Below are 72,089 nucleotides of genomic sequence, written 5' to 3'. Positions count from 1 at the left end.
ACAGACCATAACCTCTGATTTGACCCCTGATGTTTTTCCTATATAGGGCACTTATTTTGACCAGGACCCTTGGACTCTGGTCATACGTAGTGTAGTTTACAGGGAAGAGGGGGCCATGCCCCTATGTGCTCTTGTCAAAAGTAGTGTACTTTAATAGGGACTAGGGTGCCATTTGGGACGCAGATATTTTCTTCTCACTGATGATGATGTTGTACCTTATGCATTACATTCAAATCCATCAAGTGTTTTTTTCTCCAGACTGTGAAGTTGTCTGACTCTGGCCATGACCTTTCTCCATTTCTCTATAAATGCATGTGTTTGATTTATGGCAAAAGTGTTGCAAATTTAATGACTGGCTTTTTATGGCCCACTTGTGCCCTCTGAAGGAGAAATACGTGTTCTTGAAGACTGGGGAGAAGAAGGGGAAGAATGGAGGACAGTGCCATATTCTTCACTCCAGATGTTCTTAACACAGAAACGTCAGAGAGATGGAGAGAGAAAGAAATGTCAGTTCACACAGAAACATCAGTTCAACATGTTGACATCCACCCCAAATGAAAAGGGTCAGGGCAGTGACAACAAAAAAGGAGGAACTTCATATGCACTGTTAGGTGTAACTAGAATCCAATGATAGGGCTTATGCAGGAAAACTCCCATAAGGACCAACTGATGGTTAACAGGTGTTGGAACACAAAAAAACCCAGCAGATAAATATCTTCTCACGCTCAATGTCTTGCTCATCATGGTATAAATCCTGAGCTTTGTTATAAACATCTCTCTCTCTGTTTTGAGTGTTCCAACAACACAAAAGTAGACTATTTTGAAGTGTGTCCTGGGTACACTCTATCATTGGATTCCAGTCCCTATCGTTGAGCGCCCTGTTCCCCATTAGCTGTTCCCTTGTACATATTTACCACATATTTCTACCCAGCCTCAGTTGTTAATAAGAGAGCAGCAGATCATGGTCTGCGTCCCAAATGGCACCCTATTCCTTTACGTAGTGCAATACTTTCGACAGGGGCCTGGTTTCACCTCCACTCTGCTGCTCTGTTCTGATCCTTTACACTGTGTCAGTTTCCTGGAGGAAGAAGAGAAAACAACAGAACAGACTATTAATCATCTCTCACAGAGAGATAGCTTTACAAGACTGCTGCTGCTGCTCAGTTCTCACACACACACACGCACACACACACACACACACACACACACACACACACACACGCACACTCACATTGACATCTGCTAACCATGTGTATGTGACACATAAAATTTGATTTGACATGCACACACACACATACTGTACTCACACGCATACAGGTAACTGCCAAAATAAAGGAAACACCAACATAGTGTCTTAATAGCGTGTTGGGCCACCACAAGTCAGAACAGCTTCAATTTCTCCTTGGCATAGATCTACTTGTTCTAAGAGTCTGGAACTCTATTGGAGGGATGCAACACCATTATTCCATGAGAAATTCCATTGTTGATGGTGGTGGAAAACACTATAAGGATTCAATTGGGTTGAGATCTGGTGACTGAGACACACACACACAAGCTCACACATACATACACACACACACCCTATGCTCCTTTGAGACCCCCTCTTTCCAAATCCCTGAGATCTCTTCTTCTAGCCATGGTAGCCGTTGTTCTGTCAGGAATTAATGGATTCATATGTGTAATGAACATATGGAAAAGCAGTACGGTATAGACGAACTAGTCTTCAAATGGCTTGGATCATGTCTTCCTCTCGAGACCTAAAGACAGGTAAAGTAGTTAGAAATACAGGACTGAACACATAAATAGCCAAGCCTCTTGTTCCCTGGCTGATAGAATGCCTAACATAATTATGACCATACATTTTTTTACCTTTATTCAACTTGGAGTTCTTGGGAACTGGGACAATGTTGGTCATCTTAAGACATGTTGGAATTACATATTGGGACAAGGATAGATTGAAAATTAACGAGGCAAGTCAGTAAAAGACAAATTCTTGTTTACAACGAACCCTCCACTAACCCGGATGACGCTGGACCAATCGTGCGCAGCCCTATGGGACATCCTATGGGATGTTGTGATACAGCCCGTGATCGAACTAAGGATCTGTAGTGACACCTCTAGCACTGCGAGGCAGTGCTTTAGACGGCTACGCCATTCAAGAGCCCTTGATACATACAGTAGTGTTTTGACAGTCTTTGCTTATAGGCCTACTTGCAACTGTCATGCTTGAGCAAGTGGCCTCCGCAGCCTGTTTTGGTTCTATATACAGTGCATTGGGAAAATATTCAGACACATTGACTTTTTCCACATTTTGTTATGTTAGAGCCTTATTCTAAAATAGATTCAATAGTTTTTTCCCCTCATCAATCTACTCAAGCAATACCCCATAATGACAAAGCAAAAACAGGTTTTTAGAAATTGTTGCTAATTTATATATTTTTTAAATCCAGAAATATCACCTTTACATAAGTATTCAGACCCTATACTCAGTACTTTGTTGAAGCACCTTTGGCAGCGACTACAGCCTGGAGACTTATTGGGTATGACGCTACAAGCTTGCCACACCTGTACACTCTGTTGGAAGGTGAACCTTCGCCCTAGTCTGAGGTCCTGAGCACTCTGGAGCAGGTTTTCATCAAGGATCTCTCTATCCTTTGCTCCATTCATCTTTGCCTCGATCCTGACTAGTCTCCCAGTCCCTGCCGCTGAAAAACATCCCCACAGGATGATGCTGCCACCACCATGCTTCACCGTAGCAATGCTGCCAGGTTTCCTCCAGAAGTGACGCTTGGCATTCAGGCCAAAGATTTCAATCTTGGTTTCATCAGACCAGAGAATCTTGTTTCTCATGGTCTGAGTGTCTTTAGGTGCCTTTTGGCAAACTCAAAGCAGGCTGTCATGTGCCTTTTAATAAGGAGTGGATTCCGTCTGGCCACTCTACCATAAAGGCCTGATTGGTGGAGTGCTGCAGAGATGGTTGCAATTATGGGGTAATGTGTGTAGGCTGCTGAGGATTTTAAATAAAATTTTAAATATATATATTTTAGAATAAGGCTGTAACGTAACACAATTTTTAAAAAGTCAAGGGGTCTGAATACATTCCTAAGGCACTGTAAGTGTTAGAAGTGTGTTATTAGAAACTGATTAACAACACATAACGTCAAGTATCTGCTTAGGTCTACTTTGTGAACTCGCAACATGCTGTAAGTGTTAGAAGTAGATTATTATCTGTTAGTGAGTGCTATGTCATGGTTGAATGTACCATGTAATGTCAGGACCACCTACTGCCCTTTGTTTAAGAAATCAGGTGATAATTGAGGTGAAAATGAGAATGGAATGCTACTTTAATGCTTTGAAAACATCACATGAAAAAAGGGTCAAGTAAGGTCAAGTAGAATGACAGAGGTCAGAGGTCTATATACTACTTATACTACTACTACTACTAAGATAAGAGCTGAACCATCTCTGACATCTTTTGAACAGAGCAATTTCTCATAAAGTGTGATTGATGCTCAAGCCCATTACAGCCCAATGATATTGGTTTACAGTATCTTGCAGCCAGCATATTGAAACTGGGCTGCACATAGCTTCAATACTGCCATAACATCTGGGGGATGTTACAGGCAGCCAACCCTGCCACAGTTTAAAAGGTCATCCCCAATAAAGTTTATTTCGATGACTGTCATACTTAGACGTAAGTTGAAAAGCCATACGATCTGGACAATATTTGTATCACTTTGTACTGTAGCCTAAATGTGTGCATTTCAGATATATACTGAATAATATAAATGGAACATGTAAAGTGTTGGTCGCATGTTTCAAGAGCTGAAATAAAATATTCCAGAAATGTTCAATTACGCACGAAAAGCTTATTTCACTAACATTTTGTATACAAATGTGTTTACATCCCTGTTGGTGAGCATTTCTCCTTTGCCAATATAATCCATCCTCCTGACAGGTGTGGCATATCAAGCAGCTGATTTAACAGCATGATCATTACACAGGTGCACCTTGTGCGTGGGACAATGAAAGGCCACTCTAAAATGAGCAGTTTTGTCATGCAACACAATGCCACAGATGTCTCAAGTTTTGATGGCACGTGCAATTGGCATGCTGACTGCCGGAATGTCCACCAGAGCTGTTGCCAGAGAATTGAATATTAATTTCTCTACCATAACCCTCCTCCAATGTCGTTTTAGAGAATTTGGCAGTACGTCCAACCGGCCTCACAACTGCAGACCACTTGTAACTCAGCCAGCCCAGAACCTCCACATCTGGCTTCATCACCTATGGGATCGTCTGAGACCAGCCACCCAGACAGCTGATGAAACAGTGGGATTGCACAACCGAAGGATTTCTGCACAAACTGTCAGAAACCGTCTCAGCGAAGCTCATCTGTGTGCTCGTCGTCCTCACCAGGTCTTGAGCTGACTGCAGGTTTGGTGTCGTAACTGACTTCAGTGGGAAAATGCTCACCTTTGATGGCCACTGGCAAGCTGGAGAGTGTACTTTTCACTGATGAATCCTGGTTTCAACTGTACCGGGCAGATGGCAAATGGCAGACAGCATGTATGACACGTCGCGTGGGTGAGCGGTCTGCTGATGTCAACGTTGTGAACAGAGTGCCCCATGGTGATGGTGGGGTTATGGTATGGGCAGACATATGCTATGGACACAATTGCATTTTATCGATGGCAATTTCAATGCACAGAGATACCGTGACGAGATCCTGAGGCCCATTGTTGTATCATTCATCCGCCGCCATCACCTCATGTTTCAGCATGATAATGCATGGCCCCATTTCACAAGGATCTGTACACAATTCCTAGAACCTGAAAATGTCCCAGTTCTTCCTCTGCCTGCATACTCACCAGAAATGTCATCCATTGAGCATGTTTGGAGTGCTCTGGATCGACGTGTACGACACGGTGTTCCAGTTCCCACCAATATCCAGAAACTTCGCACAACAATTGAAGAGGAGTGGGACAACATCCCATAGGCCACAATCAACAGCTTGATCAACTCTCAACTCTAACACCCTGCATGAGGCAAATGGTGGTCACACCAGATACAGACTGGTTTTCTGCTTTTCCACGCCCCTACAGGTATCTGTGACCAACAGATGTATATCTGTATTCCCACTTATGTGAAATCCATAGATTAGGGCCTAAGGACTAATTTCCTTATATGAACTGTAACTCAGTAAAACCTTTGAAACTGTTGCATGTTGCAATTCTATTTTTGTATAGTGTAAGTGTTTGAGAGTGTCTTCTTCAATAAAACAAACCCTTCAGTCATACACTACATGCAAGATCAAGTTGAAAAGGTATAATCTTTTCACCAAGAGGCAACAGCAATTCCACAGAGGTGTGAGCCCTAGGTACCTAAGAACATTGGCAGCTTCTGAAACGTTTGTTTTCTCTACATAGGGAAAAGGCAGGGGGTCTCATTGAAGCCATGGAACAACTGCATCCTCTTATTGAAGCCACGGAACGACTGCCCCATCTCATTGAAGACACGGAAGTTCAAGTCCAACCGCCGAACCGTAGGCATTTTTTGGCAGCTTCTGAAGTGAATGGAAAAATAATCTAAGACAATCATGGTACCAAAAATTGCTTCTAGTACACCAATTGTACAGTACCAGTCGAAAATTTGGACACACCTACTCATTCAAAGGTTTGTCTTTATTTTGTCAATTTTCTACATTGTAGAATACTAATGAAGACATCAAAACTATGAAATAACACACATTGAATCATGAAATAACCAAAAAAGTGTTAAACAAGTTGATGACAGCTTTGTATTCTCTCAACCAGCTTCATGAGGTAGTCACCTGGAATATTTTTCCAACAGTCTTCAAATCAAATCAAAGTTTATTTGTCACATGCGCTGAATACAACATGTGTAGTAGACCTTACAGTGAAATGCTTACTTACAGGCTCTAACCAATAGTGCAAAAAAGGTATTAGGTGAACAATAGGTAGGTAAATAAATAAAACAACAGTAAAAAGACAGGCTATATACAGTAGTGAGGCTACTGGCCCCGCAGCCTTGTGTATGTTGACCTTTTTAAAGGTCTTACTCACGTCGGCTATGGAGAGCGTGATCCCACAGTCGTCCGGAACAGCTGATGCTCTCATGCATGCCTCAGTGTTGCTTGCCTCGAAGCGAGCATAGAAGTAATTTAGCTCGTCTGGTAGGCTTGTGTCACTGGGCATCTCGCGACTGTGCTTCCCTTTGTAGTCTGTAATAGTTTGCAAGCCCTGCCACATAAGACGAGCGTCGGAGCCGGTGTAGAATGATTCAATCTTAGCCCTGTATTGATGCTTTGCCTGTTTGATGGTTCGTTGCAGGGCATAGCAGGATTTCTGCACCTTGAAAGCGGCAGCTCTACCCTTTAGCTCAGTGCGAATCCATGGCTTCTGGTTGTGGTACGTATGTACAGTCACTGTGGGGACGACGTCCTCGATGTACTTATTGATAAAGCCAGTGACTGATGTGGTGTATCCCTCAATGCCATCGGAAGAATCCTGGAACATGTTCCAGTCTGTGATAACAAAACAGTCCTGTAGTTTAGCATCTGCGAGTCACTGGTGCTTCCTGCTTTAATTTTTGCTTGTAAGCAGGAATCAGGAGGATATAGTTGTGGTCGGATTTACCAAATGGAGAGCGAGGGAGAGCTTTGTACGCATCTCTGTGTGTGGAGTACAGGTGATCTAGAATTTTTTCCCCCTCTGGTTGCACATTTTACATGTTGATGTAAATTTTGTAGAACTGATTTAAGTTTCCCTGCATTAAAGTCTCCGGCCACTAGGATTGTCAGCTCTGGGTGAGTGGTTTCCTGTTTGCTTATTTCCTTATACAGCTGACTGAGTGTCTTAGTGCTAGCATCTGCATGTGGTGGTAAATAAACAGCCACGAAAAGTATACATGAAAACTCTCTAAGCAAGTGTGGCCTGCAATTTATCACAATATACTCTATTTCAGGCGAGCAAAATCTAGAGACTTCCTTAGATTTCGTGCACCAGCTGTTGTTTACAAATATGCACAGACCTCCCCCTCGTCTTACCGGAGTGTGCTGTTCTATCTTGCCGGTGCAGCGTGTATCCCGCTAGCTAAATATCCATGTTGTCATTCAGCCACGATTCCATAAAACATAGGATATTACAGTTTTCGATGTCCCGTTGGTAGGGAATTTGTGATCGTACCTCATCTAGTTTATTGTCCACTGATTGCACGTTGGCGAGTAGTATTGACGGTAGCGGCAGCTTTCCCACTCACGTTTTCTGGGTCCTGACCAGGCATCCATCTTTTTGTCCTCTGTACCTGCTTCGCTTCCTCTTGCAAATAACGGGGATGTCGGCCCTGCCGGGTGTTTGGAGAATGTCTTGTGAGTCTTGTTTGTTGAAGAAAATATCTTTGTCTAATCCGAGGTGAGTGATCGCTCTCCTGATATCCAGAAGGTCTTTTTTGCCGTAAGATATGGTTGCAGAAACATTGTGTACAAAATAAGTTACAAATAATGCGAAAAACCCCCACATAATAGCACAATTGGTTGGGCGCCCATAAAACTGCTGCCATTTCTTCCGAAGCCATTTTGGAGGAGTTGTGCTGAGACTTGTTGGCTGCTTTTCCTTCACTCTGCGGTCCAACTCATCCCAAACCATCTCAATTGGGTTGAGGTCGGATGATACTGGAGGCCAGCTCATCTGATGCAGCACTTCATCACTCTCCTTCTTGTTCAAATAGCCCTTACACAGCCTGAAGGTGTGTTGGGTCATTGTCCTGTTGAAAAAGTAGTCCCACTAAGCGCAAACCAGATGGGATGACATATCACTGCAGAATGCTGTGGTAGCCATGCTGGTTAAGTGTGCCTTGAATTCTAAATAAATCACTGGCAGTGTCACTAGCAAAGCACTCCCACACCATCACACCTCCTCCTCCATGCTTCACGGAGGGAACCACACATGTGAAGATCATCCATTCACCTACTCTGCATCTCACAAAGACACGTCGGTTGGAACCAAAAACCTCAAATTTGGACTTATCAGACCAAAGGACATCTTTTCCCGGGTCTAATGTCCATTGCTCGTGTTTCTTCTTATTGGTGTCCTTTAGTAGTGGTTTCTTTGCAGTAGTTCGACCATGAAGGCCTGATTCAGGCAGTCTCCTATGAACAGTTGATGTTGAGATGTGTCTGTTACTTGAACTCTGTAAAGCATTTATTTGGCCTGCAATTTATGAGGTTGGTAACTCTAATGAACTTATCCTCTGCGGCAGTGGTAACTCTGGGTCTTTCCTGTGGCGGTCCTCATGAAAGACAGTTTCATCATAACGCTATATGGTTTTTGTGACTGAAATTTTCCGGATTGACTGACCCTCATGTCTTAAAGTAATGATGGACTGTCGTTTCTCTTTGCTTATTTGAGCTGTTCTTGCCATAATATGGACTTGGTCTTTTACCAAATAGGGCTATCTTCTGTATACCACCCCTACCTTGTCACAACACAACTGATTGGCTCAAACACATTAAGAAGACAAGAAATTCCACAAATGAACTTTTAACAAGGCACACTTGTTAATTGAAATTAATTAAACTCACTTGCATCCCCCTCACTACTTCAACCTTAGGACACCACAGAGACATATGACCTCAGGCATCACCTGGGAATGTACTGTATATCAGAGGAGGGGGGGAGAAGGGGAGGATTTTTCTGGGCTACAGTTATTACCCTTTTGCTACAAGTCTACAGCACAGATTCAAGCACAATATCATAAAGAAATTAACATTCAAGAAAATATCCATGTCCCCTGATGGTTGCACCTATGGGTCAACTTTATTGTTATTATGGTATTGGTGAAGAGAATTTATGACATAAGAGTAAATGGACTGTGGTGCTAGGTGGATCATTGCTCCAGTATTTAGTTGAGCTAAGAGTTTATAGAAAGTTATTTCCTGCTCTTCAATCTTCTCCATTTGTCACACTGATCTGTTTCACCTGTCCTTGTGATTGTCTCCAACCCCCTCCAGGTGTCACCATCTTCCCTATTACCCTCAGTGTATTTATACCTGTGTTCTCTGTCTGTTGCCAGTTCGCCCTGTCAAGCTTACCAGCGTGTTTTCTGAGTTCATGGTTTTCCTAGTCTGTTTTTTTCTAGTCCTCCCGGTTTTGACCTCTTGCTTGTCCTGACACTGAGCCCGCCTGCCTGACCATTCTGCCTGTCCCTAACCTCGAGCCTGCCTGCCGCCCTGTACCGTTTGGACTCTGACATGGTGATGAACTCTTGCCTGTACTCAACCTGCCTCTTGCCTGCCCCTTGTTGCTCAATAAATATCAGAGACTGCCTCCTGTGTCTGCATCTGGGTCTCGCCCTGTGTCGTTATAGTACGAACTGGCCATGACTGACCCAGCAGATGCAGACCGGCTCCGCCACGTTGTCCGCCTGCAGGGAGCCACCATTAAAAAAACATGAGGAGCCACTTCAGAACCTTATGGAAGGCTTCCAATCTCTGGCGAAACGCCATGACCAGGGGTTAAAGGCGTTAATGGAGCAGTTCCTTGAATTGTCTCACAGACAGCATGCCACATCTGAGACCTCCCAGTCACTCAGTAACCCCCCTACCAGTGGTGGGTTTGTTCAGCCTACCCCAGCTCCCCGAGAACCCCGCTTACCACCTCTGGAGCGATATGCTAGGGATCCTGGAACCTGCCGGTGTTTCTTTCCCAGTGCTCCCTTATTTTCGAGCTACAGCCATCTTTGTTCCTTTCGGATCGGTCGACGATAGCATATCTTTTTACGCTAATGTCTGGAAGGGTGCTCTCCTGGGCTATGGCTCTTTGGGAGCAACAATCTGCCGTTTGTAGTGTGGCAGAATACGTGGTAGATTTTCGCCGCAGAGAGTGTTTGGAATCCAGAGGCCCTGTTCGATACCTTCCTTCAGACTTTCAGAGGAGATAAAAGACGAGCTAGCAGCTCGGGAGTTACCTTTGGACTTTGTTTGCCTCATCACACTTACCATTAGGATTGATGGGCATCTACGGGAACGCAGGAGTGAGGAGGTCGGGTACTACATAGCCACCTGCCCAGTAAAGAGACCTGACTCATTAGTAGGTATGAGTGCATTGGTGAGCCAGACCTGGAATTCTCTAATTCCCATTACCCATACTCCTTTTTTTGTGATTCTGCTGTGGGGAGGCCAGTCTAAGTATCTCCGGGTGCTCATTGACTCTGGGGCAGATGAGAGTTTTATGGACGCTACCCTGTTATCGGAACTAATCACATCTACACCTAATCACATCTACAGTGGGTATCATAGTATTCACCCCCTTGGCTCTTTTCACATGGTGTTGAGGCAAAATCCGAGAGGAAAACCTAAAATCAACTCAAATGTTCTGTCACATGCGTCGAATACAACAGGTGTAGGCCTTACAGTGAAATGCTTACTTTACAACCCTGCATTAGTCTGCTAGACACTGGGAGAATAATTAACTGTTCAGCAGGACAATAACCTACAACACAAGGCCAAATCTACACTGAAGTTGCTTACCATGAAGACAGAATGTTCTTAAATATTCTTATTCTGCTTAAAAATCTATGAAATTACTTAAATTGCGGTCTACACGGCTAACAATTCTAGGGAGGGAGAACGTTTTTCTAATGTTCCACTAATATTTGTGTCCAGTTTTTCATTCGGTAGGGGAACATTCTATGTATATTAGCAAAAACCATCTGAGAACCTTTTTGGCATTAGAATCAAACAGAATATACCCAGAATGTGGTTACCATATTCTCAGAATATACAGTATTTTTGTTCAAGATACAATTCATGGAATGTTGCATGAACATTAATGTATCCAGTTTTCTGATGTTCAGGAGAATATTCCTTCACCATCCCACCAAACATATACAGAACATGGCTGCCATGTTCTCAGAATATACCATTTTAATGTTCTAGACACGTTTCATGGGAACATTGCAAAAATATTGTGACCAGTTTTCTGAGGGTCAGGAGCATATTCGATCAAACACACACAGAACATGTTGCTAAGGCAACCAAGGCCCTGATTGGTGAAGCACTGATCCATTCACAGTGCATAGTCTGTTGGAAAGGGATACACACAGAGCACTTTTAACATACAGCGTTGTCAATTTACATATTTAACACACTATGAAATAGATTGTGCATGTTCACAATTATTATTATTCCTTACCTGGAATTTGAACTCAAAATCTCTTGATTCACGGTACACCAATCTTCATCCAACACCACCATGTCTGTGTCAAGTACTGGTTATTTGACTATTCTCATCATTGATTTGATTGACTTATTTCTGCAATTTAGGCTTTCAGTATAGTTGTCTAATGTTGGTGGGGCATGTTAACCTGTTTTAAATGATACTCCTGAATGACTATGATCACCCTATTTCTTACAGTCGTACACCTATAAAGTTGTTTCAGATCTACACAAGTGCCTAGGGAGGAGGGGGGGGGGGGGGGGTTTATGGAAGGGACAGGCCTAACTATACTGTCCTAGAGATATCCCTTACTGGGGCAGTGTTTAGGGTGTTTGTTATTGGTGCTGATGACCTGGATTCAAGACCCGCTGGGGGAATCACCCTAGTCTCAATGCCATTATTTGGCAACAGTTACAACACACCTATCAGATCTAATTAAAACACGTTTTTAATTTAACCTGAACTACGAACACATTTCCACTACCTCATAAATGATCAGTATTCATTAATTCTACATACACTGTAGCTGAGCATCTCAAAGAGAACTCTATCATATTTTTTAATATACACCATATATACCATTTTAATAATTTTAATAAGATCAGATAGGTGTGTTGTAATTGTTGCCAAATAATGACATTAGCATACACTCACTGGTCAGTTTTATTAGGTACACCACCCCGTTCACGAAAATGGATCGCTCCTACAGACAGTGAGTCACTTCTATCAGCTAAAAACAAGAAGCGGCTCCAGTCGGCAAGTGATCACTAACACTGAGGAGTGGAAAAACTTTGCCTGGTCCGACGAATCCCAGTTTCTGTTGCATCATGCTGTTGTCTGGTGTCGGTGGTGTACTGACGTCCAATCTGCAGAAACTGTGTGATGCCATCGCATCAACATGGACCAATATCCCTGTGGAATGTTTCCGACATGTAGAATCCATGCCCCTGAGAATTCAGGCTGTTCTGGAGGCAAGAGGGGGGTTCGACCAGGTACTAGATGTGTGTACCTAATAAACTGGCAGGTGAGTGTATATTGCTAAGAATATGAGAGTAGGGTGACTCCCCTAGCTGGCCACCAGCGACAAACGCCCTAACCACTGTCCCAATAAGGGATATCTCTAGGGTGTCTGCTTATTGGGCCAGTATACTGTAGAAAGGCCCTGTCCAGAAGAAACCCTAAACCCTCCTACCTAGGCACTTACAGTGCCTTGCGAAAGTATTCGGCCCCCTTGAACTTTGCGACCTTTTGCCACATTTCAGGCTTCAAACATAAAGATATAAAACTGTATTTTTTTGTGAAGAATCAACAACAAGTGGGACACAATCATGAAGTGGAACGACATTTATTGGATATTTCAAACTTTTTTAACAAATCAAAAACTGAAAAATTGGGCGTGCAAAATTATTCAGCCCCCTTAAGTTAATACTTTGTAGCGCCACCTTTTGCTGCGATTACAGCTGTAAGTCGCTTGGGGTATGTCTCTATCAGTTTTGCACATCGAGAGACTGACATTTTTTCCCATTCCTCCTTGCACAACAGCTCGAGCTCAGTGAGGTTGGATGGAGAGCATTTGTGAACAGCAGTTTTCAGTTCTTTCCACAGATTCTCGATTGGATTCAGGTCTGGACTTTGACTTGGCCATTCTAACACCTGGATATGTTTATTTTTGAACCATTCCATTGTAGATTTTGCTTTATGTTTTGGATCATTGTCTTGTTGGAAGACAAATCTCCGTCCCAGTCTCAGGTCTTTTTCAGACTCCATCAGGTTTTCTTTCAGAATGGTCCTGTATTTGGCTCCATCCATCTTCCCATCAATTTTAACCATCTTCCCTGTCCATGCTGAAGAAAAGCAGGCCCAAACCATGATGCTGCCACCACCATGTTTGACAGTGGGGATGGTGTGTTCAGTGTGATGAGCTGTGTTGCTTTTACGCCAAACATAACGTTTTGCATTGTTGCCAAAAAGTTCAATTTTGGTTTCATCTGACCAGAGCACCTTCTTCCACATGTTTGGTGTGTCTCCCAGGTGGCTTGTGGCAAACTTTAAACTACACTTTTTATGGATATCTTTAAGAAATGGCTTTCTTCTTGCCACTCTTCCATAAAGGCCAGATTTGTGCAATATACAACTGATTGTTGTCCTATGGACAGAGTCTCCCACCTCAGCTGTAGATCTCTGCAGTTCATCCAGAGTGATCATGGGCCTCTTGGCTGCATCTCTGATCAGTCTTCTCCTTGTATGAGCTGAAAATTTAGAGGGACGGCCAGGTCTTGGTAGATTTGCAGTTGTCTGATACTCCTTCCATTTCAATATTATCGCTTGCACAGTGCTCCTTGGGATGTTTAAAGCTTGGGAAATATTTTTGTATCCAAATCCGGCTTTAAACTTCTTCACAACAGTATCTCGGACCTGCCTGGTGTGTTCCTTGTTCTTCATGATGCTCTCTGCGCTTTTAACGGACCTCTGAGACTATCACAGTGCAGGTGCATTTATACGGAGACTTGATTACACACAGGTGGATTGTATTTATCATCATTAGTCATTTAGGTCAACATTGGATCATTCAGAGTTCCTCACTGAACTTCTGGAGAGAGTTTGCTGCACTGAAAGTAAAGGGGCTGAATAATTTTGCACGCCCAATTTTTCAATTTTTGATTTGTTAAAAAAGTTTGAAATATCCAATAAATGTCGTTCCACTTCATGATTGTGTCCCACTTGTTGTTGATTCTTCACAAAAAAATACAGTTTTATATCTTTATGTTTGAAGCCTGAAATGTGGCAAAAGGTCGCAAAGTTCAAGGGGGCCGAATACTTTCGCAAGGCACTGTATGTAGATGAAAACACTTGATAGGTGTAAGCAATAGGGTTAATAAACGTTGAAGTAAAGATGAAAACACTGTATATTAAAAGTGTGTGAGTATTCCTAACCTTGCCAACAGACAAAGAGCTATGAATGGATCAATGTTGACTCACAGAAAACCGGCACACGGTTCTTGCAATGTTCCCATGAAATATGTCTACAACATTAATATCTTTATGTTCTGAGAACATGACAACCATGTTCTGTTTATGTTTGGGGGGACGTTGATGGAATATTATCCTAACCCTCAGAAAACTGGACACAAATGTTCTTGCACATTCCCATGAAATGTGTCTAGAGCATATCTAAAATTCTGAGAACATGGTAACCACATTCTGAGTAAGTACCATTGGACATTAAGGAAATGGTCTCCATTCCTCCATTCTCCACATTCCTATGAAAAGGAAGGGAATGTTCTCTAAAGTTGTGGAAACATTTGATGCTAGCTGGGTAGCCATAACCTCCAACACCTTGAATATTTTTTTTAAGTACACTACATGACCAAACGTATGTAGCACCTGCTTGTCGAAAATCTCTTTCCAAAATCATGGGAATTAATACGGAGTTGCTCCCCCCTCTGCTGCAATAACAGCCTGTACTTTTCTGGGAAGGCTTTCCACTAGATGTTGGAATATTGCTACGGGTACTTGCTTCCATTCAGCCACAAGAGCATTAGTGAGGTTGGGCACTGATGTTGGGTGATTAGGCCTGGCTCGCAGTCGATGTTCTAATTCATCCCAGGTGTACGATGGGGTTGAGATCAGGGCTCTGTGCAGGCCAGTCAAGTTCTTCTACACCTATCTCAACAAACCATTTCTGTATGGACCTCGCTTTGTGCACTGGGGCATTCTCATGCTGAAACAGGAAAGGGCCTGCCCCAAACTGTTGCCACAAAGATGGAAGCACAGAATTGTCTAGAATGTTATTGTATGCTGTAGCGTTAAGATTTCACTTCTCTGGAACTAAGGGGCCTAGCCCGCACCATGAAGAACAGCCCCAGACCATTATTTATCATCCACCAAACTTTACAGTTGGCACAATGCATTAGGGCAGGAAGCGTTCTCACGACATCCGCCAAACCCAGAATCCACCGTCGGACTGCCAGATAGTGAAGCGTGATTCATCACTCCAGAAAACGTGTTTCCACTGTTCCAGAGTCCAATGGCGGTGAGCTTTACACTACTCCAGCCGATGCTTGGCATTGCGCTTGGTGATCGTACGCTGCTTGGCCATGGAAACCCATTTCATGAAGCTTCCGACGAACAGCTCATGCACTGACATTGCTTCTGGAGGCAGTTTGGACCTCGGTAGTGAGCGTTGCAATGGAGGACAGATAATTTTTACGCACTACGCACTTCATCACTCGGCGGTTCCGTTCTGTGAGCTTGTGTGCCCTACCACTTTGTGGCTGAGCCATTATTGGCTCAGTTTCCATTTCACAATAACAGCACTTCCAGATGACTGGGGCAGCTCTAGCAGGGCAGAAATGTTAGGAACTGACTTGTTGGAAAGGTGGCATCCTATGACAGTGCCACGTCGAAAGACACTAAGCTCTTCAGTAAGGCCATTCTACTGCCAGTGTTTGTCTATGGAGATTGCATGGCGGTGTGCTCGATTTTATACACCTGCCAGTAACCAGTGTGGCTGAAATAGCCGAATCCACTAATAGGAAGGGGTGTCCACATACTTTTGTGTATATATAGTGTATATAAATATTGTACAATCCAGGTGTGCAAAGCTCTTAGACTATCGCTGCCAAAGGTGTTTCTAACATGTATTGACTTGGGGGTGCATACTTATCTAATCAAGGCATATTAGTGTTTCATTTTTCTTTAGGAAATGTTAAGTTTTTTCCCCCACTTTGACATTACAGAGTAATTGTAATCCCACTTTGTAACAAAATAAAATGTGAATTAAAATCCAAAGGGGGTGAATACGTACAGTGGGGCAAAAAAGTGTGCAAGTTCTCCCACTTAAAAAGATGAGAGAGGCCTGTACTTTTCATCATAGGTACACTTCAACTATGACAGACAAAATGAGAAGAAAAAAAATCCAGAAAATCACATTGTAGGATTTTTTATGAATTTATTTGCAAATTATGGTGGAAAATAAGTATTTGGTCACCTACAAACAAGCAAGATTTCTGGCTCTCACAGACCTGTAACTTCTTCTTTAAGAGGCTCCTCTGTCCTCCACTCGTTACCTGTATTAATGGCACCTGTTTGAACTTGTTATCAGTATAAAAGACACCTGTCCACAACCTCAAACAGTCACACTCCAAACTTCACTATGGCCAAGACCAAAGAGCTGTCAAAGGACACCAGAAACAAAATTGTAGACCTGCACCAGGCTGGGAAGACTGAATCTGCAATAGGTAAGCAACTTGGTTTGAAGAAATCAACTGTGGGAGCAATTATTAGGAAATGGAAGACATACAAGACCACTGATAATCTCCCTCGATCTGGGGCTCCATGCAAGATCTCACCCCGTGGGGTCAAAATGATCACAAGAACGGTGAGCAAAAATCCCAGAACCACACGGGGGGACCTAGTGAATGACCTGCAGAGAGCTGGGACCAAAGTAACAAAGCCTACCATCAGTAACACACTACGCCGCCAGGGACTCAAATCCTGCAGTGCCAGACGTGCCCCCCTGCTTAAGCCAGTACATGTCCAGGCCCGTCTGAAGTTTGCTAGAGAGAATTTGTATGATCCAGAAGAAGATTGGGAGAATGTCATTTTTTATTTTTTTATTTTTTATTTCACCTTTATTTAACCAGGTATGCAAGTTGAGAACAAGTTCTCATTTACAATTGCGACCTGGCCAAGATAAAGCAAAGCAGTTCGACAGATACAACGACACAGAGTTACACATGGAGTAAAACAAACATACAGTCAATAATACAGTATAAACAAGTCTATATACGATGTGAGCAAATGAGGTGGGAAGGGAGGTAAAGGCAAAAAAAAGGCCATGGTGGCAAAGTAAATACAATATAGCAAGTAAAACACTGGAATGGTAGATTTGCAATGGAAGAATGTGCAAAGTAGAAATAAAAATAATGGGGTGCAAAGGAGCAAAATAAATAAATAAATTAAATACAGTAGGGAAAGAGGTAGTTGTTTGGGCTAAATTATAGGTGGGCTATGTACAGGTGCAGTAATCTGTGAGCTGCTCTGACAGTTGGTGCTTAAAGCTAGTGAGGGAGATAAGTGTTTCCAGTTTCAGAGATTTTTGTAGTTCGTTCCAGTCATTGGCAGCAGAGAACTGGAAGGAGAGGCGTCCAAAGAAAGAATTGGTTTTGGGGGTGACTAGAGAGCTATACCTGCTGGAGCGTGTGCTACAGGTGGGAGATGCTATGGTGACCAGCGAGCTGAGATAAGGGGGGACTTTACCTAGCAGGGTCTTGTAGATGACATGGAGCCAGTGGGTTTGGCGACGTGTATGAAGCGAGGGCCAGCCAACGAGAGCGTACAGGTCGCAATGGTGAGTAGTATATGGGGCTTTGGTGACAAAACGGATTGCACTGTGATAGACTGCATCCAATTTGTTGAGTAGGGTATTGGAGGCTATTTTGTAAATGACATCGCCAAAGTCGAGGATTGGTAGGATGGTCAGTTTTACAAGGGTATGTTTGGCAGCATGAGTGAAGGATGCTTTGTTGCGAAATAGGAAGCCAATTCTAGATTTAACTTTGGATTGGAGATGTTTGATATGGGTCTGGAAGGAGAGTTTACAGTCTAACCAGACACCTAAGTATTTGTAGTTGTCCACGTATTCTAAGTCAGAGCCGTCCAGAGTAGTGATGTTAGACAGGCGGGTAGGTGCAGGTAGAGATCGGTTGAAGAGCATGCATTTAGTTTTACTTGTATTTAAGAGCAATTGGAGGCCACGGAAGGAGAGTTGTGTGGCATTGAAGCTTGCCTGGAGGGTTGTTAACACAGTGTCCAAAGAAGGGCCAGAGGTATACAGAATGGTGTCGTCTGCGTAGAGGTGGATCAGAGACTCACCAGCAGCAAGAGCGACCTCATTGATGTATACAGAGAAGAGAGTCGGTCCAAGAATTGAACCCTGTGGCACCCCCATAGAGACTGCCAGAGGTCCGGACAGCAGACCCTCCGATTTGACACACTGAACTCTATCAGAGAAGTAGTTGGTGAACCAGGCGAGGCAATCATTTGAGAAACCAAGGCTGTCGAGTCTGCCGATGAGGATGTGGTGATTGACAGAGTCGAAAGCCTTGGCCAGATCAATGAATACGGCTGCACAGTAATGTTTCTTATCGATGGCGGTTAAGATATTGTTTAGGACCTTGAGCGTGGCTGAGGTGCACCCATGACCAGCTCTGAAACCAGATTGCATAGCAGAGAAGGTATGGTGAGATTCGAAATGGTCGGTAATCTGTTTGTTGACTTGGCTTTCGAAGACCTTAGAAAAGGCATGGTAGAATAGATATAGGTCTGTAGCAGTTTGGGTCAAGAGTGTCCCCCCCTTTGAAGAGGGGGATGACCGCAGCTGCTTTCCAATCTTTGGGAATCTCAGACGACACGAAAGAGAGGTTGAACAGGCTAGTAATAGGGGTGGCAACAATTTCGGCAGATCATTTTAGAAAGAAAGGGTCCAAATTGTCTAGCCCAGCTGATTTGTAGGGGTCCAGATTTTGCAGCTCTTTCAGAACATCAGCTGAACGGATTTGGGAGAAGGAGAAATGGGGAAGGCTTGGGCGAGTTGCTGTGGGGGGTGCAGTGCTGTTGACCGGGGTAGGAGTAGCCAGGTGGAAAGCATGGCCAGCCGTAGAAAAATGCTTATTGAAATTCTCAATTATGGTGGATTTATCAGTGGTGACAGTGTTTCCTATCTTCAGTGCAGTGGGCAGCTGGGAGGAGGTGTTCTTATTCTCCATGGACTTTACAGTGTCCCAGAACTTTTTTGAGTTAGTGTTGCAGGAAGCAAATTTCTGCTTGAAAAAGCTAGCCTTGGCTTTTCTAACTGCCTGTGTATAATGGTTTCTAGCTTCCCTGAACAGCTGCATATCACGGGGGCTGTTCGATGCTAATGCAGAACGCCATAGGATGTTTTTGTGTTGGTTAAGGGCAGTCAGGTCTGGGGAGAACCAAGGGCTATATCTGTTCCTGGTTCTACATTTCTTGAATGGGGCATGTTTATTTAAGATGGTTAGGAAGGCATTTAAAAAAAATATCCAGGCATCCTCTACTGACGGGATGAGATCAATATCCTTCCAGGATACCCCGGCCAGGTCGATTAGAAAGGCCTGCTCGCTGAAGTGTTTCAGGGAGCGTTTTACAGTGATGAGTGGAGGTTGTTTGACCGCTGACCCATTACGGATGCAGGCAATGAGGCAGTGATCGCTGAGATCTTGGTTGAAGACAGCAGAGGTGTATTTAGAGGGCAAGTTGGTTAGGATGATATCTATGAGGGTGCCCGTGTTTAAGGCTTTGGGGAGGTACCTGGTAGGTTCATTGATAATTTGTGTGAGATTGAGGGCATCAAGTTTAGATTGTAGGATGGCTGGGGTGTTAAGCATGTTCCAGTTTAGGTCGTCTAGCAGCACGAGCTCTGAAGATAGATGGGGGGCAATCAGTTCACATATGGTGTCCAGAGCACAGCTGGGGGCAGAGGGTGGTCTATAGCAGGCGGCAACGGTGAGAGACTTGTTTTTAGAGAGGTGGATTTTTAAAAGTAGAAGTTCAAATTGTTTGGGTACAGACCTGGATAGTAGGACAGAACTCTGCAGGCTATCTTTGCAGTAGATTGCAACACCGCCCCCTTTGGCAGTTCTGTCTTGTCTGAAAATGTTGTAGTTTGGAATTAAAATTTCAGAATTTTTGGTGGTCTTCCTAAGCCAGGATTCAGACACAGCTAGAACATCCGGGTTGGCAGAGTGTGCTAAAGCAGTGAATAGAACAAACTTAGGGAGGAGGCTTCTAATGTTAACATGCATGAAACCAAGGCTATTACGGTTACAGAAGTCGTCAAAAGAGAGCGCCTGGGGAATAGGAGTGGAGCTAGGCACTGCAGGGCCTGGATTCACCTCTACATCGCCAGAGGAACATAGGAGGAGTAGAATAAGGGTGCGGCTAACAGCAATAAGAATTGGTCGTCTAGAACGTCTGGAACAGAGAGTAAAAGGAGGTTTCTGGGGGCGATAAAATAGCATCAAGGTATAATGTACAGACAAAGGTATGGTAAGATGTGAATACAGTGGAGGTAAACCTAGGTATTGAGTGATGAAGAGAGAGATATTGTCTCTAGAAACATCATTGAAACCAGGAGATGTCATTGCATGTGTGGGTGGTGGAACTAATAGGTTGGATAAGGTATAGTGAGCAGGACTAGAGGCTCTACAGTGAAATAAGCCAATAAACACTAACCAGAACAGCAATGGACAAGGCATATTGACATTAAGGAGAGGCATGCTTAGTCGAGTGATCAAAAGGGTCCGGTGAGTGGAGAGGTTGGTTGGGGGTCACGGCGATTTAGACAGCTAGCCAGGCCATCGGTAGCAAGCTAGCATAGGATGGTCATATGGTCAGCTGAAACCAAAATATAACTTTTTGGTAAAAACTCAACTCGTCGTGTTTGAAGGACAAAGAATGCTGAGTTGCATCCAAAGAACACCATACCTACTGTGAAGCATGGGGGGTGGAAACATCATGCTTTGGGGCTGTTTTTCTGCAAAGGGACCAGGACGACTGATCCGTGTAAAGGACAGAATGAGTGGGGCCATGTATCGTGAGATTTTGAGTGAAAACCTCCTTCCATCAGCAAGGGCATTGAAGATGAAACGTGGCTAGGTCTTTCAGAAAACGTTTGACCTCTCTCATTGCCATTGTTTGACCTCTCTCATTGCCATTGTATATAACAAAGTATTGAGATAAACTTTTGTTATTGACCAAATACTTATTTTCCACCATAATTTGCAAATAAATTCATTAAAAATCCTACAAATGTGATTTTCTGGCATTTTTCTTCTCATTTTGTCTGTCACAGTTGAAGTGTACCTATGATGAAAATTACAGGCCTCTCTCATCTTTTTAAGTGTGAGAACTTGCACAATTGGTGGCTGACTAAATACTTTTTTGCCCCACTGTATGATACCCACTGTATAACCAAAGATGTGTGCTATACTGGGTCTATAGCCAATGGTGTGTCTGATTACTGATTCTATAACCAATGGTGTGTAAGATGACTGGTTTTCTCATTGGTCTGTGCCATGATGATGTGTCTGTGAATGATGTTTGCAGACAGTTGGTCTGATGGTGGTGAAACTAATGTCAAACATATGTCCCTCCTGGGTTCACACGATAGATTTAAAATGATACAGACACTAAAGATGAGAACTCTCTCTCTCTCTTGCTTTTCTTCCTCTCTCAAGACAGTATGTAAAGGGCAAAAAGATGCTATGTTGATTTTGTACATTTAAAATCAAGTTGACTGACTGTCCTTTGCTGTGGAAAGCTCCCTACGTAATTTCATTCACATCTCCCTATGCTAGACTCAGTAGTAACAGAACACAACTTTTAAACATAACCTTTTCTTATCCGTTTAGAAAGTTCAGAGGAACCGATAGGCCTGTAGACATATAACGTAATGCCACATAACAGACCCTTTTACCCAAGACAATTTACATTACAATGAGAGCATACATTTTTAGTATGTGTGTGATCCCTTTGTGTGTTTTCCCTGTGTTGCTGCTAAGCCCTCTGTGTCGATGCATTATAAACAACAGCTTTCCCCTCCTCTCCTCCGTGGAGACATCAGCTGAACCTCCAGGTTTGTGTTCAAAATGGCACCCTATTCCCTCCCTATATAATGTACTACTTTCAACCAGGCACCTGGTCAAAAGAAATGCACTAAATAGGAAAAAGGGTGTCATTTGAGACAAATTCAGTATGACCTGCAGAACAGAGGGACACAGCGCCTTCTACTGGACATGACTGGAGGAAGTGTTCTGACAATTTCATCCCCAACTTTAAACTTCAAAGTAATTTCCAGCCTGTTCCTGTTGCTAATATCATCATCAGCTGCTGCTGCTAATATAATCGTCAGCTAAATAGAGCTCATGAGATTTGATTTTGTTCTGTGAACATATGGAAGGAGAGATCTGTTACGGAAATTCTGTCTGTGTGTCTGTCTGTCCTTCAACATTCTTCAGAACTGGGCTGGGTTTCCCAAAAGAATCGTAACACTAAGAAGATCTTTCGTCCATTTTGTTTCAATGGAAATAAGATGATCTTAGTGCTACGATTCTTTTGGGAAACACAGCCCTGGACTATTGGTTGCAGTCTGCAGTGCAAATATATTAATCTACATTTGGCTGAGGTACAGTTGAAGTCGGAAATTTACATACACTTAGGTTGGAGTCATTAAAACTCATTTTTTAACCACTCCACAAATTTCTTGTTAACAAACTATAGTTTTGGCAAGTCAGTTAGGACATCTTTTGTGCATGAAACAAATCATTTTACCAACAATTGTTCACAGACATATTATTTAAATTATAATTCACTGTATCACAATTCCAGTGGGTCAGAAGTTTACATACACTAAGTTGACAGTGCCTTTAAACAGCTTGGAAAATTCCAGAAAATGATGTCATGGCTTTAGAAGCTTCTGATAGGCTAATTGACATGTTTTTAGTCAATTGGAGGTGTACCTGTGGAAGTATTTCAATGCCTACCTTCAAACTCAGTGCCTCTTTGCTTGACGTCATGGGAAAATCAAAAGAAATCAGCAAAGATCTCAGAAAAAAAAATGGTAGACCTCCACAAGTCTGGTTCATCCTTGGGAGCAATTTCCAACCGCCTGAAGGTACCACGTTCATCTATCCAAATAATAGTATGCAAGTAAAAACACCATGGGACCTCGCAGCCGTCATACCGCTCAGGAAGAAGACGCTTTCTGTCTCCTAGAGATGAACGTACATTGGTGCGAAACGTGCAAATCAATCCCAGAACAACAGCAAAGGACCTTGTGAAGATGCTGTGGGGAAACAGGTATAAAAGTATCTATATCCACAGTAAAACGACATAACCTGAAAGGCAGCTCAGCAAGGAAGAAGCCACTACTTCAAAACCGCCATTAAAAAGACTACGGTTTGCAACTGCACATGGGGACAAAGATTGCACTTTTTGGAGAAACGTCCTCTGGTCTGATGAAACAAAAATAGAACTGTTTGGCCATAATGACCATTGTTATGTTTAGAGGAAAAAGGGGGAGGCTTGCAAGCCGAAGAACACCATCCCAACCATGAAGCACGGGGGTGGCAGCATTATGTTGTGGGGGTGCTTTGCTGCAGGAGGGACTGGTGCACTTCAGAAAATAGATGGCTTCATGAGGGAGGAAAATTATGTGGATATATTGAAGCAACATCTCATAGACATCAGTTAAAGCTTGGTCGCAAATGGGTCTTCCAAATGGACAATGACCCCAAGCATACTTCCAAAGTTGTGACAAAATGGCTTCAGGACAACAAAGTCAAGGTATTGGAGTGGCCATCACAAAGGGCTGACCTCAATCCCATAGAAAATGTGTGGGCAGAATTGAAAAAGCGTGTTTTTTTTATTTTAAACTTTACTTAACTAGGCAAGTCAGTTAAGAACAAATTCTTATTTTCAATGACGGCCTAGGAACAGTGGGTTGACTGCCTGTTCAGGGGCAGATCGACAGATTTGTACCTTGTTAGCTCAGGGGTTTAAACTTGCAACCTTCCGGTTACTAGTCCAACGCTCTAACCACTAGGATACCCTGCTGCCCCGTGTATGAGCAAGGAGGCCTACAAACCTGATTTAGTTACACCAGCTCTGTCAGGAAGAATGGGACAATATTCACCCAACTTATTGTGGGAAGCTTGTGGAAGGCTACCTGAAACATTTGACCCAAGTAAAAAAAAAATGTAAAGACAATGCTACCAAATACTAATTGAGTGTATGTAAACTTCTGACCCACTGGGAAGGTGATGAAAGAAATAAAAGCTTAAATAAATCATTCTCTCTACTATTATTCTGACATTTTACATTCATAAAATAAAGTGGTGATCCTAATGTCATAATGTGATTTAAGGTTTGAGATGAGATGTGAGGTTTGAGGAAAGAGCTTGGCTTAAAAGTCTGATTGTAATATGATTGTCAAGTTTACAGGGTATGTCTGCTCTCTGAGTAGGATTATAATAGAAATAAATGGACATAGGTCAGTCTGATCTGATAAACGTACAGTCTGCTGGTTTACTGCAAACAGATGTGTCATACACATATAGCAAGTAGCCTCCTGCTGCCAGATAACAATGTAGGCTAATCAGGTTAGCTGTGCCCATAGAGTAGACTGTGGTTGAGATGGTTCTATAATGTATGTGTTCCAAATGGGTCCCTATGTACTGTAGTGCATTACTTTTGATATGGGCCCATAGGGCTCTAGTCAAAAGTAGTGCGGGGAGGTAGAGGATGCTTGTGGTTGACATAGTCTATAACATTGTAACAGGCAGTTGGCTGTGGTTGATGAATTGATCAGGCTGGAAGAGGCTGACGACAGTCTGGTCAGAAATGGACGCCCTTCAACAAGACTTGGAAAGATTACGCAGTCAGACTAGAGTAGAAAAAGGCCTCTGACAACAGCATTGATTTATGGACAACAGCCATGTGAATCCCATCCCAAACACAGTGCTAAGCAGGTCAGATCTCTGGGGATGATGTTGGGAAGTTGTAGTGGAGATTTGTTTTCCATCTAGCCTGATCTAATAGTCTACACATCAGTAAAATGGTTCCACCTGCTGGACTTTTAGGCGTCACTACAACCCCAACTAGCCACTGCCAAGTTAAGGACCACTGCTCCTCTCCATTAGCCTGGTCAATCAGACTGATCGCTGCACTCACATTTAGTTTCGAGGGAAACTGAATGTGAGCTATTGCAAGATCAAGTTGTTTTCCTTAAGGCTACCTTTCCTGGCTCAGTTTAAGGAAAGAAGGAGAGCAGGGCCTGCGAACTGAGCATATGTGAATAGGGTAGACTAGGCCTACATAGAAAGCTGATCTCAATTTGCTCCCTAACCTTCCCCTTGGCCCCCCTAACCCTTTGATGTTTGTAGATTTGAAGGATCTGAAATCTGGATAGCTATAAGCAGAGGGTTAGTGTTTAGTTGCCCATGTATGTTCTAGCCTACATGTTGACATCAGTATCACCATATATACTGAACAAAAATATAAATGCAGCAATTTCAAAGATTTTGCTGATTTTGCTGAGTTGCAGTTCATATTTTTTATTTCACCTTTATTTAACCAGGTAGGCTAGTTGAGAACAAGTTCTCATTTACAACTGTGACCTGGCCAAGATAAAGAATAGCAGTGTGAACAGACAACAATACAGAGTTACACATGGAGTAAACAATAAACAAGTCAATAACACAGTAGAAAAAAAGAAAAAAATAGTCTATATACATTGTGTGCAAAAGGCATGAGGCAAAAGGCATAATTACAATTTAGCAGATTAACACTGGAGTGATAAATGATCAGATGGTCATGTGCAGGTAGAGATACTGGTGTGCAAAAGAGCAGAAAAGTAAATAAATAAAAACAGTATGGGGATGAGGTAGGTAAATTGGGTGGGCTATTTACTGATGGACTATGTACAGCTGCAGTGATCGGTTAGCTGCTCAGATCGCAGATGTTTAAAGTTGGTGAGGGAAAACGTTTGACCTCTCTCATTGGGCAACGAAGGAGTGGCTTCGTAAGAAGCATTTCAAGGTCCTGGAGTGGCCTAGCCAGTCTCCAGATCTCAACCCTATAGAAAATCTTTGGAGGGAGTTGATAGTCCGTGTTGCCCAGCAACAGCCCCAAAACATCACTGCTCTAGAGGAGATCTGCATGGAGGAATGGGCCAAAATACCAGCAACAGTGTGTGAAAACCTTGTGAAGACTTACAGAAAACGTTTGACCTCTGTCATTGCCAACAAAGGGTATATAACAAAGTATTGAGATAAACTTTTGTTATTGACCAAATACTTACAGTGCCTTGCGAAAGTATTCGGCCCCCTTGAACTTTGAGACCTTTTGCCACATTTCAGGCTTCAAACATAACGATATAAAACTGTATTTCTTTGTGAAGAATCAACAACAAGTGGGACACAATCATGAAGTGGAACGACATTTATTGGATATTTCAAACTTTTTTAACAAATCAAAAACTGAAAAATTGGGCGTGCAAAATTATTCAGCCCCCTTAAGTTAATACTTTGTAGTGCCACCTTTTGCTGCGATTACAGCTGTAAGTCGCTTGGGGTATGTCTCTATCAGTTTTGCACATCGAGAGACTGACATTTTTTCCCATTCCTCCTTGCAAAACAGCTCGAGCTCAGTGAGGTTGGATGGAGAGCATTTGTGAACAGCAGTTTTCAGTTCTTTCCACAGATTCTCGATTGGATTCAGGTCTGGACTTTGACTTGGCCATTCTAACACCTGGATATGTTTATTTTTTAACCATTCCATTGTAGATTTTGCTTTATGTTTTGGATCATTGTCTTTTTGGAAGACAAATCTCCGTACCTGTCTCAGGTCTTTTGCAGACTCCATCAGGTTTTCTTCCAGAATGGTCCTGTATTTGGCTCCATCCATCTTCCCATCAATTTTAACCATCTTCCCTGTCCCTGCTGAAGAAAAGCAGGCCCAAACCATGATGCTGCCACCACCATGTTTGACAGTGGGGATGGTGTGTTCAGCTGTGTTGCTTTTACGCCAAACATAACGTTTTCATCTGACCAGAGCACCTTCTTCCACATGTTTGGTGTGTCTCCCAGGTGGCTTGTGGCAAACTTTAAACAACACTTTTTATGGATATCTTTAAGAAATGGCTTTCTTCTTGCCACTCTTCCATAAAGGCCAGATTTGTGCAATATACGACTGATTGTTGTCCTATGGACAGAGTCTCCCACCTCAGCTGTAGATCTCTGCAGTTCATCCAGAGTGATCATGGGCCTCTTGGCTGCATCTCTGATCAAAATATATATTTTTGAAATCTTTTTGTATCCAAATCCGGCTTTAAACTTCTTCACAACAGTATCTCGGACCTGCCTGGTGTGTTCCTTGTTCTTCATGATGCTCTCTGCGCTTTTAACGGACCTCTGAGACTATCACAGTGCAGGTGCATTTATACGGAGACTTGATTACACACAGGTGGATTGTATTTATCATCATTAGTCATTTAGGTCAACATTGGATCATTCAGAGATCCTCACTGAACTTCTGGAGAGAGTTTGCTGCACTGAAAGTAAAGGGGCTGAATAATTTTGCACGCCCAATTTTTCAGTTTTTGATTTGTTAAAAAAGTTTGAAAAATCCAATAAATGTCGTTCCACTTCATGATTGTGTCCCACTTGTTGTTGATTCTTCACAAAAAAATACAGTTTTATATCTTTATGTTTGAAGCCTGAAATGTGGCAAAAGGTCGCAAAGTTCAAGGGGGCCGAATACTTTCGCAAGGCACTGTATTTTCCACCATCATTTGCACATACATTCATTAAAAATCCTACAATGTGGCCTCTCTCATCTTTTTAAGTGGGAGAACTTGCACAATTGGTGGCTGACTAAATACTTTTTTTGCCCCACTGTATATAAAAAAGTGCAAATTATTTGTTTTAGAAGCTGCTACTACTAGGCTGCTCTAAACTATTTGAAATACTGTATGAAGGCTTCTTTTAGGCTTTTTACATTTAATTTAATTTATTTAGGAACAGTGCCTTGTTCAAGGCAGAATGACAGATTTGTATCTTGTCAGCTCGGGATTCAATCTAGCAACCTTTCAGTTACTGGCCCAACACTCTAATCACTAGGCTACCTGCCACCCCAAGTAAAACCAAGCCTTCCAGTCTCCTCAAAATGATTGTCAATGTCTGTTATAAATGTTTATACTGTAGATGTTTTCTTTCTAGCCTATGATATATTCATTGATTTGAGTCAGAATCTCTTTGTTTTGAAATGTTTTATTAAATGTTTTCAATGTAGAAGTGTCTGGTAGCAAACATTGTAGCTTACAGTGCCTTCAGAAAGTATTCACACCCTTTGACCTTTTCCACATTTTGTTGTGTTACAGCCTGAATTTAAAATGTATTACATTTCGATTAAATATCCCATCATCTCAAAATGGAATTATGTTTTTCGTAATGTTTACAAATTAATTCAAAATGAAAAGCTGAAATATCTTGAGTCAATAAATATTCAACCCCTTTGTTATGCCTTGCCTAAATAAGTAACAATTTGCTTAACAAGTCACATACTTTGTTGCATGGACTAATAAAAAATTAACAATTCTAGTGCAATTGTAATAACTCTTAATATATTGACTCGGGAAAATGTTATTCTTGTTGTTATTCACTAGGGTTAATGTTTTAATGAAATAGTTATATTACATTTTTTTAAAGTAATTTTTGTATAGAATTTTGGAATTTTTGTTTGTGTATAAAGTATTTGGCCACAAGAATAAAATAATTCACAATCATTTCAATAGTCTTATTATTATTGCAATAGTAACATATTATATCCTTCATTTCAAAAATATGGGCAGTGTTCATAATGGTAAATAAGTATTTTGCAAGGTTTTCTCAAAATACTGACACAAATTTACATTCAAAGAACAAGTGAGACAGATTCTCACATTCTCGCAGATTCTCACTCGAATCTGTTCCAAAAACTGCGTAAAGTACAAGGTTGCCAACAAACAACGCATACAAAGTAGCATGATCAATTCAACCAGTTGACGAATAGGCATCAACTCACCGCGTAGCTTATTCTTAATGTTAGTCCATTGGCCACCAGAGTGAAGACAGACATTTTCCGGAATAAACGTGGTGAGTAAAAACGAAATTAAATATCCCACTCCCTACCTGGTATCTTAATCTGCCGCTATACAACTTTGTATGCGTTGTTTGTTGACATCCTTGTTATTTACGAAGTTTTGGAACAGAATCCTGTTGGATCGTTCCACAAATTATACCCACCCGTATTGACTTGATGAAGGCACTGTATGTAGAGTTGCCTACCCTCCCTCTAGCGTCTGTACACGCCCCCCTCCGTCAAATATTCTATCCAATCACACGCCGCATTAACACCGGTGGGGTGCGCAAGATCCGCATCCAACCAGTGCTGGTCCTCCTGTCTTTTTCCACAAATCACATTTGTATTTTACATAAACGGGTGACGTTACAGTGTGGACATTGCTGTGAATATTGTATCCACTGACGTAATTCGCCAACTACCGTAGCTATGTGAAATAAAAAGACTAGCTATATTATGCACGATGGCCGCAACGTTATGACATATAGACTGTAGAGCACCTAAAATATGCCTGCTAGCTATTTGACAAATTGTCCTACTAGGTCATGAAATGTTTAGTAATCATATGGGCCTAGATAATAAACCACAACAAGAACATTCTTGATGTTTGAAACTTGCGTCCCTGGGGGGGGGGGGGGGGGGGGGGGGGGGGGGGTAGTGGTGGGGGGGGACTACCTGGTCACAGAGCCACCCACGATGCGATGTTGGCGCGCTGAATTCTGGGCTCTTTTCTGTCCTCCCTACTCCGTTCATTCTCATCCTACTCCCCGGCTGAAAAATGGCTGCTTTAGCGGCAGCGCAGGGCTCAAACCCCGGTCTCTGCCCCAGTTTCGCAGTGGTCTGCTCGTTCCTGGAGCGCTACGGACAAGCCCTGGACCTCCCCGAACTCACGTTTCCGCAGATGGAGAGGTATCTCCGGGACACATCGACAGGTGGGAAGGGAGAGGAAGAGGGTCTCAGCATCCTCATCACTGACTTGCTAGCTAGCTGGGTGGTCAGGGGGGAGCCAGTACAGCTAGCTGGCTGGGGGGTTCCACACACACACTGTGACATGTGCCTGGGTATAACTGGCTAACGTTACTGATTGATGTAGCTAGCTAGATGTACCGTTACTTAGCTATTTGATAAGTAGCTAACTTGCCATTCCTGCTTGAATTACCAAACCAGCTAGTTAGCTAGCATAATTTTGTTAGCTAGCTAGCGATCAGGTGTACTTTTCCATGCTTGCCTGCCCATACTAGTGCAATAAAAGTATCAAACTCAGCCCCAGTGTGTATGAGTAAATAATGTTTGAATAGAATAGATCTCGTATTGTGGAAAATCGTGTCGTAAACAGTTGTCAAAATAGTCCGATAAAAACACGAACGTTACTTAGTACAGGGTGGCTGACTGTCAATTTCGCGCAGGCGCAATGCGTGATGTAGCCGAGCTAGCCAACTTCATGCTAAACCAAGCTAACATTAGTTTTGCTGGTGGCTATCAATTCATTCAAATAAAATACCGCTGATTTCAAATTCATCAGACTGTACATTTGCCACAGTTTCTAACTATTTAAATCCTCTTTAGAGGCAATGGTAGCTACTGAGGCTTTCTTGTCACGATTTAGCAGGCTAGCTATCTGGCTAGCAGTGTGTGGCGTACCTAGCTAGCTACTAACGTTACAGTATCTGTAGGAAATGTGTTGTTACTAGCTAGCTAGTTAGTTAACTGTATGTAGACTTCTGTGATAACGTTGTTAGCTTTTTCCACATTTCCTCCCTTGTTCACCAAACACATCGTCGTGTTTTTTATATTCATGCAAAACATGACAATGAATCACAGTTGTTGATCTTACCTCCACCCGTGCCACTGTTAGCTAGAACTTTGAGAATAATTCTAAGAAAAATGTGAATCAATGTGAATTACACAGGTCCGAATAAATGAAGGAGAATGTGGATTATTTTTGTATTCCCACAGCACATTGGGTGTTGTAATAGGTGTTTAGTGTTATACAAGCTGGTGTTATGACAGTGTGTTTAGTTTTATAACGAAATAATATATTAACTAATGTATTATCGCTCTGTGTGTATCTCTCTCAGTTCCCAAGCCACTGGTGGAGCTGCATGTCAAGCTCCTGAGGAAGCTTGGCAAGTCTGTGTCTGCAGACAAGTGGGAGAGGTACCTGGCTAAGGTGAGCTGTGCTTGGTGTGTGTGTGTGTGTGTGTGTGTGTGTGTGTGTGTACACTTGTAATGACTGTATATTTATCACACAGGTATGCCAGGACATCAACAGTAGCTGGGCTTGGGAGCTGGAACACAAGGGCTACCAGGATTTGAGCATGGAGTGCAAAACCAGCATCCTCAAAGTAAGACACACACCTTGTGCAGACTATCACACTAGTCTACCTATTTATGTCTGCTGTGACATGTACTCTCTGTATGAACAGTATATTCATAATATACAGTGCCTTCAGAAAGTATTCACACCCCTTGACTTTTTCCAAAATTTGTTGTGTTACCGCCTGAATTTAAATGTAGACTTTGTGTCACTGATCTACACACAATACCCCATAATGTCAAAGTGGAATAATGTTTTTAGAAATATTTGCATATTTAATACAAAATTAAAAGCTGAGTCAATAAGTATTTAACCCCTTTGTATGGCAAGCCTAAATAACTTCAGTAGTACAAATGTGCTTAACAAGTCAGATAATAAGTTGCATGGACTCACTCTGTGTTGAATAATAGTGTTTAACATGATTTTTGAATGACTCATCTCTGTACCCCACACATACCTAAGATCCCTCAGCCGAGCAGTGAATTTCAAGCACAGATACAACAACGAAACTGCAAAGAAGATGGGTTAAAAAAAACAAAAAACAGACATTAAATATCCCTTTGAGCATGGTGAAGTGATTAATAACACTTTGGATGGTGTATAAATACACCCAGTCACTACAAAGCTACATGCGTCCTTCCTAACTCAGTTGACGGAGAGTACGGATACTGCTCAGGGATTTCACCATGAGACCAATGGTGATTTTAAACCAGTTACAGAATTGCTGTGATAGGAGAGAACTGAGGATGGATCAACAACATAGTAAACTCAGCAAAAAATGACACTGCCCTTTTTCAGGACCTCGTCTTTCAAAGATAATTCGTAAAAATCCAAATAACTTCACAGATCTTCATTGTAAATGGTTTAAACACGGTTTCCCATGCTTGTTCAATGAACCATAAACAATTAATGAACATGCACCTGTGGAATGGCCTTTAAGACACTAACTAACAGCTTAGGCAATTAAGGTCACGGTTTATGAAAATGTAGTACACTAAAGAGGCCTTTCTACTGACTCTGAAAATAACCAAATGAAAGATGTCCAGGGTCCCTGCTCATCTGCGTGAATGTGTCTTAGGCATGCTGCAAGGAGGCATGAGGACTGCAGATGTGGCCAGGGCAATAAATTGCAATGTCTGTATTGTGAGACGCCTAAGACAGCGCTACAGGGAGACAGGATGGACAGCTGATGGTAATAACACCTGCACAGGATCGGTACATCTGAAAAACACACCTGCGGGACAGGTACAGGATGGCAACAACAACTGTCCTCAGTAAGCTGAGAGAGGCTGGACTGAGGGCTTGTAGGCCTGTTGTAAGGCAGGTCCTTACCAGACATCACCGGCAACAACGTCGCCTATGGGCACAAACCCACCGTCGCTGGACCAGACCGGGATGTTAAAAAGTGCTCTTCACTGACGAGTCGCGGTTTTGTCTCACCAGGGGTGATGGTCGGAATCGCGTTTATCGTCAAAGGAATGAGCGATACACTGAGGCCTGTACTCTGGCGCGGGATCAATTTGGAGTTGGAGGGTCCGTCATGGTCTGGGCCGGTGTGTCACAGAATCAGACTGAGCTTGTTGTTATTGCAGGCAATCTCAACGCTGTGCGTTACAGGGAAGACATCCTCCTCCCTCATGTGGTACCCTGCTCATCCTGACATGACCCTCCAGCATGACAATGCCACCAGCCATACTGCTTGTTCTGTGCGTGATTTCCTGCAAGACAGGAATGTCAATGTTCTGCCATGGCCAGCTAAGAGCCCGGATCTCAATCCCATTGAGCACATCTGGGACCTGTTGGATCGGAGGGTGAGGGCTAGGGCCATTCCCCCCAGAAATGTCCAGGAACTTGCAGATGCCTTGGTGGAAGAGTGGGGTCACATCTCACAGCAATAACTGGCAAATCTGGTGCAGTCCATGAAGAGGAGATGCACTGCAGTACTTAATACAGGTCGACCGATTATGATTTCTCAACGCCAATATCGATTATTGGAGGACCAAAAAAAGCAGATATCGATTAATCTAACGATTTATATATATTTATATAAAAATGGTCATTATTACACATATATATATATATTTGTAATAATGACAATTACAACAATACTGAATGAACACCTATTTTTACTTAATTTAATACATCAATAAAATCAATTTAGTCTCAAATAAATAATGAAACATGTTCAATTTGGTTTAAATAATGCAAAAACAAAGTGTTGGAGAAGAAAGTAAAAGTGCAATATGTGCCATTTAAAAAAGCTAACGTTTAAGTTCCTTGCTCAGAACATATGAAAGCTGGTGGTTCCTTTTAACATGAGTCTTCAATATTCCCAGGTAAGAAGTTTTAGGTTGTAGTTATTATAGGACTATTTCTCTCTATACCATTTGTATTTCATATACCTTTGACTATTGGATGTTCTAATAGGTACTTTAGTATTGCCAGCCTAATCTCGGGAGTTGATAGGCTTGAAGTCATAAACAGCGCAATGCTTGAAGCAGAGCGAAGAGCTGCTGGCAAATGCAGGAAAGTGCTGTTTGAATGAATGCTTACGAGCCTGCTGCTGCCGACCACCGCTCAGTCAGACTGCTATACCAAATCCTAAACTTAATTGTAGTATAATCACACACATAAATACTAGGTCATTAATATGGTCAAATCTGGAAACTATCATTTTGAAAACAAAACGTTTATTCTTTCTGTGAAATATGGAACCGTTCCGTATTTTATCTAACGGGTGGCATCCCTAAGTCTAAATATTGTTGTTACATTGCACAACCCTCAATGTTATGTCATAGTTATGTACAATTCTGGAAAATTAATTACGGTTTTTGTTAGGAAGAAATGGTCTTCACACAGTTCGCAGCCAGGCGGCCCAAACTGCTGCATATACCCTGACTCTGCTTGCACAGAACACAAGAGAAGTGACACAATTTCTCTAGTTAAAATAAATTCATGTTAGCAGGCAATATTAACTAAATATGCAGGTTTAAAAATATATACTTGTGTATTGATTTTCAGAAAGGCATTGATGTTTATGGTTAGGAACACATTGGTGCAACAACAGTGCTTTTTTCGCAAATGCCCCTTTGGCGAAGTAGGCTGTGATTCAATGGTAAATTAACAGGCACCGCATCGATTATATGCAACGCAGGACAAGCTAGATAAACTAGTATATCATCAACCATGTGTAGTTAACTAGTGATTATGTTAAGATTGATTGTTTTTTATAAGATAGGTTTAATGCTAGCTAGCACCTTACCGTGGCTCCTTGCTGCACTCGCATAACAGGTAGTCAGCCTGCCACGCAGTCTCCTCGTGGAGTGCAATGTAATCGGCCAAAATCGGTGTATAAAAATGCTGATTACCGATTGTTATGAAAACTTGAAATCGGCCCCGATTTAATCGGTCGACCTCTAGTACTTAATGCAGCTGGTGGCCACACCAGATACGGGCTGTTACTTTGGATTTTGACCCCCCCCCCCCCCCCTTTGTTCAGGGACACATTATTCCATTTCTGTTAGTCACATGTCTGTGGAACTTGTTCAGTTTATGTCTCAGTTGTTGAATCTTGTTAGGTTCATACAAATATTTACACATGGTAAGTCTGCTGAAAATAAACGCAGATGACAGAGAGAGGACGTTTCTTTTTTTGCTGAGTTTAGTTACTCCACAATACTAACCTAAATTACAAATTGAAAAGAAGGAAGCCTGTACAGAATTAAAACAAATATTACAAAACATGCATCCTGTTGGCAACAAGGCACTAAAGTAATTCTGAAAAAAAAAAAAAAAATATCCAGAATACAAAGCATTATGTTTGGGGCAAATCTAACACATCACTATGTACACCTCTTCATATTTTCAAGCATGGTGGTGGCTGCATCATGTTATGGGTATTCTTGTCATCGGCAAGGACGAGGGAGTTTTCTTTTTAATTAAAAATTAACGGAATAGGGATAAGCACAGGCAAAATCCTAGAGGGAAATCTGGTTCAGTCTGCTTTCCAACAGACACTGGGAGAGAAATCCACCTTTCAGCAGAACAAATAACCTAAAACACAAGGCCAATTATACACTGGAGTTACTTACCAAGATGACATTTAATATTCCTGAGTGGCCTAGTAACAGTTGTTACTTAAATCAAGCTTAAAATATATTGCAAGACTTGAAAATGGCTGTCTAGCAATGATCAACAACCAACTTGACAGAGCTTGGAGAATTTAAAAAATAAAAAAAATGGGCAAATATTATACAATCCAGGTTTACAAAGTTATTAGAGACTAACCCAGAAAGACCCACAACTGTAATAGCTGCTGAAGGTGATTCTTAACATATATTTGTTTTCCATGAATAATTTTTTTTCCCACTTTGAAATTAGAGTATTTTGTGTAGATCGTTGACAAGAAATGACAATGAAATGTGGAAAAAGTAAAGGGGTATGAATACTTTCTGAAGGCACTGTACTGTTTTCTTCTCTCGGTCTGACCCTAACCCCCTCGTCTCTCTGACACCAGTACCTGTGTGAGATCCAGTTTGATGACAACCTGAAGTTCAAGACGTTGGTGAACGAGGAGGAGGCGGAGGCAATGAGGTTGCAGCCCTTGGGCAGAGACAGACAGGGCCTGATGTACTGGCTGCAGACTGACGCCCAACACAACATTCGCCTGTATACAGAGGAACAGGACGACTGGGACGGATCCACCTGGAGATGTATCGTCAGGTAATGATGCATGGATGCATATATTTTTTGGAACCCTAGTTGGAGCATCTGAGAAAAAAGGGTATACTGTATATACAGTGCTGTGAATGAGTATTTTCTCCCTTGCTAATTTTCTCTACTTTTGCATATTTTTGATTCTGAATGTTATCAGATCTTCAACCTAAACCTAATATTAGACAAAGGGAGCCTGAGTGAACAAATAACACAACAATTACATATTTCATAAAAAAAGTTATGCAGCACCCAGTGCCCCTTTGTGAAAAAGTAATTGCGACCTTAATAACTGGTTGTTGCACCTTTAACTGCAATGACTCCAACCAAACGCTTCCTGAAGTTGTTGATCAGTCTCTCACATCACTGTGGAGGCATTTTGAACCATTCTTCCATGCTTTAACTCTGCGACATTTGTGGGTTTTCAAGCATGAACTGCTCGTTTCAAGTCCTTCCACGACATCTCAATTGGGATTAGGTCTGGACTTTGACTAGGCCATTCCAAAACGTCTGTGAACTAAAGAGCAGCTGTGTCATGCAGCAAGACAATGGTCCAAAACACACAATCAGTCTACATGAAAAAGGTTGAAAAGCAACCCATTTTAAGTTTTGGAATGGCCTAGTCAAAGTCCAGACCTAATCCCAATTGAGATGTCGTGGAAGGACTTGAAACGAGCAGTTCATGCTTGAAAACCCACAAATGTCGCCGAGCTAAAGCAGTTCTCCATCCAAGAGTGGACCAGAATTCCTCCACAATGATGTGAGAGACTGATCAACAACTACAGGAAAAGTCATTACAGCTAAACGTGGCACAACCAGTTATTGAGTGTAAGGGGGCAATTACTTTTTCAGACCGTGGAATTGGGTGTTGCATAACTTTGTCACTTACATAAATCAAATAAGTATACATTTTTGGGTGGTTATTTGTAAACTCAGGTTCCATTTATTTAATATTAGTTTTTGATTAAAGATCTGATAACGCTCATTATCAAAGAATATGCAAAAATAGAGAAAATCAGAAAGGGGGCAAATACTTTTTTACCACACTGTATGTTCAGAATGTTCTGTTTGTCCTCAGAACCCGGAACGACTTGGCCGATGCTCTGGACCTCCTGAAGACCCAGCTGGACCCAGAACACAAGGAGAAAGAGGAGGGAGAGACGGAGAGAAAGAAAGAGATGGACAGAGAGAAGGAGGGAGGATCCAACTTTGCCAAACCTGTGGAGAGGGGGAGAAGACACACAGAGGAGGGTATGGATTCTGTTGTTACTAGAAATATGATGGTGTAGTTACTATTACTATGATTGTGTTGTTACTACTGACATATTATAATTGTGTTATTATAAATGAATGTTGGAACCAGAGCTGCAATATAACATGTCAACATCTGTGATGATTTTTCAAGGTGAGGCTGGAGGAGAGGTAAAGGAGGAGGAAGAGGAGAAGGCAAGACAGAAGAGGAAGGCTGAGGAAGACAAGAACGAGAGTAAAGAGAGAGAGAAGGAGGAAGAGGAGGATAAGCGAGAAAAGAGTAGATCATCTACCTACCCAGAATCCACGAGTACGGATGACAACATGGCATCGTTAGCAGAGAAGGAAAACCCAACCAAGTCTGAACTGTTATTCTCAGTGAAAGAGGAAAACATTGCAGTTGAGATGAAGGAAGAAAAGGAAATGAAAAAATGTGATGAGAAAGAAGAGGGAGAGACACAGAGTGTGAGGAAGGAGGAGAGGTCAGAAGTGATTGACAACAGAGTGAGCACCATCACCGCGCTCGTCAAAGAGGAGACCCAAATGCTTAACAACTCCCCTAGCAACGCTGTCTCCGTCGTCATGGCGCCCGTCTCGGCAACGACAAAACAGGAAGTTCCTCCTGTGAAGGAGGAAGCGGAGCGGGCCCTGAGGACCGACCAGCAGGCCAAGATACCACTGAAGAAGAGAGAGCTCTTTGGCGCTAACCGTCACCATAGCAACACACATCACAACAATGACATGCACAGCAACCAACACAACAACAACAGCCATAGCAGCAGTACTAGCAGTAGCATCATTGTCCGTAACCCTTCAGTAACACATACCAAGGAGGAGCAGCTGGGGAGGCAGTCAGCGCCACCTGGGGGCCTAGCTGTCCCACTGCCAGAGGAGCTGACCAATGGGGGGGCTCCCCTAAACGGGCTTGGAGGGCTCACAGGGGGTATAGGTCATGTGGGGGTCATCTGCAGGTCAGCCTCGCAGCAACAAGATGGTGGATTGTTCTGTACGGACAGAACCAGACCTGGGGCAGAGGAAGGGGCTGAGAGGGCCAGCGCTCCAGACAAGGAGAGGAGCAGGCAGTCAGTCCTGGTGAGGAAGAGTCCTGGCTGGGGAGAGACTGGAGCCCCAACACCCCTAGAGCCTAGAGGACAGGAGAGACAGGCAGGAGGAGAGGAGAGGCAAAGGAAGGAGAAAGGAGAGAGATCCAGGGAGAGATTAGGAGAGGATGGAATTGAGAAAGCGAGGGAGAGGTTAGATGGAGACCTGTCTGGAGAGAGGGATGACAACACAAAAGAGAAAGAAGAGAAAGAGAAAAAGACCACCCTCCATATGGAGAAAAGCGAGGGATGCCATGGAACAGAGGAAGAGGAGAAGAAGAGTACTTCAGGAGAGAAGGAGCAGGAGGCAGAGAGCAGCCAGACTGTAGAAGGACAGAGGGACCAGGGAGAGGCCCTCAGTACAGACACACCAGCCCATGCCAGGGTGAGGGGAGCTGGGCATGGAGCAGCAGACCGGCCGGGTCCCCTTGAGGCCTCCTCTGAGCTGCAGAAAGAAGGGATCAGGCTGAAGATAAAGATCCCTCCCAACCAGAGGATAGAGAATGTGAGAGAAGAGGAGGAGAAGGCGGAGGAGCAGGGAGATGGGAGGTCTCTGCGGAGATCGGCTCGGATCTGCAGGTAAGGTCCATCATTAAATCTCTTCCCATCACAATGTCTCAATGATTATTACCATAACATAACTTCTTTCATCACAACAACTGAGGTGACAATTTATCATGTAGAGCTGAACAATAGATACAATATTCTGCTGTAATATCACTCACTCACACATCGCCGTCGTGCCTGATAGCTTATAGGGCAGCAACAAAGGCTCTCCACTTCTGACTGTCTTTGGCCATCTTCTCCAACTGTGCCCCAGCTCTGCTGGTGGTGTTTGGAGTGGTCTCTATTGTTCTGTAATTTGATATTTAGATATTTTACTGATCAACCCTACCTACAGACCCAGCCCAAACAAGGTGAAGAGCCAAGATGCACCCCCAGGAGTGAGGAGGGAAGAAGAGGAAGAGAAGACTGCTCAATGGCAAAAGAAGAGAGCAAACCCTGAGGGACAAAGCAGGACTGTAAAGGTAACTACTTTGTTTTAATTTATAATTTATAAGTCAAATCAAATGTATTTATAAAGCCCTTCTTACATCAGCTATCTCAAAGTGCTGTACAGAAACCCAGCCTAAAACCCCAAACAGCAAGCAATACAGGTGTAGAAGCACGGTGGCTAGGAAAACTCCCTAGAAAGGCCAGAACCTAGGAAGAAACCTAGAGAGGAATTAGGCTATGAGGGGTGGCCAGTCCTCTTCTGGGTGGAGATTATAACAGAACATGGCCAAGATGTTCAAATGTTCATAATAATAATCACAGTGGTTGTTGAGGGTGCAACAGGTCAGCGCCTCAGGAGTAAATGTCAGTTGGCTTTTCATAGCCGATCATTCAGAGTATCTCTACCGCTCCTGCTGTCTCTAGAGAGTTGAAAACAGCAGGTTTGGGACAGGTAGCACGTCCGGTGAACAGGTCAGGGTTCCGTAGCCGCAGGCAGAACAATTGAAACTAGAGCAGCAGCACGGCCAGGTGGACTGGGGACAGCAAGGAGTCATCAGGCCAGGTAGTCCTGAGATATGGTCCTTGGGTGGGAATGGGGAGAGCTTACATTCACACAGGACATGGGATAAGACAGGAGAAATACTCCAGATATTACAGACCCTAGCCCCCGACACATAAATACTAGGGGCTGAGACAGGAGGGGTCGGGAGACACTATGGGCCCATCCGACGATACCCACGGACAGGGCCAAACAGGCAGGATGTAACCCCACCCACTTTGCCAAAGCACAGCCTCCACACCACTAGAGGGATATCTTCAACCACCAACTTACCATTTCTTGAGACAAGGCTGAGTATGGCCCACAAAGATCTCCGCCACGGCACAACCCAAGGTGGGGGCGCCAACCCAGACAGGAAGAACACGTCAGTGACTAAAACCCACTCAAGTGACACACCCCTCCTAGGGACGGCATGGAAGAGCACCAGTAAGCCCGTGACTCAGCCCCTGTAATAGGGTTAGAGGCAGAGGATCCCTGTGGAGATAGGGGAACCGGCCAGGCAGAGACAGCAAAGGCGGTTCATTGCTCCATGCCTTTCCGTTCACCTTCACACTCTTGGGCCAGAGAGTCTGCGTCTCTCACATGGGTAGGTAGACCATTCCATAAAGATTGAGCTCTATAGGAGAACGCCCTGCCTCCAGCTCTTTGCTTAGAAATTCTAGGGACAGTTAAGAGGCCTGCGTCTTGTGACCGTAGCGTACGTGTAGGTATGTACGGCAGGACCAAATCGGAAAGATAGGTAGGAGCAAGCCCATGTAACGCTTTGTAGGTTAGCAGTAAAACCTTGAAATCAGCCCTTGCCTTAACAGGAAGCCAGTGTAGAGAGGCTAGACCTGGAGTAATATGATCACATGTTTTGGTTCTAGTCAAGATTCTAGCAGCTGTGTTTCGCACTAACTGATGTTTTTTTTAGTGCTTTATCCTGGTAGCTGGAAAGTAGAGCATTGCAGTAGTCTAACCTAGAAGTGACAAAAGCATGGCTTCATTTTTGGACAGAAAGTTTCTGATTTTTGCAATGTTACGTAAATGGAAAAAAGCTGTCCTTGAAACAGTCTTGATAGGTCCTTCACATTTTATTTGGGACGACTGCACAACCATCAATATTAATTGTCAGATTCAACAGAAGATCTCTTTTTTTCTTGGGACCTAGAACAAGCATCTCTGTTTTGTCCGAGTTTAAAAGTAGAACATTTGCAGCCATCCATCCTTATGTCCGAAACACAGGCTTCCAGCGAGGGCAATTTTGGGGCTTCACCATGTTTCATCGAAATGTATAGCTGTGTGTCATCCGTATAGCAGTGAAGGTTAACATTTGGTGATGTCATTCATAAACATAGAGGTCAAATATATAGTGAAAACAATAGTGGTCCTAAAACGGAACCTTGAGGAACACCGAAATGTACGATTGATTTGTCAGAGGACAAACCATCCACAGAGACAAATGGATATCTTTCTGACACAAGATCTAAGTGATGTGTAAGGCTTTGTATGAATATCAAAATGATCATAGTCAAGAAAATGTTGTTTATCAATGTGATTGATTGTAACCGTTTGTGTGTGTGTCTACAGAGCAGACGAAGACAACGAGGCCCCCGCTGGTCAAACACTCGAGCGAAGAGATGCAAACCAAATGAGGAGGGGGAGGAGAGAGGGAGAAAGGAGGAGAGAGGGAGGGAGGGAAGTATTTGTGACTCAGATGACTCTAGCCAATCAGAGGAGATGCCTAATGAAGATCCCTGCAGCCACTGTGGACTCCCCAACCACCCCGAACTGGTGAGATGTGTGTGTGGAGGAGATTGTTGTTTTCTTTGTTTCTTTACGTCTCTGCATCTGAATGACTTATGGTATATTGTGTGTGCTTTACTGTGAAGCCAACTGTTTCCCTTCTGCAGATCACTATCTATTCTTGATTTCATGAGTTTATTTACACCCAGCACCTGAACGTGCGTACACTCCGTTTGAAACCAACCAACCCGTGTGTTTCTCTGCTGCAGATCCTGCTGTGTGATTCATGTGATAGTGGTTACCACACCGCCTGCCTCAGACCCCCTCTCATGGTCATACCTGAGGGAGAATGGTTCTGCCCACCCTGCCAACACGTAAGTGAGAGAGAGAGTGTGTGTGTGTGTTTGTCCGTGCGTGCGTGTTTTAACACTGTCCCTGGTCTATGTAGAAACTGCTGTGTGACAGACTAGAGGAGCAGCTGCAAAATCTGGATTGCGCTCTGAAGAAAAGAGACCGAGCTGAGAGGAGGTAACACACAGTCCACACACAGTCTCACACGTCACACGCAGTCTCACTCACACACTGTCACACACACACACACACACCTAACACACTGAAATGGTTGTTGAATTCCTGTGTGTTTTGTCTCTGTAGGAGGGAGCGTCTGGTGTATGTGGGAATCAGTGTGGAGAACATCATTCCTGTAAGCCTAATTTTGTGTGTCTACTATCAGGCAAAATTAGTCTAGAAGGCCAAATAAATTATCATAATCTGAAATTGTGTATGTGTGTTATGTGTTTCTAGCAGGAAGGGGAGGAAGAAGAGGAGAAACTGGTGAAGAAGAAAGATGCAAAAAATACCAAAAACCTGGGAAGGAGGTCTACCAGAACCAGGAAGTGTATCAGCTACAGGTGTGTGTGTGTGAGAAAGAGAAGTGACAGCACAGCTCAAATAAGTCACATGCTGTCATGGTGACACTCCCGTCTCATAGTGTGCTTGTCTGCAAGGGTTTCCGTAATTGCCGGCTTTTGACAGATGAAAAATAAATGAAATAGAGCCACTAAATAAAATTGTTACCTGCCAATTGAACGGGAGAAAAAACAATCCCATTGAAATTTAGTTGAATTCATTGATGTAAATTTCAGTCGCTATAAATGCATTTGACCGTCAGTCTATAGGTTAATTTGCTAAATTTAGTAAAATTAAATTGGGGAGTGTTTATTTTCGTTAGTCGTCATGTGTTTATTTATCACACAGCATACAGAGCCTATTATGAGCGGCATGTCACTTGTCAAACGTGTTGCTGCTAGAGTGAAACATGTCATTGCGGAGCAATTCTAAATGCAGTTGTGTGTTAAAAACAGTTTTGTTGGCCACGATTTATAAAGAGCTACTATTTGTTTTTTCTCAACTGGTAATTGAAGCCATTCAAGTGCATGGGCTATGGTAGGCAGGCTAAGAGCATGTCACCCACCACTTTGCATTGTGAGCTGGATGCAGTATGCATTTTGAAAACATATACTTAATTGTTTGAAACCTGAATATTTTACTCTATATTATGAGGCATGTACCTTGCTTCAAAATAGCCTTGGCAAAATCACACTAACCAAACGTGGATGCATTTATTTTATAAAGACTTCCTCATATGCCATTGAAACCAGCATTTCTCTGCTGTTCTATTGGTTTTCATATCAACTTTCTTTCGTTGTGCAGATGCCAAAGGCACAATCCTAGTCATTTTAGTGTCCCATCCTAGTTGCGTCTTCAGATTCCCTTTCATTCGAAGTTTCTAACAGAGATGTTCATCTCTGTCACATATGAAACTGCTCGCACCAGGTGCTCTGTATAGAATGGCGTTTTCCTACGAATGGCATTTTGGCAAATGTTTGAAAATTATGTTTTATTAGCTCCTTAATTGAGCACTGTTGGTGGACGCCCTAATGGGTTACGCATCCAGAACATATGGGTCTGGTAAATTTCTCAAATGGCCGGTAAAATTAAATCTTCTCGGTCACGTTGTCCCAATGACTGTATATATGAATGGACAAAGCCATCAATCACATGACACTGTTCATTGCTATGTGAAGACTTCATAGCGCATTGAAACCAAGTGAGTCAGTTAAGATGGCGTCTCATGGAGACATAACATACTCAGTTTGAGCTAGAGATCTTCACGGATTCACCTGTACCTGAGACCCGATCTGGGACCTGAGCAAGTCCAGATCCAGAATTATAAATAATATCATGGGTCTGGGTCGGATCTGATATGATTGTCATGGGTCTCGGGTATGTGTAAGTTTAACTGACTTGTCCGGAAGGGCATGTTCATATCCGACTGCTGCAGTAGAGAGAGAAATTGAATAATTGATGCTGCTGCTCTTGCTTTTCACGAGAGTGGAGCATGGCGTGTGTAGCTTGTTGATGGCCCATCATAAGTCATCAGAGCGGCAATATACTACAGGCTACAGTCATAGCGCCTCCCTCCGTGTGTGGCAAAAGTTAGGAGATGTCTAAAATGAATTAAAAGTTCAAGGAGAAGGATAGGCTACCCTGACCAAGAGCCAACAGGCAGGCTGCTACCTAATATTCTTAACCGCTAGGCTACCTGCCACCCGGGTAAAGGCTATGGCTCTGAGGAAACTCAGGGCTGGGGAGGGGGATGACTTCAACTGCTGAGGGCTTACTATAAATACACAATGTACTGTGTATGCTGGATAATATTAACAGTATTAACTGTCTGTTTGTAAATCAACTGCCCCCTCTCTCTTCAATTAGAGGGGGCAGTCGTTCTCCACTGTGTGTCCGGCTCCATGTTTTCCTAGGACTGACTAGGAAAACGTAAACCCTGGTGTGTGTGTGTGTGGTGTCTGCGTGTGTTCCAGGTTTGATGACTTTGATGACGCCATTGATGAAGCGATAGAGGAAGACGTCAGAGATGAGGATGGAGGAGGTGAGAAATAGAGAGGGAGTGAGCGTGTAGACTGAGGACTGAATGGCTGTCTCAAATGGCACCGTATCCTCTATGTCAGGGATCATCATCTAGATTCAGCTGTGGGATGATTTCTTTCTTAAGCGGATGGTCGGTGGGGCCGGAACGTAATTACTAATAAGTTGTAGATTGCAAATTAACCCCAAGAAGCCCAAACAGATGTAATATTTGACTAAAACTTAATCATTTCAAACCTTGCTTACATTTGTATACCATCACTTGTCTCTCTATTATGCGTGAGAATAATTGGGGTCAGATTTTTTTGGGTGGGGCAAATCAAATTTGACCCGCAGGATGCCAGTTTGGGAACCTAGCCCTAAGGGTCCTGGTCAAATGTAGTGCACTATATTAAGTGAATATGGTGTCATTTTGGATGAGGAACAAGAGGGTTTAGATGACAGAAAAGTGGCCTGCCTGTGTAACCCTGTGGTCCTGTGTGTAGAGGTGGGGCAGGGTAAGGACATTGCCACCATCCTATCAGAGGAGGGGAAGGAGAAACGAGGACCAACCACAGCTCAGGCCCCTCCCACCAGGAGCAGGAAGAGAAGGAGACTCAACGACCTGGAGAGTGACAGCACGGCTGCAGAGAGCGAGGAGGAGTTTCAGCTCAGCGCCAGGTGTGTTTGTGCCTGACTGGCCTTAAGTCAGTCCTAGTAATTCTGTGGATATGTGTATGGGTGGGTGCTACTCTTTGGAGCTACACCCCATATTGTAAAGTAATATTTTGTTTGAGCACTATAAATGCAAACTTTTAACATGTGTGTGTGTGTGTGTAGTACGGAGGAGGAGGAGTTTGTAGCGTCAGGTGATGAGGAAGCAGCCAGTGATGTGGACAGCTTTGCCAGCGACCCGGGCTTCGTAAGCCAGTCCACACGGGCACAGAGACGGGCACCTAAACAGAGAACCTCCAGGACCGCAGCAAAGTGCAAGAAACGCCCACGCAGACAGAGGAGAGGATGGGGGGAGGAGGAGGAGAGTGAAGAGGAGGAGGAAGAGGAGATGGGTGAGTAAGGCTTGGAATATGAGTTGGGAAAAGAAGACACACAGAAATCCAGAGGTTTGGTGCTGGATGTTAAAGAACATGTTCAGTTGAAAGTAAAACAACTCTCTCCCTCCCCTCCCTCTCTCTCTCTCTCTGCTTCTCTCTCTCTCTCTTTGTAGAGACCAGTGATTTGAGTGACAGCGATGGGGACAGGAAGAGGTGTGGTTTAAGGAGGGGCCGGAAGCGGGAGGTGAACTACCGCGAGACCTCAGAATCCGAGTGTTCCCAGGCAACCACCAATAAGGATAAGGCTAAACCCCGCCGCCGTCGTCTCTCCAGCTCAAACAGCGATGGTCAGTTACTATGGTTACCATCCCTGCCCCCAATTAGGGAGGTCCATGTGGAACTTGACAGACTGTCATTTAGTCAATGTAAACAACTCATTACCAACCCGCATTCAGACACTAGCGGAAAAAAACGCTTCTTCAAGTGAAAGCGTGCCGATAACGTTCCACCCCTCCCCCTCCTAAATTTAAACCAATCTAAACCGACCACTGTCCCTAAACCAACATTTTCTGGTTGGCTGGATGAAGCGGAAAACACGTCACCAGACACAGAGAAAATAGAGCCATCGATTCCATTGCACCGGGCAAAGGAACGTTTTTGCCGCTAGTGTCTGAATGCGGGGTTAACTCCTGCTGCTGTATGAATCCGCCGCTCGCTCCCTCTATTTCAGAATCCTCCCATTCGAGAGAGTCTGAGGAGGAAGAGAAGAGAATGAGGGGAAAGAGGCGGAGAGAAGAGGTGGAGGAGAGTAGAACAAGGGGAAAGAAGAGGAGAGGGGAGACGATGGGCAGAGGGAAGCGGAGGAAGGTGTTGATAGAACAGCGGAGGAAACGTCTAGCTCTGCTGAAGAAAAGCAGACCCTCCACTAAAGATGATGAGGATGATAACGATGAAGGGGAATCGGAGTCGTCATCTGAGGAAGATCGTCCTATCCGCAAACGACTTAACCGCATCGACTCTGATGAAGAGGAGGAGAAAGAGGGAAAAAATGAGGAGGACGAGGAAGAAGAGGATGAAGAGGAGAAGAAGCTGAGAAAGCCGTCATCAAAAGACAAGGAATCAAACAGCCCTAATGGACAGCAGGCCTCTAGAGGCTCAACACAGCCTGGGTCTGAGAGTGCAGCCTTACCCAGGGACAGAGCAGCCAGAGCTGGGCAGAACAGGTCTAACAGCCCCCCACCTCCTGACCAGTCAGACGCATGATGACATAGACTTTTAGTTATATTTTGTTTTACTTTCTTGCCTTTCACCAACAACCTTTCAACTGGATCTCTCATTACCTGAATAACTACTGAATAACTACTGGACCAAACGCACTAGCGCCATCCAACACACAGACACACAACACAATACACAGCCAAAGGGTGAAGGACTGTCCTGAGCACCAGACAGACACCCTCCTTAGCTGTTCTCCAGCTGTTCTGCTCGGCTGCTGATCCTGTAAAATACTAGATGTTCTCTTCTCTCTTCTCTGTCTCCCTCTAAAATTGTGTTCTATATACCATGAAGGAGAGAGCGAATGGACTGGAGTGTTTAATAATCCCAGAAAATAGTGAGTTGGATGTTTTAAACCAATGGAAGAGCTTCTCTTGTTGCTCTGCTGTGAACCAGGAAGATAACTACCAGAAAGAGATTCATACAGGCTGATTCATCTCAAATGACACTTTGCAGATTTGACCACAGTTACAACTACAGTGGGGGCTGGCAGATGGACACTGGCAAATTATCTAACTAGCTATGTTCAGTAAATCAATTCACTGTTGACTTTTATGTGTTAGTTGAAGTGTTCCTTCTCTCACTCAGTGAGGACTGAATAATTTATCCACAGAAGTCTACTACTCTCCATTCCAGTCTATACATTCTACAACCTACTACTATTTGAGAAGATGGGGTCATATTCATAAGTCCGAAAAAGGACTGAAACAGGGAGGGACTACCTGAACTTGCAAAATGTTTTGCTGCTGTGTGCCCTAATGAATATGGCCCCAGGTGTGAATGCTGTATCTGGTCCTCAGTCTGTTCTGTTTTCATCCTCAGAGTTCCATCTGAACCTCTTTATAGATTCTATCATTCCAGCTCATTGTTCTTATGTTTTCTCCCCCCCAAAATATCAAATATTTTGAAATGTTCAGTCTGAAAAAAAGAAATCACCCTGTTATTCATCCACAGTGTATGTACAGTATGTTTATAGTTGATGCTGTAACATAGGTGTTTTATAAGTTATTAAAAACCAATATTCAAGCATCTCACAAATGCACCTTGTCATCTGCTTTTGAAATCTTTTACTATACAAATAGTGGTTTTATTTGGCCCCCCAATCAGTTCGAAAATCTGTTCCCAGGTATCGTATACAAATGTAAGCAAGGTTTGAAATAGTTTTAGTCATTGTTTGAGTCAAATATTATATCTATTTGGGCTTCTTGCAGTCTACAAATTATTTGTGATTATGTTCTACATGATTTTCACATTTTAAGTCATTTAGCAGATGCTCTTATCAAGAGCAACTTAACAGGAGCAAGTGGGGTTAAGTGTCTTGCTCAAGGGAACATTAACAAATATTTCACCTAGTCGGCTTGGGGATTCTAATCAGCGACCTTTCGGTTGCTGGCCCAACGCCCTTAACCACTAGGCTACCTGCCCTATGGTAATGTTTTTTTATTTTTTTTTACTGATAATGCCGTATCAGATAAAGACTACAGTGTAAACAGTGCATTCGGAAAGTATTCAGACCCCTTGACCTTTTCCACATTTTGTTACGCTACAGCCTTATTCTAAAATGTATTGTTTTTCTTCCTCATCATTCTACGTGCAATAATACTCAATGACAAAGCAAAAACAGGTTTAGAATATTTAGCAAATTTATTAAAAAAGTCTACTGAAATATCACATTTACATAAGTATTCAGACCCTTGACTCAGTACTTTGTTGAAGCACCTTTGGCAGCGATTACAGCCTCGAGTTGTCTTGGGTGTGACATTACAAGCTTAGCACACCTGTATTTGGGGAGTTTCTCCCATTTTTTGCAGATCCTCTCAAGCTCTCTCAGGTTGGATGGAGAGTGTTGCTGCACAGCTATTTTCAGGTCTCTCCAGAGATGTTAGATTGGGTTCAAGTCCGGGCTCTGGCTGGGCCACTCAAGGACATTCAGAGACTTGTCCCAAAGCCACTCCTGTGTTGTCTTGGCTATGTGCTTAGTGTCATTGTCCTGTTGGAAGGTGAACCTTCACCCCCAGTCTAAGGTCCTGCCTGAACGGTCTGGAGCAGGTTTTCATCAAGGATGTCTCTGTACTTTGCTCCCTTCATCTTTCACTCAATTCTGACTAGTCTCCCAGTCCCTGCTGCTGAAAAACATCACAGCCTGATGCTGCCACCACCATGCTTCACTGTAGGGATGGTGCCAGGTTTCCTCCAGATGTGACTATTGGCATTCAGGCCAAAGAGTTCAAGCTTGGTTTCATCAGACATCATCATGGTCTGAGAGTCCTTTAGTTGCCGTTTGGCCAACTCCAAGTGGGCTGTCATGTGCCTTTTTACTGTGGAGTGGCTTCCGTCTGGCCGCTCTACTATAAAGGCCTGATTGATGGAGTGCTGCAGAGATGGTTGTCCTTCTGGAAGGTTCACCCATCTCCACAGAGGAACTCTGGTGCATATTTAAGTTGATATGCACCAGAGCAAAGTATAGAACCCAGTAAACTCAGACAGTACCACTACCTATGGCCATGGTAACCGCAACACAGTCCTGCCAGACCACTGAGACAACCACTCCTCCGCAGGAAAACAACTGTAGATCTGGACACAAAAGAAAGCTGAAGAGATCTTAAACCAGGAAGATGAAGGCACTTCTATTCACTACATAGTGCACTACTTTTGACCAGAACCCTACTATAGGGAATAGGGTGCCATTGTGGGGCGCATACGAAGACTTAGGTTGAGCCGAGGAGATGGCAGCTGGCCTGCTGGACTCCTGATAGCCCATATAAAGTGCATTCGGAAAGTATTGACTTTCCACATTGTTACGTTACAGCCTTATTCTAAAATGGATTACATACATTTTTTTCCTCAATCTACACACAATACCCGATAACGACAAAGCAAAACCAGGTTTTTAAAAATGTTTGCATAAGTATTCAGACCCTTTGCTATGAGACTCGAAATTGAGCTCCAGTCCTGTTTCCATTGATCATCCTTGAGATGTTTCTACAACTTGATTGGAGTCCACCTGTGGTAAATTCAATTGATTGGACATGATTTGGAAAGGCCCACACCTGTCTATATAAGGTCCCACATTTGACAGTGCACGTCAGAGGATGGAATTGTGGAGAGGAAGATGGCTGAAGTGGATGCTGAGTTGGAATTAAGCAGCGCGTCGAGTACATTTGGTGAAGACGAATGTTCAGAATGGACAACAGTAATATCAAACACTGGAACAAAAAGGAAATTGTCTAAAATTGGAGTGGAGGATACGTGTGTAAATTATAATGAACGTTGGGAAGCGTTTGAGTAAGGATGCGTATGTGGGGAAACCCGTTTGAGGTGTCAAATCTTGAAGTATGCACTTGAAAAAGTGGAGCATGTAAGAGTAACCAGGAGTGGTCTTATTTTGATTCATTGTATTTCTGAAGAGCAGAGGAAGATTGCAGTGGGCCTCAAAATAATCCAGACCACATAAATTTTGTGTTTTGAACTTCGGAGTAGAGCACCCGTCAAAGGAGTTGACGACGGATCTTCAGCTTGAATACCTGAAGAGAATTCCTGGTGTGGTTAGTGCCTGGCGTCTGACCCGCTGAGTGAATAGAGAAAAATAAAGTCTGTCGGTCCTGTTGTTTTTTGATAAAGAGCAATGGTTATGTAAGATATGCTTTAAGAGCTTTCGTCCCCAAACCACTGCAGTGTAAGAATTGTAAAGGATCTGGTCATGTTTCAAGTGTGTGCAGATAAACAAAGTATACGGAAGAAAGGTGTGTAGAAGGACGACGGTGTTTCCATTGTGGTGGGGATCATGATCCTGAGTTCCTGGAGAGCCCAGTAAAGGTGAAGGAAATTGAGGTGGTAAAAGTTAGAGCGGTCAATCGAATTTCCATGTGGAGGAGATTCAAAGAATTAAGAAAACAAGTGATGCTAGTGAAGAGGTGGTAGTGGATACACCGCAGCCTGTTGGAAATGTTTGCTTCCAGACAAAAGATGCCCTGTTAAGGTGGATTTCATTGCATTCATTGCCAGTTATAAACTGTACAGCTCAAGTCTCAAAGAAGTCGAAGAAACTAGACATTATTGTGGCTGTGGCTGAAAAGTTTTTGGGACTCAAGAATTTTACATCGAAAGACTTGCAAGGGGTACTGGCTCTGGAAGACCCACCCTCCCAGGTTCCTGTGATCACATCTGTTTTATTTATTTTTAAAAGAAGTTTGATTTATTTTAATTTCTGAATTACTTTTTTGGTAGTTTGGTTTTGGGGGGGAATCCTGTTTCCATCCTGCATAATAGGTGGCGGTATGCACATTAAATTGTGTGATCGCAAATATACCATAGAAGAAGAAGACGTGCATGTCAGAGCAAAAACCAAGACCTGAGGTCAAAGGAATTGTCCATAGAGCTCAGAGTCAGGACTGTGTCAAGGCACAGATCTGGGGAAGGGTACCAAAAAATGTCTGCAGCATTGAAGGTCCCCAACAACACAGTGGCCTCCATTATTCTTAAATGGAAGAAGTTTGGAACCACCAAGACTCTTCCTAGAGCTGGCTGGCCAGCCAAACTGAGCCATCGGGGGAGAAGGGCCTTGGTCAGAGAGGTGACCAAGAACCAGATGGTCACTCTGGCAGAGCTCCTCTGTAAAGATGGGAGAGCCTTCCAGAAGGACAACAGTCTGCAGCACTCCACCAATCAGGCCTTTATAGTAGAGTAGTCAGCGGGAAGCCACTCCTCAGTAAAAGGCACATGACAGCCCACTTGGAGTATACCAAGAGGCACCTAAAGGACACTGACCATGAGAAACAAAATTATCTGGTCTGATGAATGCCAAGCGTCACATCTGGAGGAAACCTGGCACCATCCCTACAGTAAAGCATGGTGGTGGCAGCATCATGCTGTGGGGATGTTTTTCAGCAGCAGGGACTGGGAGACTAGTCAGGAGAGGGAAAAATGAACAGAGCAAAGTACAGAGAAATCCTTGACGAAAACCTGCTCAGGATCTCAGACTGGGGCGACATACAATGACATTCTAGACAGTGGTGTAAAGTACTTAAGTTAAAAATACTTTAAAGTATCTACTTAAGTTGTTTTTTGGGGTGTCTGTACTTTACTATTTATATTTTTGACAACTTTTACTTTACTACATTTTTTAACAAAATAATGTACTTTTTACTCCACACATTTTCCCTGGCACCTAAAGTACTTGTTATATTTTGAATGCTTGGCAATACAGGAAAATGGTCCAAATCACACAATTATCAAGATAACATCCCTGATCATCTCTATTGCCTCTGATCCTCTGGACTCATTAAACAGATGCTTAATTTGTAAATGATGTATGTATGTTGGAGTGTGCCCCTGGCTTTCTGTAAATTAAAACATGTTAAATGGTTTGCTTAGTATAAGGAATATGAGATTACTTATACTTTTAATTTTGATGCTTAAGTATATTTTAGCAAATACCAAATACTGACTTTTACTCAAGTAGTATTTTACTGGGTCTTTCACTTTTACCTGTCATTTTCTATTAATGAATCTTTACTTTTACTCAAGTATGACAATTGGATACCTTTTCCACCACTGATTCTCAACAATTCTGTGCTTCCAGCTTTGTTACAACAGTTTGGGGAAGGACCTTTCCTGTTTCAGCATGACAAAGCGAGGTCCATACAGAAATGGTTTATGGAGATCAGTGTGGAAGAACTTGACTGTCCTGCACAGAGCCCTGACCTCAACCCCATTGAGCACCTTTGGGCTCAATTGGAACGGAGACTGCAAGCCAGACCTAATTGCCCATCATCAGCGCCCAACCTCACTAATGTTCTTGTGGCTGAAAGGAAACAAGTTCCTGCAGCAATGTTCCAACATCTAGTAGAAAGCCTCCCCAGAACAGTGGAGGCTGTTATATAAGCAAAGGGGAACCAACTCCATAGTAATGCCCATGATTTTGGAATTATATTTTCGACTAGCAGGTGTCCACATACCTTCGGTGTCCACAACATAAGTAGTTGTTGTTTTTAACTTTTCGCGCGGCTAGTAGGAAGAGGAAAATCATCACTTCCTCGTACACCCCCCGACCTGTAGTTGGCGGTAATGTTGTCTTGCCGTCGCTGTTCCTTCTCTGCTCCGTCACTAGTTTCCACAGCATCATAACATGATTAATCACTTCTCCTTGCCTCACATCCTTGTCTCCTTCTCAAAACACATTGGCCAGGAAGATCTGAGGTTCCTCCGTTTTGAGGAGGCAAGGAGGGAGGACAATATGAATCAAGAAAATATATTGAGTTTTCACCATATAATAGTCATCAAATTTTATTGGTCACATGCATGTGTTTAGAAGATGTTATTTCGGGTGTAGTGAAATGCTTGTGTTTCTAGCTCTGACAGTGCAGTAATATCTAACAATTTCACAACATATACCCAATACACACACATCTAAGTAAAATAATGATATTAAAAATGTATAAGTATATGGACGAGTAATGTCAGAGTAGCCTAGACTAAGATTAAGTAGAATAGTATAGAGTATATACATATGAGATGAGTTATGCTAGATATGTAACATTGTTAAAGTGACTAGTGTTTGTCAGTGATGTTTATGCCGAGGAACCTGAAGCTTTCCACCTCCCCTGCGGTCCCGTTAATGTGGATAGGGGGGTGGGGTGGGGGGGTGCTGTTTCCTGAAGTCCACGATCATCTCCTTTTTGTTGACGCTGAGTGAGAATGTTGCTTTCCTGTGTTATCCAGGCGGTTGTCGTGGTTTGACGGGTCAGGATGAGCTTCTCTCTGGAGTACGCCACTATCAGCCTTCACGCCATCTCACGAGACCTCAGCGCCTACCCAAAAGAACATATATTCGTCATGGTCAACGCAAAACTCAATGGTGAGAGACACACCTGTCCATCAGTGTCAATATCAAACTCGCAGTGAAACGCTAACTTGTGATCGAGTAAGAAGATCCTAAAGTGTGTGTCTGTGTGTTCCCCAGATAAGATGCAGGAAAATGCCCATGATGATGAGGAGGATGAGGAAGACGAGTGTGAGGGGATCACAGAGATCCGCTTCGTCCCTAGCGACAAGGCAGCATGTAAGTGTGAGGGGAGAGGGATGTCTAGTTGTGCAGGGCTAAATTTAAGTCAATGCATCTGTTTTAAGCAGGTCACAGATAATAACATATTCTACATATAATGTAACCAGTGCTGTACAATAGCCAATAACAAGTTCAAACATCTCTATACACACATGCATTAGGGATGTCTTAAGCTTTTGTCTCTCCAGTTTTTTGACATGCAGCTCTAGTTTGGAATCGCTATGCCAGCTAGGATTTCCCTAATGTGTGTGTGTGTGTCCAGTGGAGTCTATGTTTTCAGCGATGTGTGAGTGTCAGGCCCTGCACCCAGACCCAGATGATGAAGACTCCAACGGGGATTTTGACGGAGATGAGTACGATGTGGAGGAGGCAGGTGTGTAACTCACTCATTTATACAAGCATACAGACACACTTTAACATACAGTTCATGAACTCACATAGATGGAGTAATCAAGAAGTTAATATTAACATTGTATCTCCACCTTCTTTCTCCCTTCAACGGAAAAGAGGCAGGTAAGAAGCCTAACAACTATGCACTCACCCTACCAGCTGCTACTACTACTACTACACACACAGGTACACACGCACTCACTGGTGGTATTCTCTCTCTGTCCCCCAGAGCATGGTCAGGGTGATATCCCGTCATTCTGTACATATGAGGAGGGTGTGTCGGGGCTGAGGGCTGAAGGCCAGGCCACTCTACAGAGACTGGAGGGCATGTTAGCTCAGTCTGTCGCAAACACCTTTCACATGGCTGGGGTCCGCACTGATGAGACCAATGGAGAGTTTGACGGTGGGTCACAAACATAGGTCACACACATAGTCAAACACATGATACGAGGGTAGGTCACACACACACACACTGAAATAGTACTTTATAGAATCCAAGAGGCAACATTTCATTGGGAAATAAATAATACACGGCGGAGGTTCTTGAAACATTGAGTTTCTCGGCTCTACTTGTTAACCCTTAGTCTAAAATGTTCATGGCCCGGTGGAAATTGAATTCACATAATAACAAATCCCCATTATAATCTCTAGCTAGGGATATGTTTTTTTGCATGGGCTGCAAAAAAGATGTAGCGTCTCAACGGTTTGGCCTACAAACTATTATGACCACTCTATTGAAAAATGAGCCTCTTACCAACATTACTTTGTTCTCTGTTTTGCTCTAGGATGCCCACAAGCCTCACAAGACTCATCTGAAGGTCCCCAGTACCAGTTTTTAAAAAATGCATGAAAGTGTAAATATGGAGATACAGCAGTTTAGTGTCTAAAATAAGGGGCTAAATACATGTAAAAAAAAATATTAGACATATATCCACACATTTCAACTCAGTTTTTCACAATTTCTGACATTTAATCCTAGTAAAAATTCCCTGTCTTAGGTCAGTTAGGATCACCACTTTATTTCAAGAATGGAAATGTCATAATAATAGTTAATAATAATAGTTTTATTTCTTTCATCACATTCCCAGTGGGTCAGAAGTTTACATACACTCAATTAGTATTTGGTAGCATTGCCTTTAAATTGTTTAACTTGGGTCAATCGTGTCAGGTAGCCTTCCACAAGCTTCCCACAATAAGTTGGGTGAATATTGGCCCATTCCTCCTGACAGGATGGGCGGTGTTACTGAGTCAGATTTGTAGGCCTCCTCACACACTTTTTTCAGTTTTGCCCACAAATGGGATGGGATTGAGGTCAGGGCTTTGTGATGGCCACCTTGACTTTTTTATCCTCAAGCCATTTTGCCGCAATTTTGGAAGTATGCTTGGTGTCATTGTCCATTTAGAAGACCCATTTGCAACCAAGCTTTAACTTCCTGACTGATGTCTTGAGATGTTACTTCAATATATCAACATAATTTCCCTCCCTCATGATGCCATCTATTTTATTAAGTGCACCAGTCCCTCCTACAGCACCCCCCCACATGATGCTGCCACCCCCGTGCTTCACGGTTGGGATGGTGTTCTTGCAAGCCTCCCCCGTTTTCATCCAAACATAACGATGGTCATTATGGCCAAACAGTTCTATTTTTGTTTCACCAGACCAGAGGACATTTCTCCAAAAAGTACGATCTTTGTCCCCATGTGAAGTTGCAAACCGTAGTCTGGCTTTTTTTCTGGCAGTTTTGGAGTAGTGGCTTCTTCCTTGCTGAGTGGCCTTTCAGGTTATGTTGATGTAGGACTCGTTTTCCTGTGGATATAGATACTTTTGGATGTGTTTCCTCCAGCATCTTCACAAGGTCCTTTGCTGTTGTTTTGGGATTGATTTGCACTTTTCGCACCAAAGTACGTTCATCTCTAGGAGACAGAACACGTTTCCTTACTGAGCGCTATGACAGCTGCGTGGTCCCATGGTGTTTATACTTGCGTACTATTGTTTGTACAGATGAACGTAGTACCTTCATTCGTTTGGAAATTGCTCCCAAGGGTGAACCAGACTTCTTGAGGTCTACAATTTGTTTTCGGAGGTCTTGGCTGATTTCTTTTGCTTTCCCCATGATGTCCAGCAAAGAGGCACTGAGTTTGAAGGTAGACCTTGAAATACATCCACAGGTACACCTCCAATTGAGTCAAATTATGTTAATTAGCCTATCAGAAGCTTCTAAAGCCATGACATCATTTTCTGGAATTTTCCAAGCTGTTTAAAGGCACAGTCAACTTAGTGTATGTAAACTTCTGACCCACTGGAATTGTGATACAGTGAATTATAAATTAAATAATCTGTCTGTAAACAATTGTTGGAAAAATTACTTGTGTCATGCACAAAGTAGATGTCCTAACCGACTTACCAAAACTATAGTTTGTTAACAAGAAATTTGTGGAGTGGTTGAAAAACAACTTTTAATGACTCCAACCTAAGTATACACTGTATGTAAACTCCCGACTTCAACTGTATATATTTCAGATGTCTTGCAGGATAGACACCTCAGGGGGACTATTTGTTGTTCCATAAAGTGAATCTGAGATTCAATGCATTTATATTGGCTAATACCAGTAATGCAAAATTCAATGTTTCATCCCAAATTGTTTTTATATATTTTTTGATACCTTAAGGGGTCATAAAATTCCAAATCAAATAGCTAAATAATCCTTGGTATGACCGTCTTAAAACAAGTCCATATGTTAGTTTAGAACCCTCCCGCCCCCTTCTTAGACAGGGCTTAGACTCTAGAGGGTTAATGGTGTTGTGTATTGTAACAACCACCAGATATTGCCAGAGGACAGAGTAACAATGATCACACAATACATAACAGAAAATGACTAACATACAGAACATAACATAACACAGTAAAATATGCATACAAAAACATTGATATAATTTAAAACAACTGCTTGTTTGGAACAAGCATGTCTGTCAGATGAGAGTGGACTTGGCCATGGAGTCCTCCAGAACAGGGGTATTCAACCGGGGGTCCGCGGCATGGGGTCCGCAAAAATATTAGTGGATTTCTTATTTCAATAATTTTTCTAAATATCGTAAGCAACAACAAACTAATTTGGAATTACATACCTACAGTAGAAAAGAGGAGCATATCATCTTTCTAATGATGTCAACTTTATAACTCCTAATATTGAGCAAATTACACTAATTGCAGCCAATTGCATCTGTCATGGGCTTTGAAAAAGCATCCGTGGCTAGGCTACCAGTGAGGTAGTGCCACTTGCTGCTGGTAAGCTTTCTTGACTTGGATATACATTTTTGCCAGCACATGGCTAACCTTTCTTGAACTAGCTAAACAGATGCTCTTAGCAAAAATGTGTTTGAAGTTACCTTTCTAGCTAATAGGCTATGTTAGAGTTTACACTTCCTCTTCCAATTATAATGTGGGGAGGTCAAAGTAAACAATCTACCAAATCTATTAATTTTAAAATGTTCATTAGGCTTATTCTCCTTGCCCTTATCATTCAGCTGATGATATGACAAGATGTGAATATTTAAAAAAAATTATGCTAACGTATGATGGGGGTTCGCGGGTTAGCCTGGGAGGTTGTCACTGGGCAAGAAGAGGTTGAATAGTCCTTCTCTATAAGTTAAAATAAGAGCATTGAAGTCAGCTTGATACTAGCAACTAATCCAGTACAGTTAGTCCTTCTTTTGAGCATCGGATGGTTCTCCAACTTCTCCACCTGCCGCTGACTTCTCTCCAGTCACTACAAAACAGAGTGAAAAAACACTGAATTGCTGTGGCTAAATGTTTCTCTGAGAAGGAGACATTTTTCAACCTAAAGATGCCATTCTAACGTCAACGTGAACACTGAACAATAGATTCAAATGTACACTAAATCACCTGAAATATAGCACAAATATAATAGGGAAACCCAGTCTTGTCCTTTAACTTGGTGGGGCTCCTTTGGCATGATGAGGTTGAAGATCCTGCATAAATATATGATTTTTATGAGGTGCACTCACTTTGATTTGGCTCCTCCATGCTTTTCCTCCTCCTTTTCACCGGCGGCATCCCTTCTCTCTCTTCTGCCATCTCTTCCCTATTTCGTACCATCTCTTTAATCTTCTGTAGTAGCTCCTTCACCTTCTCCATCTCTTTCTCCTTGTTGTTAATGACATGGTACCTATTCCCACATTTCTCTAAGAGCCATAGGAGCTCTGGCCCAGCTGTCTGAATGTGTTCTTCTATAGAGGTCCCCCTACCGGCCAGCCAGTCTCCTCTAGAGAACAGAACCATGGTGTGTCCCCACACCTCCTCTGCCTCTCCCAGCAGTGCTAGGTGTTCCTCCACAGCCACCTTGTGTCTCCTGAGGAAGGGCGACCCCAGAGGGTAGACCAATAGGAAGGCAGGGTGTCCACCCTGTTCGGCCAGTGTCACACTCCTCTTCAGTTGACCTTTAACCTCCTCTGAGGTGTCCACAGCAGGGACCCACATCCAGCTTGGCGTGTCGATCACACTCACCAGAGTACTGTCTATCTTAGTTTCCTTCATGATGCATGTGTCGGTCTGTTTCCCCACGTTGAACCCCCCAGTAGAGCTGTCTAGTCCGAGGAGGCTGTTGCCACTGGAGCTCTTCCCAGCCCATCTCCCACCCAGCAGCACCACCGCCACACGCTCTACCACTGCCACACAAAACATTTAATTATAATCATTTATTTAAATACTTAAGCCTGCATAACCAATCAGCAAGATTCATAAAAAAGCTATAAAATCACAGATTAAAATCAGTAAGAGTAAACACCAGTTAGCTGTGGTTCATAGTTAAAAAGGTCTTCACAGACATGTTTTAGTTTTTTTGTCCACAAAAGTAGTGGGGCTCCTGGCCTTGAGTAAATTCTATATGCAACACGGCAAATTCAAAACCTGTGCACAAAATTATTACAAATATTATAGTAATCTGTTTTGTCGTTATAATTTGATTCCGGTAGTTAAACCGCTGGAAATGGTCAACGTAAGGGAGATGAAGTTAGATTCGATTTAAATGTTAAAGTACAGATTTTAAGCCCATGGAGAGCAATGGCGTCTTTTTGTAGGCATTAACTATGCTATGGTTCGTTGGACAAAGCTTATGGGGAAATTAATGTTTTTTCGGGGGGATAAATGGCGGTCTATGGCAAACACAGGTTTGGGATATCTTGCACGTTTTGTTCTATGAAAATCTTAATCAGTTTGTCACTCTTTGTTCATTTTGAAGCATTTATGTAATCAAAACAAGAACAAAAGCCTTGATAATTCACTGACTAATATCACGTATAACAAAACGTATAAAATCTCCTAAACCTGTGTTAACCTCAGACCTTATTTTCGGCATTTATCGCAAAACCCCATTCATTTCCCCCATAGAAATGGCAGGCCAGAGGTAACTAATTTCCAGGTTCTAGGACTACCAGCTGGCGAGCTCTATTTTGAACAATGTCTGTTGTATCAGGGCTATAGAGCCTTTCAAATTTTTATCCAAGGCGTGCTACAACCTGCTGAAACCACACCTAGATTACGTTGCTGATATCAGATTGAAATGCGCTGTAGTTTTGTATGTCAGAGAGTAGCACTAGCAACAAGCCGTAAATACTCACCAGCCGCTGCCATCTTCCACTACTAATGTTCAGGTGAAACAATGAACAGTCTGTTGAAGTTTTAGCGAAGTATAGTATGTAGTATATAGTATAACTTAGTGTAGTAAACCAATCTGGCCAGGTTTTGACACACACTGCTATAAATTCCAGTATGAATGTCTTCTTCCTGTGTGACTGTCATTCAAGGTATTGAGAGCCCCTCCCACTTCCTTAGAGAAAAACAGTTTCACTTTCTTTCATCATGTTATGAGTATGCTTGTCATCTGCAAGGACTATGGAGTTTTTTTGAATAAAAAGAAACGGAATAGAGCTAAGCAAAGGCAAAATCCTAGAGGAAAACCTGGTTCAGTCTGCTTTCCAACAGACATTGGGAGATAATAACAATAACCTAAAACTCAAGGCCAATACAATTATAATTGCCTCGTCAGTCCAGACCTAATCCCAATTGAGATGTTGTGGAAGGACTTGAAACAAGCAGCTCATGCTTGAAAATTAGTTAGAGTTAAAGCAGTTCTGCATCCAAGAGTGGACCAGAATTCCTCCACAATGATGTGAGAGACTGATCAACAACTTTGGTTGCAGTCATTACAGCTAAACGTGGCACAACCAGTTATTGAGTGTAAGGGGGCAATTACTTTTTCAGACAGTGGAATTGGGTGTTGCATGACTTTGTCACTTACATAAATAAAATAAGTATACATTTTTTTGGTGGTTATTTATAAACTCAGGTTGAAGATCTGATAACATTCATTATCAAAAATATGCAAACATATAGAATCGGAAAGGGGGTAAATACTTTTTTACCGCACTGTATGTTCAGAATATTCTATCAGAATGGCTGAGTATAGCCCACAAAGATCTCCGCCACGGCACAACCAAAGGGGGGGCGCCAACCCAGACAGGAAGATCACGTCAGTGACTAAAACCCACTCAAGTGACACACCCCTCCTAGGGACGGCATGGAAGAGCACCAGTAAGCCCGTGACTCAGCCCCCGTAATAGGGTTCGAGGCAGAGAATCACAGTGGAGAGAGGGGAAACGGCCAGGCAGAGACAGCAAGGGCGGTTCGTTGCTCCAGTGCCCTTCCGTTCACCTTCACACTCTTGGGCCAGACTACACTCAGTCATAGGACCTACTGAATAAAGACTTAAAGGTTGAGACCGAGTCTGCGTCTCTCACAAGGGTAGGCAGATCATTCCATAAAAATTGAGCTCTATAGGAGAAAGACCTGCCTCCAGCTCTTTGCTTAGAAATTCTAGGGACAGTTAAGAGGCCTGCGTCTTGTGACCGTAGCGTACGTGTAGGTATGTACGGCAGGACCAAATCGGGAAGATAGGTAGGAGCAAGCCCATGTAATGCTTTGTAGGTTAGCAGTAAAACCTTGAAATCAGCCCTTGCCTTAACAGGAAGCCAGTGTAGAGAGGCTAGCACTGGAGTAATATGATCACATTTTGGGATTCTAGTCAAGATTCTAGCAGCTGTGTTTAGCACTAACGGAAGGTTATTTAGTGCTTTATCCGGGTAGCCGGAAAGTAGAGCATTGCAGTAGTCTAACCTAGAAGTGACAAAAGCATGGATACATTTTTCTGCATCATTTTTGGACAGAAAGTTTCTGATTTTTGCAATGTTACGTAGATGGAAAAAAGCTGTCCTTGAAACAGTCTTGATATGTTCGTCAAAAAAGAGATCAGCGTCCAGAGTAACGCCTAGGTCCTTCACAGTTTTATTTGAGACGACTGTACAACCATCAATATTAATTGTCAGATTCAACAGAAGATCTTTGTTTCTTGGGACCTAGAACAAGCATCTCTGTTTTGTCCGAGTTTAAAAGTAGAACATTTGCAGCCATCTACTTCCTTATGTCTGATACACAGGCTTCCAGCGAGGGGAATTTTGGGGCTTCACCATGTTTCATCGAAATGTACAGCTGTGTGTCATCTGTATAGCAGTGAACGTTAACATTATGTTTGCAAATGACATCACCAAGAGGTAAAATATATAGTGAAAACAATAGTGGTCCTAAAACGGAACCTTGAGGAACACTGACATTTACAGTGGATTTGTCAGAGGACTAACCATCCACAGAGACAAACTGATATGTTTCCGACAGATAAGATCTAAGTGATGTAAGTGATGTGTAAGGCTTTGTATGAATATCAAAATGATCATAGTCAAGAAAATTTTGTTTATCAATGTGATTGATTGTAACCGTTTGTGCGTGTGTCTACAGAGCAGACGAAGACAACGAGGCCCCCGCTGGTCAAACACTCGAGCGAAGAGATGCAAACCGAATGAGGGAGGGGGAGGAGAGAGGGAGAAAGGAGGAGAGAGGGAGGGAGAGAAGTATTTGTGACTCAGATGACTCTAGACAATCAGAGGAGATGCCTAATGAAGATCCCTGCAGCCACTGTGGACTCCCCAACCACCCCGAACTGGTGAGATGTGTGTGTGGAGGAGATGGTTGTTTCTTTACGTCTCTGCATCTGAATGACTTATGGTATATTTTGTGTGCTTTACTGTGAAGCCAACTGTTTCCCTTCTGCAGATCACTATCTATTCTTGATTTCATGAGTTTATTTACACCCAGCACCTGAACGTGCGTACACTCCGTTTGAAACCAACCAACCCGTGTGTTTCTCTGCTGCAGATCCTGCTGTGTGATTCATGTGATAGTGGTTACCACACCGCCTGCCTCAGACCCCCTCTCATGGTCATACCTGAGGGAGAATGGTTCTGCCCACCCTGCCAACACGTAAGTGAGAGAGAGAGTGTGTGTGTGTTTGTCCGTGCGTGTTTTAACACTGTCCCTGGTCTATGTAGAAACTGCTGTGTGACAGACTAGAGGAGAAGCTGCAAAATCTGGATTGCGCTCTGAAGAAAAGAGACCGAGCTGAGAGGAGGTAACACACAGTCCACCCACAGTCTCACTCGTCACACGCAGTCTCACTCACACACTGTCACACACACACACCTAACACACTGAAATGGTTGTGGAATTCCTGTGTGTTTTGTCTCTGTAGGAGGGAGCGTCTGGTGTATGTGGGAATCAGTGTGGAGAACATCATTCCTGTAAGCCTAATTTTGTGTGTGTACTATCAGGCAAAATTAGTCTAGAAGGCCAAATAAATTATCATAATCTGAAATTGTGTGTTATGTGTTTCTAGCAGGAAGGGGAGGAAGAAGAGGAGAAACTGGTGAAGAAGAAAGATGCAAAAAATACCAAAAACCTGGGAAGGAGGTCTACCAGAACCAGGAAGTGTATCAGCTACAGGTGTGTGTGTGTGAGAAAGAGAAGTGACAGCACAGCTCAAATAAGTCACATGTTGTCATGGTGACACTCCCGTCTCATAGTGTGCTTGTCTGCAAGGGTTTCCGTAATTGCCGGCTTTTGACAGATGAAAAATAAATGAAATAGAGCCACTAAATAAAATTGTTACCTGCCAATTGAACGGGAGAAAAAACAATCCCATTGAAATTTAGTTGAATTCATTGATGTAAATTTCAGTCGCTATAAATGCATTTGACCGTCAGTCTATAGGTTAATTTGCTAAATTTAGTAAAATTAAATTGGGGAGTGTTTATTTTCGTTAGTCGTCATGTGTTTATTTATCACACAGCATACAGAGCCTATTATGAGCGGCATGTCACTTGTCAAACGTGTTGCTGCTAGAGTGAAACATGTCATTGCGGAGCAATTCTAAATGCAGTTGTGTGTTAAAAACAGTTTTGTTGGCCACGATTTATAAAGAGCTACTATTTGTTTTTTCTCAACTGGTAATTGAAGCCATTCAAGTGCATGGGCTATGGTAGGCAGGCTAAGAGCATGTCACCCACCACTTTGCATTGTGAGCTGGATGCAGTATGCATTTTGAAAACATATACTTAATTGTTTGAAACCTGAATATTTTACTCTATATTATGAGGCATGTACCTTGCTTCAAAATAGCCTTGGCAAAGTCACACTAACCAAACGTGGATGCATTTATTTTATAAAGACTTCCTCATATGCCATTGAAACCAGCATTTCTCTGCTGTTCTATTGGTTTTCATATCAACTTTCTTTCGTTGTGCAGATGCCAAAGGCACAATCCTAGTCATTTTAGTGTCCCATCCTAGTTGCGTCTTCAGATTCCCTTTCATTCAAAGTTTCTAACAGAGATGTTCATCTCTGTCACATATGAAACTGCTCGCACCAGGTGCTCTGTATAGAATGGCGTTTTCCTACGAATGGCATTTTGGCAAATGTTTGAAAATTATGTTTTATTAGCTCCTTAATTGAGCACTGTTGGTGGACGCCCTAATGGGTTACGCATCCAGAACATATGGGTCTGGTAAATTTCTCAAATGGCCGGTAAAATTAAATATTCTCGGTCACGTTGTCCCAATGACTGTATATATGAATGGACAAAGCCATCAATCACATGACACTGTTCATTGCTATGTGAAGACTTCATAGCGCATTGAAACCAAGTGAGTCAGTTAAGATGGCGTCTCATGGAGACATAAGATACTCAGTTTGAGCTAGAGATCTTCACGGATTCACCTGTACCTGAGACCCGATCTGGGACCTGAGCAAGTCCAGATCCAGAATTATAAATAATATCATGGGTCTGGGTCGGATCTGATATGATTGTCATGGGTCTCGGGTATGTGTAAGTTTAACTGACTTGTCCGGAAGGGCATGTTCATATCCGACTGCTGCAGTAGAGAGAGAAATTGAATAATTGATGCTGCTGCTCTTGCTTTTCACGAGAGTGGAGCATGGCGTGTGTAGCTTGTTGATGGCCCATCATAAGTCATCAGAGCGGCAATATACTACAGGCTACAGTCATAGCGCCTCCCTCCGTGTGTGGCAAAAGTTAGGAGATGTCTAAAATGAATTAAAAGTTCAAGGAGAAGGATAGGCTACCCTTACCAAGAGCCAACAGGCAGGCTGCTACCTAATATTCTTAACCGCTAGGCTACCTGCCACCCGGGTAAAGGCTATGGCTCTGAGGAAACTCAGGGCTGGGGAGGGGGATGACTTCAACTGCTGAGGGCTTACTATAAATACACAATGTACTGTGTATGCTGGATAATATTAACAGTATTAACTGTCTGTTTGTAAATCAACTGCCCCCTCTCTCTTCAATTAGAGGGGGCAGTCGTTCTCCACTGTGTGTCCGGCTCCATGTTTTCCTAGGACTGACTAGGAAAACGTAAACCCTGGTGTGTGTGTGTGTGGTGTCTGCGTGTGTTCCAGGTTTGATGACTTTGATGACGCCATTGATGAAGCGATAGAGGAAGACGTCAGAGATGAGGATGGAGGAGGTGAGAAATAGAGAGGGAGTGAGTGTGTAGACTGTGGATTGAATGGCTGTCTCAAATGACACCGTATCCTCTATGTCAGGGATCATCATCTAGATTCAGCTGTGGGATGATTTCTTTCTTAAGCGGATGGTCGGGGGGCCGGAACGTAATTACTAATAAGTTGTAGATTGCAAATTAACCCCAAGAAGCCCAAACAGATGTAATATTTGACTAAAACTTAATCATTTCAAACCTTGCTTACATTTGTATACCATCACTTGTCTCTCTATTATGCGTGAGAATAATTGGGGTCAGATTTTTTTGGGTGGGGCAAATCAAATTTGACCCGCAGGATGCCAGTTTGGGAACCTAGCCCTAAGGGTCCTGGTCAAATGTAGTGCACTATATTAAGTGAATATGGTGTCATTTTGGATGAGGAACAAGAGGGTTTAGATGACAGAAAAGTGGCCTGCCTGTGTAACCCTGTGGTCCTGTGTGTAGAGGTGGGGCAGGGTAAGGACATTGCCACCATCCTATCAGAGGAGGGGAAGGAGAAACGAGGACCAACCACAGATCAGGCCCCTCCCACCAGGAGCAGGAAGAGAAGGAGACTCAACGACCTGGAGAGTGACAGCACGGCTGCAGAGAGCGAGGAGGAGTTTCAGCTCAGCGCCAGGTGTGTTTGTGCCTGACTGGCCTTAAGTCATTCCTAGTAATTCTGTGGATATGTGTATGGGTGGGCGCTACTCTTTGGAGCTACACCCCATATTGTAAAGTAATATTTTGTTTGAGCACTATAAATGCAAACTTTTAACATGTGTGTGTGTGTGTGTAGTACGGAGGAGGAGGAGTTTGTAGCGTCAGGTGATGAGGAAGCAGCCAGTGATGTGGACAGCTTTGCCAGCGACCCGGGCTTCGTAAGCCAGTCCACACGGGCACAGAGACGGGCACCTAAACAGAGAACCTCCAGGACCGCAGCAAAGTGCAAGAAACGCCCACGCAGACAGAGGAGAGGATGGGGGGAGGAGGAGGAGAGTGAAGAGGAGGAGGAAGAGGAGATGGGTGAGTAAGGCTTGGAATATGAGTTGGGAAAAGAAGACACACAGAAATCCAGAGGTTTGGTGCTGGATGTTAAAGAACATGTTCAGTTGAAAGTAAAACAACTCTCTCCCTCCCCTCCCTCTCTCTGCTTCTCTCTCTCTCTCTTTGTAGAGACCAGTGATTTGAGTGACAGCGATGGGGACAGGAAGAGGTGTGGTTTAAGGAGGGGCCGGAAGCGGGAGGTGAACTACCGCGAGACCTCAGAATCCGAGTGTTCCCAGGCAACCACCAATAAGGATAAGGCTAAACCCCGCCGCCGTCGTCTCTCCAGCTCAAACAGCGATGGTCAGTTACTATGGTTACCATCCCTGCCCCCAATTAGGGAGGTCCATGTGGAACTTGACAGACTGTCATTTAGTCAATGTAAACAACTCATTACCAACCCGCATTCAGACACTAGCGGAAAAAAACGCTTCTTCAAGTGAAAGCGTGCCGATAACGTTCCACCCCTCCCCCTCCTAAATTTAAACCAATCTAAACCGACCACTGTCCCTAAACCAACATTTTCTGGTTGGCTGGATGAAGCGGAAAACACGTCACCAGACACAGAGAAAATAGAGCCATCGATTCCATTGCACCGGGCAAAGGAACGTTTTTGCCGCTAGTGTCTGAATGCGGGGTTAACTCCTGCTGCTGTATGAATCCGCCGCTCGCTCCCTCTATTTCAGAATCCTCCCATTCGAGAGAGTCTGAGGAGGAAGAGAAGAAAATGAGGGGAAAGAGGCGGAGAGAAGAGGTGGAGGAGAGTAGAACAAGGGGAAAGAAGAGGAGAGGGGAGACGATGGGCAGAGGGAAGCGGAGGAAGGTGTTGATAGAACAGCGGAGGAAACGTCTAGCTCTGCTGAAGAAAAGCAGACCCTCCACTAAAGATGATGAGGATGATAACGATGAAGGGGAATCGGAGTCGTCATCTGAGGAAGATCGTCCTATCCGCAAACGACTTAACCGCATCGACTCTGATGAAGAGGAGGAGAAAGAGGGAAAAAATGAGGAGGACGAGGAAGAAGAGGATGAAGAGGAGAAGAAGCTGAGAAAGCCGTCATCAAAAGACAAGGAATCAAACAGCCCTAATGGACAGCAGGCCTCTAGAGGCTCAACACAGCCTGGGTCTGAGAGTGCAGCCTTACCCAGGGACAGAGCAGCCAGAGCTGGGCAGAACAGGTCTAACAGCCCCCCACCTCCTGACCAGTCAGACGCATGATGACATAGACTTTTAGTTATATTTTGTTTTACTTTCTTGCCTTTCACCAACAACCTTTCAACTGGATCTCTCATTACCTCATCATCTCTCCTTCCCTTTCTCCTTTCCCTCCTCCTCCCTTCCTCTAAACAGGATGAATAACTACTGGACCAAACGCACTAGCGCCATCCAACACACAGACACACAACACAATACACAGCCAAAGGGTGAAGGACTGTCCTGAGCACCAGACAGACACCCTCCTTAGCTGTTCTCCAGCTGTTCTGCTCGGCTGCTGATCCTGTAAAATACTAGATGTTCCCTTCTCTCTTCTCTGTCTCCCTCTAAAATTGTGTTCTATATACCATGAAGGAGAGAGCGAATGGACTGGAGTGTTTAATAATCCCAGAAAATAGTGAGTTGGACGTTTTAAACCAATGGAAGAGCTGCTCTTGTTGCTCTGCTGTGAACCAGGAAGATAACTACCAGAAAGAGATTCATACAGGCTGATTCATCTCAAATGACACTTTGCAGATTTGACCACAGTTACAACTACAGTGGGGGCTGGCAGATGGACACTGGCAAATTATCTAACTAGCTATGTTCAGTAAATCAATTCACTGTTGACTTTTATGTGTTAGTTGAAGTGTTCCTTCTCTCACTCAGTGAGGACTGAATAATTTATCCACAGAAGTCTACTACTCTCCATTCCAGTCTATACATTCTACAACCTACTACTATTTGAGAAGATGGGGTCATATTCATAAGTCCGAAAAAGGACTGAAACAGGGAGGGACTACCTGAACTTGCAAAATGTTTTGCTGCTGTGTGCCCTAATGAATATGGCCCCAGGTGTGAATGCTGTATCTGGTCCTCAGTCCACTGTCTGTTCTGTTTTCATCCTCAGAGTTCCATCTGAACCTCTTTATAGATTCTATCATTCCAGCTCATTGTTCTTATGTTTTCTCCCCCCCAAAATATCAAATATTTTGAAATGTTCAGTCTGAAAAAAAGAAATCACCCTGTTATTCATCCACAGTGTATGTACAGTATGTTTATAGTTGATGCTGTAACATAGGTGTTTTATAAGTTATTAAAAACCAATATTCAAGCATCTCACAAATGCACCTTGTCATCTGCTTTTGAAATCTTTTACTATACAAATAGTGGTTTTATTTGGCCCCCCAATCAGTTCGAAAATCTGTTCCCAGGTATCGTATACAAATGTAAGCAAGGTTTGAAATAGTTTTAGTCATTGTTTGAGTCAAATATTATATCTATTTGGGCTTCTTGCAGTCTACAAATTATTTGTGATTATGTTCTACATGATTTTCACATTTGAAGTAATTTAGCAGATGCTCTTATCAAGAGCAACTTAACAGGAGCAAGTGGGGTTAAGTGTCTTGCTCAAGGGAACATTAACTAATATTTCACCTAGTCGGCTTGGGGATTCTAATCAGCGACCTTTCGGTTGCTGGCCCAACGCCCTTAACCACTAGGCTACCTGCCCTATGGTAATGTTTTTTTATTTTTTTTTACTGATAATGCCGTATCAGATAAAGACTACAGTGTAAACAGTGCATTCGGAAAGTTTTCAGACCCCTTGACCTTTTCCACATTTTGTTACGCTACAGCCTTATTCTAAAATGTATTGTTTTTCTTCCTCATCATTCTACGTGCAATAATACTCAATGACAAAGCAAAAACAGGTTTAGAATATTTAGCAAATTTATTTAAAAAGTCTACTGAAATATCACATTTACATAAGTATTCAGACCCTTGACTCAGTACTTTGTTGAAGCACCTTTGGCAGCGATTACAGCCTCGAGTTGTCTTGGGTATGACATTACAAGCTTAGCACACCTGTATTTGGGGAGTTTCTCCCATTTTTTGCAGATCCTCTCAAGCTCTCAGGTTGGATGGAGAGTGTTGCTGCACAGCTATTTTCAGGTCTCTCCAGAGATGTTAGATCGGGTTCAAGTCCGGGCTCTGGCTGGGCCACTCAAGGACATTCAGAGACTTGTCCCAAAGCCACTCCTGTGTTGTCTTGGCTATGTGCTTAGTGTCATTGTCCTGTTGGAAGGTGAACCTTCACCCCCAGTCTAAGGTCCTGAACGGTCTGGAGCAGGTTTTCATCAAGGATGTCTCTGTACTTTGCTCCCTTCATCTTTCACTCGATTCTGACTAGTCTCCCAGTCCCTGCTGCTGAAAAACATCACAGCCTGATGCTGCCACCACCATGCTTCACTGTAGGGATGGTGCCAGGTTTCCTCCAGATGTGACTCTTGGCATTCAGGCCAAAGAGTTCAAGCTTGGTTTCATCAGACCAGAGAATCTTGTTTCTCATGGTCTGAGAGTCCTTTAGTTGCCGTTTGGCCAACTCCAAGTGGGCTGTCATGTGCCTTTTTACTGTGGAGGGGCTTCCGTCTGGCCGCTCTACTATAAAGGCCTGATTGATGGAGTGCTGCAGAGATGGTTGTCCTTCTGGAAGGTTCACCCATCTCCACAGAGGAACTCTGGTGCATATTTAAGTTGATATGCACCAGAGCAAAGTATAGAACCCAGTAAACTCAGACAGTACCACTACCTATGGCCATGGTAACCGCAACACAGTCCTGCCAGACCACTGAGACAACCACTCCTCCGCAGGAAAACAACTGTAGATCTGGACACAAAAGAAAGCTGAAGAGATCTTAAACCAGGAAGATGAAGGCACTTCTATTCACTACATAGTGCACTACTTTTGACCAGAACCCTACTATAGGGAATAGGGTGCCATTGTGGGGCGCATACGAAGACTTAGGTTGAGCCGAGGAGATGGCAGCTGGCCTGCTGGACTCCTGATAGCCCATATAAAGTGCATTCGGAAAGTATTGACTTTCCACATTGTTACGTTACAGCCTTATTCTAAAATGGATTACATAAATTTTTTTCCTCAATCTACACACAATACCCAATAACGACAAAGCAAAACCAGGTTTTTAAAAATGTTTGCATAAGTATTCAGACCCTTTGCTATGAGACTCGAAATTGAGCTCCAGTCCTGTTTCCATTGATCATCCTTGAGATGTTTCTACAACTTGATTGGAGTCCACCTGTGGTAAATTCAATTGATTGGACATGATTTGGAAAGGCCCACACCTGTCTATATAAGGTCCCACATTTGACAGTGCACGTCAGAGGATGGAATTGTGGAGAGGAAGATGGCTGAAGTGGATGCTGAGTTGGAATTAAGCAGCGCGTCGAGTACATTTGGTGAAGACGAATGTTCAGAATGGACAACAGTAATATCAAACACTGGAACAAAAAGGAAATTGTCTAAAATTGGAGTGGAGGATACGTGTGTAAATTATAATGAACATTGGGAAGCGTTTGAGTAAGGATGCGTATGTTGGGAAACCCGTTTGAGGTGTCAAATCTTGAAGTATGCACTTGAAAAGGTGGAGCATGTCAGAGTAACCAGGAGTGGTCTTATTTTGATTCATTGTATTTCTGAAGAGCAGAGTAAGATTGCAGTGGGCCTCAAAATAATCCAGACCACATAAGTTTTGTGTTTTGAACTTCGGAGTAGAGCACCCGTCAAAGGAGTTGACGACGGATCTTCAGCTTGAATACCTGAAGAGAATTCCTGGTGTGGTTAGTGCCCGGCGTCTGACCCGCTGAGTGAATAGAGAAAAATAAAGTCTGTCGGTCCTGTTGTTTTTGATAAAGAGCAATGGTTATGTAAGATATGCTTTAAGAGCTTTCGTCCCCAAACCACTGCAGTGTAAGAATTGTAAAGGATTTGGCCATGTTTCAAGTGTGTGCAGATAAACAAAGTATACGGAAGAAAGGTGTGTAGAAGGACGACGGTGTTTCCATTGTGGTGGGGATCATGATCCTGAGTTCCTGGAGAGCCCAGGAAGGGTGAAGGAAATTGAGGTGGTAAAAGTTAGAGCGGTCAATCGAATTTCCATGTGGAGGAGATTCAAAGAATTAAGAAAACAAGTGATGCTAGTGAAGAGATGGTAGTGGATACACCGCAGCCTGTTGTAAATGTTTGCTTCCAGACAAAAGATGCCCTGTTAAGGTGGATTTCATTGCGTTCATTGCCAGTTATAAACTGTACAGCACAAGTCTCAAAGAAGTCGAAGAAACTAGACATTATTGTGGCTGTGGCTGAAAAGTTTTTGGGACTCAAGAATTTTACATCGAAAGACTTGCAAGGGGTACTGGCTCTGGAAGACCCGCCCTCCCAGGTTCCTGTGATCACATCTGTTTTATTTATTTTTAAAAGAAGTTAAATTTATTTTAATTTCTGAATTACTTTTTTGGTAGTTTGGTTTTGGGGGGGAATCCTGTTTCCATCCTGCATAATAGGTGGTGGTATGCACATTCAATTGTGTGATCGCAAATATACCATAGAAGAAGAAGACGTGCATGTCAGAGCAAAAACCAAGACCTGAGGTCAAAGGAATTGTCCATAGAGCTCAGAGTCAGGACTATGTCAAGGCACAGATCTGGGGAAGGGTACCAAAAAATGTCTGCAGCATTGAAGGTCCCCAACAACACCGTGGCCTCCATTATTCTTAAATG

The 72,089-nt window shown here is 43.1% G+C and overlaps 1 protein-coding gene and 1 pseudogene across 2 annotated transcripts; both read left to right on the top strand.

Moving 5' to 3' along the window:
• Positions 1–29,663: 29,663 nt before the first annotated feature.
• LOC139382381 (remodeling and spacing factor 1a) lies at positions 29,664–68,631 on the top strand. 2 transcript variants are annotated; one of them, XM_071126386.1, is made up of 20 exons: positions 29,664–29,872; positions 31,019–31,110; positions 31,193–31,285; positions 35,774–35,979; positions 37,049–37,221; positions 37,376–38,900; positions 39,223–39,349; positions 41,446–41,649; positions 41,871–41,975; positions 42,050–42,129; positions 42,256–42,304; positions 42,409–42,512; positions 44,484–44,551; positions 45,033–45,207; positions 45,367–45,593; positions 45,752–45,925; positions 65,735–65,909; positions 66,069–66,295; positions 66,446–66,619; positions 67,003–68,631. In XM_071126386.1, exons 1-20 carry the CDS (start codon positions 29,719–29,721, stop codon positions 67,533–67,535), a joined length of 4,665 nt encoding a protein of 1,554 aa, XP_070982487.1. In that variant the 5' UTR covers positions 29,664–29,718; the 3' UTR covers positions 67,536–68,631. The 2 variants fall into 2 exon arrangements, with proteins under 2 accessions (XP_070982487.1, XP_070982489.1); XM_071126388.1 differs by lacking the exons at positions 65,735–65,909; positions 66,069–66,295; positions 66,446–66,619; positions 67,003–68,631 and adding an exon at positions 46,309–46,905 and having other exon boundaries at positions 29,697–29,872; positions 42,406–42,512.
• Positions 53,286–55,156, top strand: LOC139382205 (methylosome subunit pICln-like; annotated as a pseudogene).
• Positions 68,632–72,089: the final 3,458 nt, after the last annotated feature.

The sequence above is a fragment of the Oncorhynchus clarkii genome, chromosome 24, assembly GCF_045791955.1.
Source record: "Oncorhynchus clarkii lewisi isolate Uvic-CL-2024 chromosome 24, UVic_Ocla_1.0, whole genome shotgun sequence".
NCBI lineage: Eukaryota > Metazoa > Chordata > Actinopteri > Salmoniformes > Salmonidae > Oncorhynchus > Oncorhynchus clarkii.
This window is presented reverse-complemented; position numbering and strand designations above follow the sequence as displayed.

Excerpts from the sequence above, each read along its gene's own strand:
- LOC139382381 (XM_071126386.1), top strand. The coding sequence starts at position 29,719 with ATGGCTGCTTTAGCGGCAGCGCAGGGCTCAAACCCCGGTCTCTGCCCC. Across the intron at positions 42,305-42,408 it reads GTGTGGAGAACATCATTCCT|GAAGGGGAGGAAGAAGAGGA; the intron begins GTAAGCCTAATT and ends TGTTTCTAGCAG. Across the intron at positions 42,513-44,483 it reads AGGAAGTGTATCAGCTACAG|GTTTGATGACTTTGATGACG; the intron begins GTGTGTGTGTGT and ends CGTGTGTTCCAG.